Source organism: Labrus mixtus, chromosome 18 (genome assembly GCF_963584025.1).
Source record: "Labrus mixtus chromosome 18, fLabMix1.1, whole genome shotgun sequence".
Taxonomy (NCBI): Eukaryota; Metazoa; Chordata; class Actinopteri; order Labriformes; family Labridae; genus Labrus; species Labrus mixtus.
This window is the reverse complement of record NC_083629.1, coordinates 22,097,438-22,169,071: the sequence shown is the minus strand read 5'-3', so window position 1 is coordinate 22,169,071 and position 71,634 is coordinate 22,097,438. Positions and strand designations below refer to the sequence as shown.

Genomic DNA, 71,634 nt, shown 5'->3' with positions numbered 1-71,634 from the left:
TTAGAACTATTCGAGGCCTGTGTGCAGACTGTCATGAAAAAGACGGAAAACTTTTGTTGATGCCTTGAATCCTTAGGAAAACAGTTTGTGACTACTTAACAAAGTGCCATGAGACACTTGACATATATTGAATCAAACGCACACACAATATGAGAGTAGCTCTATATGCTAGTTTGCAGAGATTTGTGTACAGTTTGTTTTACCTGTTAAGTTTTCTGAGTGTGCCTCTGTATTAGTATGAGGGTGCTTAGCAACCCCGAGCACCCCCCTGTAGAACTAGGCCTGCTTTAAAGAGACTATTTCTTGACGTGCATGACTGGCAGAAAAGAGAAAAAGTACCTGAACACACACTCTCACACACACACACACACACTCTTACACCTCCTTGTACAATAACCACAGGGGAACATCTCTCAAACTACTGAAGAGCAACAGGAGGTGATTACTGTGATGTAGCTGTACTCTCCTTGTACTCTAGTAATGGAGCCGGCCACAGTGATGCCTGTTGAGTCGATGCTTTAAGAGCTTTAATGGACTGGCGAGCCAGAGATGAGAGGTACGGCTCTATGCTGATGATGTGCTCATGATTTAGATAAACATCACAAGTGAAGTAACCTATGGGAATATGAGTTTTCAGTGTTTGGCCATGAAAATAAAACATAAAGGGGGCGGCAGTAGCTCAGTCTGTAGGGACTTGGGATGGGAATCTGAGGGTCGCCCAGTTCAAGTCTCGGCACGGACCAAGTCCGGAAATTAGGTCTGGTAGCTGGAGAGGTGCCAGTCCACTTCCTGAGCACTGCTGAGGTGCCCCAACAACTGCTCTGGAGCGCTCGCTGTGGGCAGCCCCCCTCACTCTGAGACCTCTCCATTAATGCATGTCCACAGGATCCTGTTTGTGCATGTGTGTGTGTATTTCGGCCAATGTTTGTGTAGCATGAGTGTATAAAAACGAATTTCCCCTCGCGGGATTAAAAAAGTATAAATTATCATTATTATTATTTGAAGATTCTATGCAGATGACAATGTTCTCTGTACTCAGGTCACATAGGTGAAAGAGAGCAAGCTCCGCCCCGCTGGGTATATCTTGCGACACTTATAGTCTTCAGTGTTGATTACTTGCTTGTGATACACAGAAAAACATTGCCTTTTAGGGGTTTTAAAGGCACCTTCATTATGTAGTTTGAAGGCTACAATTACATTATAGCTGCAGTTGGAGACAGTTTAAGTGTGCTTTTTACAAGTGATGTTCTGAAAGAGCAGCAGCTTGTGATTTAGTCTTCTATCTTTAATTCATCTCTATTACAGATAATGCTGCGTGGCTTCTCCCGAGGGCCGCGTTAGCAGCTCCGATTCCTTTGTATCTCCTTTAACTTCACAATCCACCTCCTCAGTGCGTCTCACTTCAGAAAAGTGGAGTCTTTCTCTTTCTCCCTCATGTCTTCATCCTCTCCTAATCCTCCCCCCCCCCCCCCCCCCATTCCCCTCTGTGCTCCAGTCTTGTGTAGTCTCGAGTAGCAGATTCACTATTGATGAGGTGGATCGATCAGAGGAGCAGCTCCCTAGCTTTTTTTGTTACTGTAGGTCTTAAATAATCTATCCCACATCCAATTTTCTGATACAAGCAATAATGGCTGAAGTTAGAGGATCCTTTCAGCGTCGGATCAAAGTCTCCTGAGCAGAGAAATGTGAATGTAGACGCTTTAAGTGTTTTATCCGCGATATATATACTTGCATCCTAGGACAAGCAGGTGATATTCCCTAATTAAAATGAATTCATTAAAAATAGAAGAGATTCTGGAGGTCACTTATCAGCATGGCTTCTATAATCCTACAGATAATAATGAGATTAATTGGACACTTGGGGGTAAGTTTGAGAAAGTTTTGACCTTTAACTCACAGATCTCACCTTTTAGAGACTTTAGACTCTTTAATAGACTCTGTTCAGACACTGTCAATGGTCAAGACGACGCAATAATGAACAATGTAATTATATACATGGATGTAGTTTATTTTATTTTATTGAAATGTCAAAGATGAGAAAGAGAACATGCAAGGAAGATAATCACAGCGCTTTTTTTTTCTTAGCTTTGACTCCTCGGACACCGTGGTATGTCCTTTTTTTATCTCGTGATTTAGTGTCAAGTCTCCTCTGTTATCAGTTTTGTTATAATCTCAACGTGTTCCCTACAGGGACTTAACCACAGAAGTGATCCTTCACTGCTGCACTTTAGTCAATCACAGAGGATTATTAATAAACCGAACAATGCCAATATCACAGTTTCAATTCAGCTGGATACAAGACGCAGTAATGATTGCCTTTTACCTCAGAGACTCTAAACTCAGTTACATTTTAATCTCCCTTTGAATCTGAGCATCACGATTTACAGTACCTAAATTAAATTAATTGGTCTGTTCCCGCAAAACAGACACAATGAAACAGATCTGGCAGAGGTGTAAGTGTGGGAAGTAGTGTTTTGTGAACTGAGAGTATAAATCAATTGTAATTATGCAAACACTGTATCATTGAAAAACAGTCCATGTGCAGTGTCTGAGGTTCAACACAGCAGAGTTTGGTTTTTGTTATATTTCTGATGACATTGTGCATTCTCGGCTCTCCTAGCATCGTTTTTCTTCCCCCTCTGTCTCACCACACATATTCCAACCGTGAACCAAGAGTGCCCCTCCTGGCCCCGTAATGTAAGTGATGATTGAGCGGCATTACTTTTGAATAAGTCTATATTTTATTAAGGAAAAAGCTTTTTGACTCTATTTTAAATATATGCAAATGGTCCTCAAGTTTTCACAGTTGATTTTCTTTTAATTTGCTGATCAATCAAGGACTCTTGAAATAATAATGACTTGTCAAATACTCTAAATTCATACAACATCTTACTTAGAACACAGCAGTATGTGACATTAGAAAAGCATTTCTACTTACCACCCTGAGCATGACTAAGGAGAAAATTGGCCAGCGTGCAGATATAGTCACTTGCCATGATACAACAATGGCTCCTCCTGATGGACAATTTTGACTACCCTTATTCACAGTGGCTTTTTTTCTTCTTCCAGACAAACACTTATTCAAGGGGAAATAATACCATAACGACAAGCGGGTTGATGCTTATTCCCTAATCTGGCCGCTAACGGTTTGTTTGTGTTCCTTTTTAATCCTTTGACAACAAGCCGGTAATAATGGAAATCAGTTTAATTATGAATATGATGTGATTTTTGAAATGTAGACTGAGAGTTAGCTCTTGACACGTCTGAATAGGTCTGATTGTTATTGATTGGCTTTAAAGCGTGAGATTTTCCTGTAATGCAGCGACAAACACACACACAAACACACCCTCCTCCACCACCACCACAACAAAGACGATGTTGTCAGATGAAATGTTAATCATTCTTTTTCCCATGAGGACTTGAGAAGTAAACCGGGCTTGCATAAATGCTCTCATGCACTCCAGCACTTATCAGCACTTGTAAATAAGACAACAAGGAAATAAGCTCATATAAGTGTGCGCTCTTGGTGTTCTTTTTTTTGTCTTCTTGAAGTGTAGCCAGTCATGAAAAACATGCAGAGGACAAAGGATAGAAAAAAAAAAAAAGACCACAAATCGTTGCCAAATTCACACATTTACACACACACCTTTCCAGGAGCCTGGGTAGAGGTCTAAGCGACAGGAGTGTGTGTGATGATGGATGTGTTGTATCTACTTCCTCCAGACAGCTGGTCTGCAGTGTGGACAGAGGGACGGGAAAGGCCACCGGTCAACACACGCGTTAACCCCCGTTTTAGCTGGAGTGTGTGTGTGTGTGTGTGCATGTGTGTCAGTGCACATCCTGGCTGCTGTCTCTGCCTCTGTGTCTCTGTTTTCTGACCATGGGTTCCTCTGGTGAAGGACTCCAGGCCCCCGCATCCTCCCTTCCCATCTGCCCCGGCACAGCCCCCTGCGTCCCCCGGCTTGCCACGCTGACAGGAGGAGGTTGCCACCGTGATGGATGACTGTGCACTCGGTTTCAGTGTCAGAGTCTTAAACCTCTGCTACCTGCCGTGTGGGCCCCTGTCAAAGACTTCCTGTCGGATCAGCTATACCACCCCAACCCCCCCCCCCCACTGCCACCCATCCCTCATCCTAGGCGCTCTTTTTTATTCTTATGCAGCTTTTTTATCTTTATTTAGCTCACATATGGGACCTGTTTTAAAAGTTGGAGCTGAATGTAAAATTTCCCAAAATAGGTCCTTAACCTGCTTCTGGTGGCAGGCGGAACAAAGGCTGATTAAGCTGCATTAGCAACGCAACAATTAAAGATAATTAAGTCAATCGTCAGTCATTTTTTTTGCCTCCTATCAGTTCTCTCCACTCACTGTTATTTCCACATAATCACTTATATCCCTGTATCTCCTGCACTATCTCTTCATGTTAGTCACCAGACTCCCTACCCCCCTTTAGATGTGCCATGTATAAAACATCAGAGAGTATAGGTTACTGTATCTTTTATATATCTCTGGAACCAAACATGCTAGAGGCTTACTTCTTCGTTAGCTGTGAAGCAGGGAGCCGCACAGTTCTAACGAGGCTCCGGTTTGATCGTTCTCTCTGCCAGAAGCTTTTGCATCGAGCCTTGAACTAGAGACTCCAGACCAAGGACGGGCAACTTTGGTCACAGCAAGGTGCCACATTCATTTAATTCTCACAGCCAGAGGGCCAAAATGTAGAATACAAAAACGATTACAGTCAATTATATCTCAAATTTAACTCAACACATACCAGTGATCAAATATTATTATGGACATATTTCTGCTTTTCATGATTTCATGTCAGATTTAGTCATGTTTTCTTCATGTTTCCAATTAATTGATATGTAAAAATTGACACGTTGAGGGTTGATGGGGGCCGCATGTGGTCATAGTCATCCTGTCCTTTTTTTCTGTCCAAAACTTTATCCATCCACTTGCATCGATACCATGATGTCTAAGGTTGCAGTGTTGTAAAGTAACAAAGTACTTCGTTAGGCTTAGTATTTTTAATGTTTTCAACTTCTACTTTTACTTCACTACATATTATCTTTAAAAAAAACGATAAGTTTACTCCACTACATTAATACTGGACACCTCGTTACTTTTCACAATATAACATCTGAATGCAATCATCAGTATGTAATCACCAGTTGTGATTATCTGGGCTATGCATGCTCGTGCAAAATCAAACAAGAGTAGTTAGCGCTAAAGGGTTGCATTGGGAGCAGAGGGCGGTTTTGCGGTTGCTATGGGTTGGGGGGTCAAAGAAGTCACTGCGGCCTCCGTATGGTCCCGGACAACTAGTGCCTACAATGATGGAATTAACAAATGACCTGGAAAGGAAGATTAGAGTTGATATATTCCAACACAAATTAGAAAAAAGTTCTGATGTACAACAGGAAGGAATCTTCCCCGTCTGGAATGAGACGAAACACATGCTCCCTTCTCCCTGATCAAAGTAGAAAACACTTCTCCCTGCACATATTAAACAACACACTGCAGAGAAATGTGTCACTCTTTGCTGCAGAGACATTCGCAGATACTTCAGGGTTTAAATATTCTTGCTTTTTTTGCAATTATGTTCACAAGTGCTGCCTGGCACTGACGCACAGCCTCTTTGAGCTTCTGTGCGCACAGAGACGCACACAGAGGCTAAAAGCTCATTTAGATCTTGTAAAAGATTTTCAGTGCTTTGAGGAATCCCTCACAGGTGCAAAACAGAAACAGAGCCTTTTTTGACAAGCTTGCTAGATACACCCAAGTTTAAGTTGTTTTATTGGTGGTAAGAAAACCCTCAAAACTAGTTACTTGTATAACATGAAAGCTGCTGCAAACTTATAGCATTTTAAGCTGCAATGATCCTGAGAATCCTGAGATGTTCTCTCATGTCACACGGAGCAACTTTCTGTTTCTACTTTTCAATTACAGTTAAGACAAAAATATCAAAATGGACTGCTCAGGAAATATTTCTTGATAAACTGCTGGATATGAAGTCAACCCTTTCAACTAATTTTTTGCAAATAATGATGTTCATGAAAGTTTGAAAGTCCACAAATGTCTACGATAATGTAAGATGGAGATGAGATTTCTTTTTGTGAAGTTTTATTTTACAGATCTTTGTTTTTCTCTGGTTGAGATAATATACATTATTTGATTTAATGCTGAATTCATTTATATTTACGTTCAATCACTTTACCTCTTTACCTTTAAGGTTGCCCATGGTTACGCTTACGGACAAGTGAGGTATAACTTGTGTGTTCGCTCTGTGTTTGTCATGCCATGATACCGACAGACATTAAATAATGAGACGCACAGCAGAAGTTGTCCCCGTGCTTTTACTTACCCACACCAGAAGGTACATTTATTCAGTATGTGTGGTGTTGTAGTTAACAGCAACCAAGGATTAAACTAGTAATAAACATCACCCAAGAAGTGCCGTTACAATAATGTGATAAGTGCACTTGTCAATCAGTATGTTTACATGCTGAGTTAAGTCGAACTACGGTTAAAGACCATTTAATTGTCCCAGTATACATGCACCAAGGGAGAATCGATTTATTGACGGCGATATGCCTCCTTTTAGCTAGTTACTATTTGACCTTCTTTCGGTTTAACAAGTTAGCAAATTTGCAAACGGCAAAATGGTGGCTGTATGTCGGACGAGGAAAACATTGGACAAAGTTACCGCTCTGCACATTTCATACATGCTCTACGCTTCTACACAAATGCGATGCAGGCTATCCCTCATCCTTCTGGTGATATCCAAAGGCAGATTACAACGCGACAAAGAGACTTCTTTTGTTAATGCTGTTCGACTTCTGTTCGATTTCAAGTACCTTTTTAAGTCTGACTTAAATGTTTCCATGCATTTTAAAAGTCGAGGTTTAGTCAGACTGACTCATTCAATCGACTAGTTTCTAACTGCAAATAAAAGCTTGTGACTGTGTGGTCTTGTGTTCATTATACAGCAGGCTTCCTTGGGATTGACCTCCGTTTTCCTCTCTGCATTTTAAAGCGCTGACCCTTTTGAAATGAGGTGCATAAGCAAAGCACTCACCAGCTTTGTCTGTGAATGTAATTAGCCAATTAGTCCGTCCTTTATTAGAGACCAGCCGCAGCCATGCGTCTCTGCTACCAGGGACTAGTTAGTGTGCTCTAATGAGCCGTTAGCTTCTAACCAGAAGCCCCGTCAAGGCATTATTAATAAAGAGGCTATTTGTGCAGGCCCTCCAGTTTAAACACTGTTAATAACAGAGCGCCATGATTATTCCATGATTTATCTCATGAACCATGCTGCACCACAAAAAAAAAACATAGTTCAGAAAAGGGTGAAAAACAAAAGAGGGACGTATAACAGCTTCTTATATGTAATCTTTGTTTTTGCATGTACTGCATGACGGTGACTTCCAGTAGCACTACCTACTCTAATATTACAAGCAGAGATTTGTTAGTTTTGCTTTGTCTACTGTAAACGTCCTGAGGCTGTTTTTATGATTATTTCAATAATATTCCTTCAATTTCCCGAATCATAGCATTGCACGATAATAAACTGTAGGATGTGTCTGTTGAATTATTTATTCTTTATGCAGCAAAGAGAATATGCTTTGGATGAAATCCTTCATTCTGGATGCACAGTGAAATGGGCTTGATATGATGATAATGATAACACAGCAGCACATTGTGACAGGTTTGTTTGAGTAATTGGAGTTTTTTTTTACAATTTATCTGAGCTTTCAAAGGATCAACAAGAGAGTAGATGAATAAAATAAACCACCATCAACATGCATGAAGGAGGGGGGGGAGGGGTTAGAAAACTATACCATCAATAACAACGCCGCTACCACAATTAGCACAGGATTTGACGATCAAACATGTCAGGGAACTAACCCCAGCATAACTCCTGATATCCAATCCGCTCTGGGTATGAAATACTCGTGAGCTCATTTAAGTGATTACTAAAAGGATAAGCAGTGGTTTAACACACCGACATGAAGAGAGCCGAGCTCAGAATCCCTCATGAAATGACAGCGATAATGTCACTCAATATGATGCACCTTTTTAATTAAGGGATTATACGATATAGAGTCGTGTATTGTGATGAAATGAGTCAAACTGTGATGCAGACGGGTTGTGCAGTGATGTAACATGATGAGAATAAAGCATGGACACATGAATGTTAAAGTAAGACGATGCTTAGAAATAATAATATGATGCTTCCATACCTTGTAGGTAGAAGTTCAGTGAATAAAGATGTTAAAATAATATTTAAAAAAATGTTTTCATGTATTGTGACGTTGTAAACAGTGAAATACTACGGTGGCTGGGAGGTGTCAGTCAAATGCATTTACAAAAACGCTTTGCAAACTCCACAACACAAATGCAAAAGAGCCACAACAGAAATTGAAGACGTTTGTTTAATATTTCTCATTGTAAAAAAATCCCATAGCGACAGTTGTCTTATCACAATAAAAGTAACCTTTTGGACAACTTTCACTTACTTTCACAACTTTTTTCGACATGTCCGTCTTGGACAAACAATCCGTCAAAAACACGTTCATGTGCCCGTCTGGAATAACAATGGGAAACACGTACCAGATCCTCCAACTTCCGTTTCAGCTTTTTTGCATTTATGTTGTGGAGTTCGCCAAAGCATTTTTGTAAATGCATTCTCCTGACACGTCCAGGCCACCGTAAAATACACAGGTTGGCTCGGTCAGTAAAATGCACTAGGCAGGGTCGGATCATTCAAAGACGTACAGCTACATGAGGTGATTGATCGGTGATTTCATTATACGTTTATTTTATGGTTACATGTATCTCCACATTATCTCTGGTTGAATAAAGCCTCGGGGTAATGTTACAGATCATAAGCAGGACTGGTTTATGGCAGTGATGTGTGTTTTTTTGTTTTTTACGAGTGCTGGATCAATGTGATTCAAACAGCTTGGTTTCTCGCATATTTCATTTACAAGGTAATGAGAAATCCAATATTCCTGCCGGGTTACTTCAATCATAAACAGCTTCTCAAATGATACGACAAAACAATAGATATATTTTAATTAATTAATGCTTTTTTTTTATCCATATGACCTTATCTAATGTCTCTAGAAACATGGCTGTGGCTCAGTGGTGGAGTCAGTTGCCTCTCAACCAGAAGGTTAGGGGGTTTGATCTCCAGCTCCTGCAGCCACATGTCTGATGTGTCCTTGGGCATAACACTTAACCCCGATTTGCTCCCACTGCTTCGGCGGTGTCGTATGAATGAGTATGAATGGATTAGTTTGAGGTCATGCTTTATGCAAAATACACTTTACCATGTTTTTCTAACACTTACGTGTCCCTAGGCGTTCTAATAACCCCCTAATTATGAGAAAAGTCCATCCTCTCCGTCTTTTGCCTGCTCAACTTTTCAGAAAATGTGAGCTTACATAGACTGTTTGGGGATTTTCCCTTTGTGCACAAAGGGCAATTGGGTGACACTCCCACAGCTAGGTGTTTGTTCTGCACTCTGAGTCTGACTTCTCACCGTAAACAAGAGGACATGGAGCGAGAAAGCCCGAGACACCCAAGCCCTTCCAGAGAGGGGGCGTGGTCAAACCCAGCTCACTTACATTTAAAGGTACAGACACAGAAACAGCCTGTTCTGAGCAGGGCTGGAATAGAGAGGTCTATAGGGATGATCAAATACAGGATTTTTATTTTTATGATATGTCACTATGTAATATGTGACCCTATATAGCAGCCTTTGCCATCAGTGTGTGAATGGGTAGGTGTGATCTGCTCTGAAGTAATCAAGGAAATGGAAAAGGGCTACACTAGCAAGCTTAAGTCCATTTTCCATTTTTTCCATGCTTTGCTGTTTAGTTTTAAATGTTGGTGGAGTCATTGGTCACTGGTTAGAAACAGAGATTGCAGTCTGTGAAACCCCTCAAGCTGCTCCTGCATTACAGCACAAGTATTCCAACTGTACTGTATGTAAATTCTACACAACAGCAGTCAAGACCTTAGCTTATCTCAGGCGCACACACTGTGTAAACCACCTGGGACTCTTTACAGTAGGAAATGTGGCTTCTGCCTCTCATTTTCTCGCTCCCTCTCTCTCTCCCTCTCTCTCTCCACTTCCCTCAGCTTCCCTCCACAACACAGGCAGGAGTGATGCCGTCTCTGCCTCGTCTTTGACTGGCAGAGTAAACAGTGTTACCACAACAGCGATGCTGGAAGACAAACTACGAGCAACAAGAGAAGGAAGGCAGACACAGAGTAACACTTACAGTATACAGGAGGAGAGATAAAGGCTTGACAGTGTAAGCAGAGATAGATGTGCGAGTCCCCGCGATGACAACAGAGGAGGCAGATATACAAGCATGACAGCAAAAGAGAGGATTCCCATGAATATCAAAGTACAATAGGAGTGTGGTTTGACAAACTTGGAGAGATGAAAGCACAGTGAGGCCAAAGGCTTTACTTGGAATTTAATGAGAGGTAGGGTTTGTATTTTATTTTATGTATGTATGGAAAAGAGATCTTTAAAGACACAGTTAGACAACATTCAAACGGTGTTTGATACACAAACAGGTAATGCTATTAGCAAACCCAGCCCTTCAGGAAATCAAAACTAGCATAAAATAACCTTTTTAAAGTCCCACCTCGCTCCCATGCTGCCGGTAATTAACACAAGAAAGAAAGAAAGACGGAGGCGAAAAAGGTAAAGGGGGGAATGGGCAAACTGAAGCTGGAGGGAGGGTGCGCGAGCAGGAGTGAAAGATGGAGATGAAACACTGAAGGCAGAAAGCACGGCATGAGCAGAAGGAGATTTGCACAAAAAACAGTTTAGCGTGCCAGAAAAAAAATGCAGCAAGAATAGAACGACGGAAAGAAAAGAAAGAAAGAAAGCGTCGGGGACGGAGAGGGAAGCAGCACAAACAGAGAGACATAAAGAAAAGATTGACAGGCCAAAAAGGGAGACCACGGAAAATGTGCGCACTGCCAGGCTGATATTGTCATTCTGTGCAGCAGCCCAGCTCCAATGTGCTGATTATGAGAGCATCATTTGAGACTGACAAACCTTGTTCCTATAGTACAGCATGCCAAACACATTCCCAGCCCCCCATCTTTTCTCCCCCTGCGCGTTTCTTCCCCCCATGCGCTCGCACAATAGCCGTCTGATGAAGACTGAATGATTGGAGGGGGGAACGAAGTGAAAGAGTAACAGAAAAAAAAAACACACACTCGGAGGAGGCTGGAAGAGAAGAAGAAGAAAAAATACGGAGACAGCGAAAGAGTGTAGAGGAGGTGTGAAGAACACGGGGCTCGATGAGGCTGCAATTAAGGCAGCGATTTTGTGCCAGGGAGTATGCTAATTCCTCCTTTGTGTGAGCGCTTGATTGGCCATTGCACTGCACACCAGGGCGGCGATGGGAAGCAGAGGGCTATGACGCCTCTGTCTGGTTTCAGCGTCCATCACGGGCCTCATTTAGTGACACACCATCACACTTAGACGCATTGGAAGGAAGAAGAAAAAAAAGACCCCGTTTAGTCAGCTGTCTCTCTCTACGACTGTACGTACATCTAAGGGATGTAGGGGAGGAGATGCTAGTTCAATTAGCACGCTCCAGAGGCCGACACCGGTACAAAGATACTCATTAATAGTCACATATGACCTTTATATATAAATGAGCGCGGCCGCAAACCACTAAAGACATGGTGGTAATTTTGGACCTGAGGGGTGGTGGGAATACTGGAGGAGTTCAGGCTACATAAGAGGAAGCTACTGTATCATATCAACTGCAGTTTTTGAGCCGGATATCCCGGCAACAACTTGGGCGTTGACCGCTCACCGAAGGTCCAACTAGGACCGGCGGCCGACAATCCCCTTAGTGTGTCAGGGCTCTTTAAACCCCTGAAAAATGGGAGGGATTTACCCCATGAGTGACAAGATATTTCCCAACAACTACTGACATCAAATGTAATTCTTCAGATGAAAGAAAACGCACAAACACAAGTACAGGAACCGTTCTATTTTAATAAATTTAAAAACTAACGCCGCCATTTTCGCTGCAATTAGGCAGAAATCGAATCACAAGGGGTGATGGTATCTGTAGTTTCTCTCCCCCGCTCTGCTCCACTGTGGATGAAACAAAACTACACTTTTTGCTCTGAAGACCTTTTATGTCAAAGCGTCACAGGAACTCGCTGACAGTCGAGACACTTTTCATTCTTGAATATCTTTAACTCGTGGGCCCATGTGTTGCTGAGACGTGTTGTCGTTCAGCACGTCGTGTTCACAGCATCACACACAATCAGACATTCTTCTGACATAAAACATGGAGGCTAAGCGTTACAAGCTAAGTTAGGCTGGTGATTAACACGCCTTGTATCATTTGCACACCTGTCCCTATCACGTTGAACATGCTTGATCATGGATGATCAAATGTGTTGCTGATTAAACACTGCTGCTGCTGCTGATCTATTTCTGTCCATTTCCTCGAGCCGGTTGACATGAATCTACTTTATTGTTTTCCCTGTCTCCGAGGTTTCAGAAATAATAGCTTTATGTTAACATTTCATTAAATATAAAAGCTGTAATTGCATTTAGACTATTATAAAAAGTGTTGTTATCTATAATGAATCACTAACACAGGCAACAGAAGAGGAAAGCACAATATAAAGTTGTAATCCTCTATTAGAGATAATTAGCTAGAGCCCGATCCTGCTGCAGTATGAATGATCAGATGAGCTGTCCTTAAATGAATGCATACATTAATGTCTGTGTCACTGCAGCTTAACCTTACATTACATTTACTAATGATTATCCTGCTTTGTCTAGAAATGTGGCTAAAAATGGTTTTAATTAATTAACTCAAGTCCAAACGATTTGATAAGGGGAAAATATTTCATTTTAGAAAATATCTCAAAAATGCTCATTTTGTTCAGAATCATCACCTCCATTAAACAGTTTCAGCCAAATTGAGCGTTAAAGGCTTCAGTTCTACAATTCACTTAGCAGATGCTTTTATCCAAAGCGACGTACATCAGAGAGTAAGAACAACACAAGCAAGGATCTAGAAAAAAGGGAACAATGTCAGTAAGAGCAAACCATCAGCTTTGAGTCTGATTGGACACACAGGTGCTGACAGGAAGTGACCAGAGGCAAAGCACAACATTGAGAGCAGTTCTTGAGAGCTCCAATCAGTATAGAAACCATCTTATAAGTCGTCGTTATCAAACACAAACCATCGTCATTACCATCATCATCATCAATAATATGGAGACCATCATCATTAAGTTAGTGGGTATTCATGAAAGAGCTGGGTCTTTAGCTTTTTCTTAAAGGAGCAGAGGGACTCTGCAGATCACATGGAGTTTGGAAGTTCATTCCACCACCGGGGGGCAACAGAGGAGAAGAGTCTAGTCAGCGTCTTAGGACCCTGTTGTGAAGGTTGGATCAGATGGACGGCTTCATATGGATAAGATTTGTTGCAAGACTTTTTGCATCTCACCCAGGCAAAACCTCCGAGTGCAAAATCCTGCAGTCGGTCGAGTGTCCACTTGAGGCTGGCTGCAGCAGCACCAGAAGTTACATACACACACATATTCAAAAAAAAGCCAGTTGTTAGAGCAGAACTTAACATGGTTCAAAAAAGTGAAATAGGTCTGATTAGCTCATGTCTTGATCAGCACACATTTTAAGTGGGGTACTTGTTTTGATAGCTCATCATTTTTTGATTTTATGAAGGATAAGTGTTATTCACACTAAGGCGTGTAGCTGACCTGATTGACCGGTGGGTGCGATGTAACAGCTTGTCAAGTAGCTTAAAACCCGCCTCAGCTCCAGCTCTCAGCCTGTCGTTAGGTTGACTGAACGTTAGGGTGATGGGACTCCAAAGCCCCCCTGCAGGAACAGATCGATGACGTCACTCAGGCTTTTTAGGTGTATGATTTAGTTCTGCTCATAACATCAAGTAATTTTGACTTCATTATAAGAAATAATAATAAATATTCATAAACCACCACTTCATGACGCTGTTCCAATTTATGTTTATATTTTTGGTCCAGGAGAAAAAACAAACTCTCTCTCTCTCTCTCCCTCTCTCTCTCTTTTTCCTTCTGTCTGTGAGTGATGATGTCACTTGGGTGGAGCTACCAGCTCTGTCACCATCTGGTCCCCAAAAGAAGGAGACACAGCAGTGCTCTCACGATGCACACCCACTCACCAGCAGCCCACAAACACACACAAACACACACAAACACACACACACACACACACACATGGACACACACACATGCACACACATGCACAAACAAGCACACAACTTTACTCCAATGCAAAAGCCAGGATCCCGCAGTAGCACCTTCATGAACAACCACACACACACACACACTGGCACCAGTAGGAGCATTACAGGGACACGCAGACTTCACCACCCACTCTTTCTCCAATGTGGCGTCCATCTGCTCACTCTACCGCTCTCTTCTCTCTCCATGGATTAACGTGGCAGAGTCCAGAGAGTGGTACGCTGGCTGCACCTACCGTTCCTTATGTGCAGGTTTCTGGGGTACAAATACAAACCACTAGATAAGCACGTTGGCCCAATCCAAGCTGAAGGACGTTTAAATGCAGAGTGTGTTTAATAAGACAGTTAAACATGATGATGATGAATCTGTAGGAATGTCAGCCAATGATGACAGGAAATGTGTTTCAAAATAGAATCCACCATGCAAGACAAGAAAATGGATCCACAGCTTATTTTGAAAAACAAGTAAAGACCGCACATGTACTGGTTAAAGAATTATTTTCTGTCTTCATTGCTCATGTGTGATCACAAACAGTTTATCTGGACTGGTACCAAGCCATCACTACATTTGGTTGTAAGTGAATTCCAGTATTCTTATTTTTTTTATTTTTGATATCCAGTACACAAAATTATCAATTTATTATTCAAAGAAAATGATATCTAATCTGTAAAGTAGTGTTATAGTACTTGAAATCGGTCTCAAGGTCGGTCTCCAGACCACTTTTTGAAGGTCTCAGAATCAAAAGCATTTTGTACTTGTCTTGTCTTGACTTGGTCTCAGACTGGGTGGAATATTGTCGACTTCATTACTGTGATGAGAAGCAAAACCCCTTTCTTAAAAAAAAAAAAAAGGGTTAACTTCAATTCATTCATAATTGGATTTTTATCCCCTGGTTATGGCTGCAACCTTCCCGGTGTTAAGGTCTAAGTGAGCGACTTTTCCTGCTGCACACATGATGATGATTTCTCTGTGATATCTATGCTCTCGGTCTTGATCTTGTCTCGGTCTCGCAGCACTCTGGTCTCGGGGCATGTCTTGGTCTCTGTTGGTGTGGTCTTGACTGCAACACTACAGTAAAGTGTCATGATCTGTATCAGGATGCCTCCTGGTCAACTCCCTCTGGAAGTCTTCCAGGCACGTCCAACGAGGAGGAGACCCAGGGGCAGACCCAGAGCTCGCTGGAGGGATTACATATCTCTTCAGGCCTGGGAATGCCTCTGGATCCCCCAGGAGGAGCTGGAAAACGTTGGAGAGGTTACGTCTGGGGCAACTTGCTTAACCTGCTGCCACTGCGACCCGGATGATAATGGATCGATGGATGGATCCTGATCTGTATTTCCACATTGTTAAACCCAATTCATTTAATATCTCTTGAAAATATTGTCTTCCCCTCAGCGTCAGTCAGATATCTAGACTCAGCTCGGTTCTTCCAATCCCCAGAAACAGACAAGAATCATGTAAAGAGAAGGTTAATAGAGATATTCTGCAGAAGAAGGCAGTGCTTAAGGTCATAAAAAACACCCCGAAGGCATGTTAGAGAACATACAAAGAGCCATGAATAAAATATATGTCTGCCCTCTGAACAGGACCCGAGGCTTACACAGTCAAAATCTACACTTGTGTCAACATGACTAAGACATAATATGCCAATAAAGAATAAAGAAGGCCGTGTGAAGGATTGTCACATGCACGCACACGCGCACGCACGTAATATAAATTCCCAGAGCAATTTAATGTAACACTCAAAAGCAAAGTGAGGCTGAATGCCAATTGAGAGCAGACTACAGAGGAGATGAGCCGACGGTGCGGAGCTCTGAGCGCTCAGGTTTGCTCGCCGCAGCTTAAAACATCACTGATGGCTGTTTCACCCTCTGACTCACTAAATTAACTCCAAATCCATTTACCAGCGTTGCAGCTTAAGCCCTCCAGTTTGGTTTGGGTCTTCAGCGGTTTTCTTCTAATTGAGTTTCTAGTAATTACCACGAGGCTAATGCATTGTAAGTGCCTTCTAAATCAGGGGTAAAGATTTTATTTCAGACTACAAGTGCACATAGCGATCGTGTATGCGAAAGGGATGTCGGAGATGCTTTTTGGGATGTAAAAAAAAAAAAAAAAAAACATCACAGACCGTTTGATAGGCAGCTCACATCCCAAAGACGGAATGATTGTCTGTCAAATGGCCTCCAAAACACACACACACACACACACACACGCTCGCTTTCCCGTTAATCCGTGACTTTGATTCAGAGTTCCAGGCAGAGAGGTAACCTGGCTGACACGCTGCAAAGCGCCCTTTGATCTGCGCTGGCAAACTTGACAACAATGAGTGGGCTGACGCCGGTTGGATAAATACACTTGAAGCCGAACAAATTAGCCCGTTTCCCCCCATGTTACCTTTTTCTTGATTACTGCCAAAAGTAGACTTTGTTGAGTTGGGACAGGATTGTGTGTGCTGTTCCTCGGGCCTTTCATTATCTATTTTTTTCTAACTTTGTTGTGTCGGTCAGGAGAGCGAGTGAGAGAGAGAGCCCTCCTGAGACGTAGGTAAACACACCGCTCCCTTCACCCTCGTGAAGTTGCCCGAGCCCTTCCCTCTTCCTGAAGACTCCTTTAATTAGGCTTTAATTGCCTTATTAGCTCAGGCTATCGATGGAAGAGGAGAAGCAGGGGGAAGAAAAAAAGGTCAGTTGAGGTAGAGAGAGCTGGAGGATAGGGAAGACAACAGGGCAAATCAACAAGGGCGGGCAAAGAAGGGAAAGCTAGCACCCACCCACCCACCCATACACACACATGCTAACACAGAGAATTGCATGCAGAAACCTAACACACATACACATGCACAGAGAAGGTTACTGCAGGTGAAAGTGAAGCCTTCTCCTGTGGGGAAAGAGATGTCAGGCCGATATAAGACCAAAAAAAACAAGACAGAGCGCAGACACATGACCAGCGCTTCAGAAAACAGGCTCCCGGGTGCAGCCCAGGCAATTGACCCCCTCACCCTGACCCTCAGCAAGGCAGGGGGGAGACAGACAAGGTGGAGGAGAGGGCTGAGAGGAAGGGCAATAAGGAATGATGAATGTGGGGGCCCGGGAGGGGTGGAGGGAGATGAAAGAAGACAGGACAAGAAGGACAAAGAAGAGGAGAATAAAGAAGGAGAAGGTAAATACTCTTCACATGACTCATGTGCACACATTCTTGGTCTGTGAAGTATCTTTTAGTCACTGAGACAAAAAACTATGGAAATCAAGACTATCCATCCAACGTTTTTTCAGGTCCTCCTGCGGAAATCCCAAGGTGTTCCCAGGCCAGAAGTTATATATTAAACCTCCAGAGAGCTGGGTCTATACCCCTGGGTCTCCTCCCAGTTGGACGTGCCCAGAAGACCTCCTGAGGGAGGCGACCAGAAGGCATCCTGATCAGACGCCCGAACCACCTCGTCTCTGTGCTACCGACGGATGTCCGAGTTCCTATCTCTAAGCTTGAGCTGCCATCCTTCTTAGGAAACTCATTTCGCCTGCTTTTATCCACAAACTATTTTTTTTTTGGTCACTACCCACAGCTCATGACCATAGGTGAGGTTTGGAAATCAGACTAAATAAGCTTAAAATATAGATAATTAGCAATATAAGCTAAATGCCATGGCTTGTTCAGTAAAGATTTAGTAAAGATTTAGCATTTTAAAAATGCAAGTTTAAAATTTGCAAATTCATCCAACTTACCTGCTGTGCTTCTTGTGCACTCCCCCTCCAGCTCATACATGCCTTTTTTTTTCAAATGCATATAGGTTGGACCTTTGTCGCCGGCTAATTTCATTTTCAATTTGTAGTTCTTTTGACAGTGATCTTGCGACCATCATTTAATCACTGGCATTTGTCTATTTTCCCTTTTCGCCTGTGGCAAGTAATATCCATTTCAACTTCATTTTGCTGAGAAGGAAAAACAAAAAGCAAAAAAAAAAAAAAAAAAAAACGTCAAAGATGTGGAACTGAGCGTATAGTCGAAAGCCCTGCACCCCGGCACAAAACACAGAAATAAAAAAAACCAACATCTGTTACGCAGGGCCCCCGACAAGAATAACGGCTGACATTTTTTTATCACTGCTGTAGGCTTTACCAATCCATCTGTTGCTATATCCAACTCCACCTAGTGAAGTGATACTATAAAAGGATGCCAGTGGGAGTGAAGCGTTCACACAAGGAGCATCTGCAGAGGCAATACAGCAAGTTACCTTTTCCACTATATCCTCTTCATCTGCCACCCACTGCACACGCTCACAGGTGCACATAGAATACTTCACAGCCAGAGCCCTAAAGAAGAGAAGATGTCGTAGCATGTATTTTTTTTTTTGCTGCGAGGTTTTGCACTCCTCAGCTCTGTAGCTGCACCGCCCTGTTGTACCTGCGTGTCTTTGTTTGTGTGTTTGTGCGTGTGAATCGATCCATCAGGGGAAACGGAGGCAGTGTTTCTTCCTCTCTCCTGCACTCCGTTCCCCAGCCTCATTAGAAGCCATTCACTCAATCAAGCATGAATCCCTAACACAATAACATGCAAAGTGCTTTGTCTGGGTGTAATTGGCCTTGCCAGAACTGTTTTTTTCTCAAACGGTTAGCGTCACTCGCCCCTTCTCTCTCTCAGACCGCGGCCAGGAGCTCCGTCCAAGAAATGCAGCTGGCGAGAAGAAGAGGAGGAGGAGGATGGAGAGATGGAGCAAGGAAAGAAGAGAGGAAAAAAAAGATGTAGAATTAGACAGTTTGAGGGGTTACGTTTGAATTATTTAAGTGTGTGTGTGTGTGTGTGTGTGTGTGTGTGTGTGTGTGTGTGTGTGTGTGTGTGTGTGTGTGTGTGTGTGTGTGTGTGTGTGTGTGTGTGTGTGTGTGTGTGTGTGTGTGTGTGTGTGTGTGTGTGTGTGTGTGTGTGTGTGTACGTGTACTGTGTGCGGTCATCCAGAACTCCTGTCTGTCACAATCACACATGTTCCCCATTACCATGACAAACCAGTTGACATCCCATTTCCTCACACACACACACACACTTGTTGGGAGCTTCACACACACACACACTCACACATAAACAGGCATGGGAAGGATAACAACGTGGATGCAGAAATGTGGCCCCCATCTGTACCGCCCCATATGAGAGACTGTTTGGGCGCTATGATGGCTGACACGGCTGACTGACACTTTCCTGCATACCAACCCGGCAGCCAATCTACCAGAATTGTGCGCTGACACTGTTGATTAAGCAGACACTCGGTGTGCGTTGTAACGGTGCAATGGCTTCAGCGGTGCAGGGAAAGCAGTCTCAGTGTGTGTGTGTGTGTGTGTGCAGATGTGCATGGTTGTTTGCACTCAAAGTGTGTTGCATGTGAAGTCCAAGGGCATGTGATGTAACAATCAAAGGAATATTGAAAAATAGCTTTTTGTATGATTCAAGCGAGGCCATGCACAGCAAACTGAAACCTGCTGAGATAATCATCAGCAGTGGAGTACTGCCATCTAGTGACCTTAAAAAAAAAAGCCTCTTCAGACACCAAAACAGCTGATGATGAATAAATGTTGAGTCACATTTAGAGGGAAACTAAACTTTCACTATAAATCAAGAAAACTTGGGAGGAACTTTAATCATTAGGGCCATTTCTAAAGAAGACAATAAGGTGTATTTTTCTTCCTTAAACTCTAAATCTGTGTATCCATCATCATCTCCTCCTCCGTTGATCTCTCCTCCTCCCTCAGATCAATAGCTTGTTTTGCTGCAGCAACACCTCCCAGTGTTTCCACTTGTCCCTCTCTACAGGACGGGGATTGGACGTCCCATCCCTGTGCCGCGGTTACGCTGTGAATAATAAAAAAAAAAAAGCCAAATTAAATAGCCTAATTGGTTTCCTTGGGAAGGGTAAAACAGATTTAAATTGATTACCGGTAATGGCCTTTTGTGGAGCCACATTGGCTTCTGCTGTTTGAGGAGGATTTAGCAAAACCAATTAATTTGTTTCACCTCTTATAGCGCCCTCCTTCTGTTTCCTTTTGTCTCTGACTGGGAGCTTTTTCATCTTTGCTTCTTCTCCTCTGTCTAATGCCCTCCTTCAGACATGCAAAAAACAAAACAAAAGGGATGATGATGATAATTCCCCTGGATAACAATCATTCAGGCTTAATTGGCTCAATTCTGTCACATTGTGCTGTGCTGATGAAATGGCAGAGATTGGTTTTTTTTTTTCCTCCAGTTCTTCTGTTCTGAGATTCACCTGACAAAAGATTATATAAATCTCTCTTTCATTACTTCGCTCGGGTCGCTTTGCTTCCACTCGGCAGGCTCTGGTTTCGGTCGCTTCCTCAGCTGAAGGAGCTGAAACGAAGATGTCAAGGTCACATTTTGTCACACAAGCTGATTAAATTCCTCTCCCTGTGTTCCCCCCCGTCGTTCATCAAACATTATCACAACCAGACCGATTGTGACATTTAGAATGGGAGTATTGCAAGCACTTAATGTGATTTTATTAATTACATTTAGACAAGACAAGGGAGGGGAGGGGAGGGGAGGGGGCATTTATTTCTCAATGATGACAATTTTTTCTCAGCAAATTATAAAATATCTAGAGGTAGGAAATGCACACGACATCATCTGTTACTTTGTTCTGCCACTTTAAAAAAAGACAGATTGTTGTACTGAACTTTCTTCGGCTTCATTTCGTGCAGTTAAAAAAAAGTAATTGAGTTATAGCCTAATAGCCCATGACAAATAAATGTGTCATTTCAAGCATTGTGAGTTTATTTATAGCCGACTTCACGGATTACAGACGAGTGAAACAACCTTCTGCCTGTGGTTCAATACACACGTAAGAATAATGGTTTAAGTGCTGCTATTTAGTTGGATTACACAGAAACCCTTAAGCATTGGAGTTTACTGAAGAACGAGAGAAATAATCCAATATATGACTTTACACACTCGTGGCATGGCCAACGTTTTATATGTTCCTGTTAGATCGAGACAATGTCACAACACCAAGTCGACCTTGATGGGTAATCATCACAAGGTCACAAGGACGTTAGACACTGATTACTGTAAAGATGAAAAGTAGTGTCTGTAAGACAATTCTAGCAACATGACGGAAGCGTATTGCATTCACCAAATTAATTTTTTTGACACATTATCTCACAATTACGAGATCTTATATCGCGATAATGGGTTTTATTTTTTGTCTTTGGTGAATGCAATGAACTTCCATTCAGCCCTGTAATTAAAAAAATTGAGTCATATGACTGTTAATGTACGGCGCTGAGGGAGGTGAGAGCAGGTTTTAGATTTGATGGATTGATTGAAAGTAGGGTGGCAAATTTCAGTCATTTTTCCGAACCGATAGTTGAACGTATTAACAATCAATAATCGATGAATCATGAATAATTAGATTACCTCTACGAAACAGAAAACACGCTCTCTGCTGTCCGCTCCATTTTTGCCTCACTTTCGTCAGTAACGCCTCTTCCTTTAGTAGTCAGTCATAAACAGGAGTTTTTCTGAGTTTCAAAGGTGAATGCCGCCCTCTTTTGGTATAAAATGGTATTGCATGTGACCGTAGGTAAAATTGTAAACAAAACAGATTGCCTGTTAAGACATATTTAATCTGTTTTTTCCATAATGTTGATTAATCCATTAATGATTAATCATTAACATCCCTAATAGAGAGTGTTGAAAAATTGCATAGAGAAACCCACACACCCATTCCACTGGGCTAAAACGCTACAAAAGGTCCACAGGCTGAGATACATTCAAAACTAGTCTCTTTAATTAAGACATGACATTAAGACACTCACGGTGCAAAAAGGTCAACAAGACCAGCAGCAAACATTTTGAGTCCGTGACTATCATCAGTGCTACTGACATGAGTGTGAGTCGAGGACTGAAACGTTTGCTGCTGACAACAGCTGCATAAAAACTTGAACAAAATAACAGTTTGTCCAGGGGCCGCTTGAGCCCCGGAGCCCCGGAAGTCACATACACACCACAGCCAAAAAAGCCAGTTTTTATAGTTTACAGCCTGGTACAAAAAAACAAATAGGTCTGATTAGTTATTGTCATAACTGGCAAAAACTGTACGAGGGGTGAGTTGTTTAAAAACGGCTCCGTTTTCATTTTGTGTTATCCGTAGTTAGGTGCGTAGCTGGCATGATTGACAGGTGGGCGAGATGTAACGGTTCTTTAATAGGTTGAAAACCCGCCTCAGCTCCAGCTCTCAGCCTGTCTTTAGGTTGGCTCAAAGTTAGACTGAGACAGGATTTCCAACATGGCGGCGGCCGCCAATGAGCCTCCGGAGCCCCCTGCAGGAACAGATGACGTCACTCAGGCTTCTTCCATTAATATTTACAGTCTGTGGTTCTACTATAATACATTTTTTTTTGTTTTCAGTCAGTGGTTTTGAAAAAGCAGGATAACAAATACAATTTATTTCTAATCTTCTTTTTGGCAGTGACACAACCTCTGTTAAAAACCTATTTTCAAGCACTGCGACGGATCAAATGACACAATGTGAGGATGACAGAAGGCGAGAAAAATCTTTTAATAAACCTTGACCTTAGCATCAATGCCCACAGACACCGGCCCGATGGTGACCTTAGGAGGGTTAGTATTACATACTGCTGATACATATTTTTACCTTATCTATAATAGCTTTTTTTCCTGAGAGCTTCAACCACAATATTGTTGTAATAATGTGATTCCCTTTATGTTCACATTCCTCACCGTGATCTGCTTTCACTTTTACATCTTCCTTTTCTGTGGCAGCGTCCCAACCTGTGTACGAGAACTGAATCTTAAATAACCTGTAACAAATCACAGAGAAAGTAAATCTGTATTTGGGTAAGACAAGGGAACAGAAAGTACAAAGACAGATAATGAATTTTCCACTTCTGAAATCTGCTTTTATCTCTGGCCTGAGGTTTGTATAAGCCAAAGGCGGCGGCAGCAGTCGGCATCAGAGGCTCAATCGGAGCTTAAACATAAGACTTTTTGAACAACAAACACTGTTTTTGTTTTTTAAGTGAATTATTCATGTCAGTCAAAGGAGTATAAGCAATGAATCCAGATCCGACAAAAAGCCCTGAGATAGGAGGATTAAAATCTGCTCTCAGAAATATGTTATCTATAAACGTCCAATTTGTCCTCCAGCAAAGTTCCCGGCTTACTTAAAGTGAACACATCTAAAAAAGATCTACGACTGAAGCGTGTATATTTATAATGTTAAAAGCCCCTTTTATGTTTTTAGCACAGAGCACAATGTATTGTTACAACTTTCCCTCTGCTGGTTTCAAACACTTTGAAAATGCAGCTGCAGCTACTCTCCTCATCCTGAGTCCGTTATAATTGAATATAAAACTTTATTAATCCCCAAGTAGGGAAACTCATTTGCCACTTCGTCTATTCATACACACAACAAACAATTTAGACAATAAAATCACACTACACAACAAGTACATCAATAACAAACATCAGAGGGACGCAGCTAAAAATGTTCATTTAAAATATCTGACTGCTGTTGGAACAAACGAAGGCCCTTCTGAGTCGTTCAGCAGAACTTTAAGGCATCACTAGTCGCTCACTGAAGGAGCTTCTGACTCATTAAAAACACTGTGCAAAGGATCGACTTCAAAGATCAGAACTGTTTTTTTGGTTTGGTCCTCGTTCTCTTCTCAGAAAGAAACCTCAAGTGAGAATCTCATGGCGTTAAGGGGTTAGGGTTACACATATATGGTTCTTTAATGTATTTGCATTGTACTAAAATGCGTTCATTTTCAATGGGCATAAATGCCGCTGAAACAGGTGCATCCAAAATGTCTCAACATTAACATTCTAATATTTAACATTATAGTCATTATGGCCTTTAGAAAAAACATTTTTTTGGGGGAGGTGGGGTAGTGCACTATAGACCCCTGTGGCGCGGCCTAAGCTTTTGTCCTTTTCCCCTTACATTACTTTAACTTTTATACTTTAAGTAGTTTGGAAACCAGTATTTTTACACTTTTACTTGAGGAAAAAGCTTGAGTTGATACTTCAACTTCTACAGAAGTCTTTTTAAACCCTAGTATCTAAACTTCTACCTGAGCAATGAATGTGAATACTTTTGACACCTCTGCTGGATAGTCTGACAATAAGGAGGAGGAGACTCGTGTATTTGAAACGTAACATAAGACGGATATACTATTAACCGTTGTCATGATAGCAGAAGACCATTTTTAATCATGCCATGCAGGAGAGGAGCCACAGGCCGGATTTGAACCTGGACCGCCTGCTCCGAGGACTATTACCTCCATACATGTGGCGTGCACACTGACCACTTTGCCACCGCCGCCCCCTTAACTCTGACTCACTTAACTCAAAATGTGATGCTACTTCAATTCAATAAATGTCTCAAGATGTTGGGACGATACAGGATGCAGTGCGGCTTTATCCTGTGGGAACCATGTAAGTGTAACAGGGTCAAATATGTTAGTGGTTTGTTTTACACAAAATGACCTGCCGATCGTCTGTTATGTCTTATTTTGTAGTCCGCAGCCCCTTCTTCCTTTGTTTTCTTCTTCTTTGGTTATTATTACATATTCATTTTGCCGCCTCCCCTCTGCCCTCCCTGTGGGAGAGCTGGGTGTCCACTGTTTTCCTAAGTTTTTATTCCCTTCCATCCTTTAATTATTGTATTATTTTGTGTACATGTATGTTCTTCAGAATGTCTAATAGTCTTTTGTTAGCTGTTGGTATATTGATTTGATTGGAATGTCCTAAATGTATTGTTATTTTATTTTCAATGGAGCCTAGCTTTGCCGTGCACAGCAATTTAAGCTAGGCATCAAGCTAACATACTTTACGTACTATTATTTTATCGGTGTAGGATCTGGAGCGGACTGAGAAATTGAAACAGAGTTTTGTCTGTGTTTCCCCCTTAAAAAAGAGACGAGTAAAAATCATTTGACCACAAAACACAACGCAGAAATCCACCGGTTACATAAGTACCAGAATGTTACAGAAACCCAACAAATTCAAATAATAATAAATATAAATAAATAATTCTTACATGATTAGATCAGATGTTGGACAGTTGCGGAGGACTGATGTCCAAACCAACAAACGCTACACTTCTTCTTCTGTGATGATACTGAACATCAGTGCGGTTGAACATACACACGCAACACATTGCATTTTTTTTTTTGTGAAACGTTTTATTTATTTACATTTATTTACAATTTTCATGAAAAAATAGTGATTTTATTAAAAGTGCATCAGGGCTCAGACGGAAATCCCAGGGTCCTAACTTACACGGGCATTTTGACCCATGACTTTATTTTTTTCATTGATGAAATTAAAGTAAATGATGTGTTGCTGAGGGAAGTCTTGGACCTGGAAAAAAACAACAAACAAACATGAAAATAAACAACCAGTTAGTGGACATGAATAAACAGATGCACACAGACTGTTAAAGCACATTAGGGGAAAGGAGGAGAGCTAATCTAAAGTTTGACCTCACCTGCTCAGACAAGAGGGTAGCTGGCTGCGGTAGCAATGCCACACTGGTTGTCTTTGTTCCTGGACATCATGATGTATCCCTTGTCTCCCCAGCTCAGACCCCAGCTGCAGAAACACAGACATTGGAACCAAAGTAAACACTGCAAACGTGTGTAAAGAAATGAAGAGATAGCTAAGTGAAATAAATGTGAGAGTTCATGTAAGTGGTAGTTTGGGTTTCACTTCATTATAGCGGCTATAAATAAGCTTCCTCGCTGTCTGTGGAAACAGAAACTTAGCTTTTTGTCTGCATTGTTCCACAAGGGACTGTGAGGGGATAAAAGGAGCAAGATCTTTAATTTTAGTTTTACCTGTTCTTAACCAGCCAGTAGTCCTTTCCGGTGTCAGTGCCGTAACCCACAGCCAGGACGCCGTGATCCAGCTCTGTGCTGCTGCAGTCGGGCTCATCGTACACTCCTGCAAACACAGGTCGGTACAGTTACAAAAACAAGTCAGAGGATTTGCTCGTTTTCTTCAATATGAGGACGTTCTTCTCCACCTGATTCATAGAGCTGGAAGGACATCTGGGAGGCATCGATGCCCACGGACACAGGCCCGATGGTGGCCACCGCTTCTTTCAGGCCGCCTTCATCGCCTTCTTTCACGTCCACGTAGCCGGTGCATTCGGCTCCGATGTTGGCGGGGTTGTAACGGCACTGGCCATCCTGATCGAGAGAGATGATATTTCACAATTCAGCGAAATGTGCAAAAGATACAAGAGAACGAATCGTTTTCCAAAAGTGCTAAAGTTTTAGAAAATACATTTGGAGAGATTGACTGACAGAAGGCTGAAAGTGCACTTTTGAATCTTATTCCAGTGATGTATACCTAACAGTGAGCTGCTTATATTTCATGTGGACTCTGCACTTCATTTTGATGAAAGCTGCTGTGAGCCTCAGTCAATGTTCAGTGCCTCTTGCATTTTGCATTTCCACCGTGTTAGCTATCTACTTTTGTCTTTTTACTGTCTGGTTCTGCTGTCCTTTTATTGTCTTATCGCAAAAACCAATCGCCAATAGTTGAGTTGAGTCTTTCAGGGTTTTTGGGGCCATTATATATTTTGTCCACAAGATGGCAGTATTATTCATCTCTTACACTGAGGCCTCTCATTCCTAGAACTGAATGAGTTCATTTGTGTCTCCAACTCTGCTTTTTTTTTTATCATTATAATACCAAAAGACACATTTTCAACGGTGCAAATAAAAAGAAAATTCCTCTCACCTCGGCTTCATAAGGATAGGAATCCTCTGTGTCGATGCCTCCGTTGGCCTGGATGTACTTGAAGGCGTTGTCCATGAGGCCTCCGTCGCAGCCCATGTTGCCATAGTCGCCCGAGCAGTCGACCAGCTGCTGCTCGCTCAGAGACACCAGCTTCCCAGTCTTCCTGAAGGTCTGACCCTCCAGAGAGCCGGTCTAACACAGAAATGCATCCATTAGAATCCAAAACACAGAGAATTCAAGTCTCCTGCATCATAAAAAAAAAAAAAAGATAAGATAAAGGTGTTATTGTTGTACATACGGTACTGAAGGCCCAGCAGGAGCCACACTGCTTCTGGTCCTTGATGTCAGTCACATATCCCTTGTCTCTCCAGTCCACGCTGTTGGGCAGGTCGGTGAGCTGAGACAGGCGGAGGAAGGTGGAGCCACCACGAGGCACGGAGGCGTTGAAAGCGTGCAAGCAGCCCTGGGAGATCAGGTGTTTGTACTCCTGGTTTTCCTACAGTGGAAAAGACAACAATTCAGACTGTCTTGTAAGCAGAGTTTTGTTTGTTGTTCCGATGAAAGGTAAAAGCTAAACGATGAAAGAAAAGGGCGAGATTTCTGTCTTTTTTTGTGTGTGTTTACCATGTCAGCAAAGTAGGTCATGCCAAGGCGGTAGGACTTGATGCCCTGGTCGGCCATCATGTTGTGCACCAGCACCACTCTGCGATTGTTGAGCCAGATTTGCCTGCGGTTAGCCTCCTCTGAAGGAGAGTGGTAGGTCCTTCCTGCAAGCCAGAGAAGAGAAATCATTTGAATGAAAAAGATTATTTTATTTTATTTAATTTACAGTGATAACACCATCCTGAATTTGCGCACAATCTAGAACATTTCTAAAGATGTAGGCTGATTAGAAATCCCTTTTGGTCTTAAGCTATGTGCAGTGTGTGATCACACTCCATTTTTAAGCCACACAGGAAGTAAACCGATCAAGATCTACTGTATTAGAAGAGACCACAAATGTGTTTCTTACCAAACTTGAGTTTCCAGGCGTGGAACTCCAGGTCCTCCAGGGAGATCCTGGCAGAGCTGGCCACAGCCAGAGCGGCAGCAACAACCAGCAGCAGCTTCATCCTGACTGACACACACAGGCAGGGAGAACAAACACACACAGATCCCTTCGTGACTCGCAGGAAACCACACAGGTTGAGCCGAAACTCTTTCACTTCAGTTTTGCGTCTCGAACGACGTCACGTGTATGCACTGTAGGTGAATCGCTTTCATCTCTCTCTCGATTTCTGCCTCGTCTTATCTTTGCATGCGAGCCCCTGCAGTGTGTGTGTGTGTGTGTGTGTGTGTGTGTGTCCCTGCTGTAGCTGCTTACCTTTTGTCGGTGTGGGTTGTAATGGTTGAGGTTTAAGCTCCTGCAGGTGATGTCGGCCTGTGTCAGAGACGCTCTCTTATATAGCTGAGTGCAGTTACGACCTGCAGTGTGTCCAGTCAGGTGGATGTCAGCCGCTTGTTAAGTGAGAAGAAGAAAAAAAGGGAGTCAATGATTAAAAAAAGGGAAGGAGGGTTATTCATTATGAGAATTTCTCATGATGCCATTCGTTTGGGAAACATATGTCAGCATCAGGCTCATGACTTACTCTTCTGAACCACAGTGGTTTTTTTTTGTTTAGGATACAAGCAGTGACTAAGCAGTTTGGTGGTGAGGAATTATCCAGGACCTGGGACCATATGTGTGAAACCCCCCCACTGTGAAGAATGTCCTGATTTCTGTCTCATACTGATGGTGATCCCTGAACAAAGATCCAGCAACAAGAACTAATGCAAGTCCTGATGTGCACAGCCACCCACCTTTTTAAAAAAAATTGACCTCTGTCATGAAGACAAACTGGAAAATGTGTAGGAAGCAAATGTTTCTCTGTTCTTATTTTCTCTGAAATGTAGGCGTCACTTTCGCTGACACAGAGTCACACGTTTAATTAACATGAATGATGAGGGTTCTTTTTTTAAAGTTATGTAACCCTGTCTGTGCCTCTTTAAACAGCTCCTCCACATTAGACTTCCTGTTACATCTTTTTTTTTAAGATGAAACAAAAAATGTTCAAATACCGTAAAACCTCAAATAGAAGCCTGTCCCAGTTTAATGCCCAGTCTTCTTTTACTAGCCGGGCTGTTGCCCCATGTCTCAATAAGAGGCTCCTTTGCATTGAGTGTCGATAAGTTTGCTGATCCAAACTATAACAACAAGGGTGTCTCCCTCTCTCTCCCCCCACAGTGCAGCAGGTTGGTATGGGCGGGCTGTCTTACAAACTAAGATCAAATCATTGATTTGAAATTTTTAAAAAATGTATCGATATCCTCATTTTAAACATAAAAATATTCTTTCTGTTGTGTGGGGATGGCAGTAGCTCAGCCTGCAGGCCCCCTACTCTGACATCTCTCCATTAGTGCATGTTGCTGTGTGTCTTTCAGCGTATGTGTGTGTAGCATGTTCAACAACAGAGTGTAAAATTGAATTTCCCCTTCTGGGATTATTAATGTATATCTTCTTCTTCTATATTTACGATTTTATAGTCTTTCTTATCTTTGCTTTGCACCTGTTGTTTTTGAAAATAATTAAAGGCCCGTCTCATATTGACGCCTGTCGCTGATTTAAGGCAGGCTCATCTTATAGTATATTAGTGGTCTATTAATTGAAGTAATACGGTACATTTGCTTGTCATCTTGGCTCAAACAGGTTGTCGGAAAACATTTGCACACACATTGTGATGAATCAAACCTTTTCTTTCGTTTCATATCGACTGATTTATGATTCATGAGAATTTCCATCGGCTGCATGTTCGAGACTTCCTTTCCATGCACACATCCTGTTTTCAACTCGACTACAGAATGTACCCATCTGTCATTGTCAGGAACACGGGTATAAATGGTATTTACCAACCGAATGAAACGAAAAGGAGACTGAGTAACAAGGGGAACAGTCAGAACTGGTTCTGGGAATTTAATATTTGTCCTTTAATGAGAAGGATGACAATCCAAATTATCATCTGTGGTCTGTTGTTGAAGCATCATTTTTGACTGATTCGATGGTTGTCTGGCTGTTTTCTTGCTTTGTCATCCTGTTTGCCCCTTCATCTGTTTGACTATTTGTCTGTCCGTCTGTCACAAGGCTTTCGTGCCATGGCAACACTTAAACCCATAAAGAAGAGGGGAAAGAAGTGAGAGCTCAGCTAAAAGTTTACAGATGTCATTAAACTCTTGTCACCTCGTGTCATGTTTTTGAATGTCTGCGCACAGTTTGCAGTCGGCTGTGTTTCGGTTCCTTCCTGTACACACGGTGAAAATGATTTGCCTTCTGACAAGACTGGGAAAAAAAATGGAAATCAAAAGAAGAAGAACCCCTGACTGAACAGCTGTTATATTCTGTAGACGTGTAAAAAATAAAAATGACTAAAAAAATCAGTCTTATGATTGAAATATTATCAGCAGAGCGTCATGTAAGGATTGATTAAAGATCTGTTTAAATATTCAGTCTGCAGTATCCGCCCTACATGAAGTGACCCTTGTGACATAATAATAATGATCCAAAAATGTGAATGAATCATTTTCCTGTTACAGTCAGTTCTGTGGAAGCCACATATTGACTTTGTATGCATTAATGCTGTTCAGTCCAATTGTTCCCGATTCAGCTTTGGACCGCTCCAAAGTGACAGGACATGAATCTGGCAGAGACAAGCAGAGAGTTATGATTGATGAAAGATTTAAATTCATAGTTATTTTTCTTCAAATTTTCTCTAATCTTTGCTTTTGACTTGACATGTTTGGATACCTTTACACCTTTGAGCCTCAAGTGGCTGCAGCTCGGTGGTAGAGTCGGTTCCTCTTTCAATGGGAAGGTTACTGGTTCCATCCCAGCTCCTGCAGTCGACATATTAAAGGATTTATGTGATTTTTTGATCCAGCAGATGTCGCCCTTGAGCACCAGCATGAAACCAAAACAACTCGCGTTGCATTGTTGTGTTAGCATGCTAATGCTAGCGATCTTTATTCTGCTCGTATCTTCACACTGCATGTAAATTTACCTGAAATGAGCGTGATCTAGAAACACAGTTAAGCAGTGAGTACAGTATGTTATTCTTCTTTTCTCTAGTCCCTCAATTAAACAACTTTTATACACGAGGGGAGGAGTTAGCCGGCCGTCCTGGCGATGTAAACAAACTGAAGATAGGACTCTGAAAACTCTGAAAGCATCACAGACAGTGGGACTCGGGTGTTACACCCATTGTAGACAGTCATGACTCACAGAGTTATTTTCAGAGGATATACTTGATTTCTATTATATTTAAGTGTGAAAAATCACATAGAAAGACTTTAAAGCAGTGATACTCAACCTGAGGCTCTCGAGCCACATGTGGCTCATTTGGGACAAGTTGTGGCTCTTTCAGGTCCCACTTGGAGAAAAAAAAGCCAAAGTAATTGTTTAAAAAAAGGGAAACATTGTCAGCAGAAATTATTCTTTGCACGTCATTTCACTGTGTCTCCCACACATATTTTAGGAAAGAAAGAAGCATTTTGATTGTGGCTCTTGCAGAAATAGTTTTTGGTCAATGTGGCTCTTAAGTCTGACAAGTACCATTGTATTAAAGTGTCCTTGGGGCAAGACACTGAAGCCCTAATTGCTTCCCAGTGGCATTAACATCAGTGTGTTTACAATAATGCACACTAGGCCGAGTTGCCCTGTACCGTGCTGAAGTCCCAGGACTAACCGGGCCTGAGCACGGTAACATCTAACATCGTAATACAACACATGCATGGCTTTAGGTGATCATGAAGTGTGCTTATAGACATTTGAAACAAGAGACAAGCAAGCAAGAGTCCACATGATGTAGCTTGTCTTTTGGGTCACATCATAGACGTATTTCTTTTAAAGAAAAACTACAATTTTAAAAGTAATTCAAGGTACCAGTTAGACTGACTGTTGTGCAGTTTTGAGAAAAATATTTCCCCTCAAAAAAGTGGCTGGCGAGGTCTCGGTGGATTAGTGGTTATTTTGGGCTCCACGTGTACAGGGGCTGTGGTCATCAAGGCGGGCGTCCTGGGTTCAGGTGTGGCTCCTGTCCCACATGTCATTCCCAAAGACTGTAAATATTAATGCATGAAGCCTGAAAGCTGTTCCTGCAGGGCAGCAGCCGCCATGCTGGAAATCCTGTCTCAGTCTAACTTTCAGTCAACCTAACGAAATAGTGATTTAGGATTGTGAGACAGGATTTAATGTGTAATCCTTTTTTTGTGCAATTACTGTCAGTTTTTTTTTTATTATATAAGTCAGTGAGTGAGCAGGTTGGTAGTAGGGAGGGAGTTTTTTTATAGGTGAAGAAGTGAAATGCACCTTTATATTATAGACATAAAGTTTGTGATGTTCCTTGCAAACAATAAAACATTTACAACAACAGTCAAGTGACAAGCTGGGGTCGTGTGTGTGTGTGTGTGTGTGTGTGTGTGTGTGTGTGTGTGTGTGTGTGTGTGTGTGTGTGTGTGTGTGTGTGTGTGTGTGTGTGTGTGTGTGTGTGTGTGTGTGTGTGTGTGTGTGTGTGTGTGTGTGTGTGTGTGTGTGTGTGTGTGTGTGTGTGTGTGTGTGTGTGTGTGTGTGTGTGTGTGTGTGTGTGTGTGTGTGTGTGTGTGTGTGTGTGTGTGTGTGTGTGTGTGTGTGTGTGTGTGTGTGTGTGTGTGTGTGTGTGTGTGTGTGTGTGTGTGTGTGTGTGTGTGTGTGTGTGTGTGTGTGTGTGTGTGTGTGTGTGTGTGTGTGTGTGTGTGTGTGTGTGTGTGTGTGTGTGTGTGTGTGTGTGTGTGTGTGTGTGTGTGTGTGTGTGTGTGTGTGTGTGTGTGTGTGTGTGTGTGTGTGTGTGTGTGTGTGTGTGTGTGTGTGTGTGTGTGTGTGTGTGTGTGTGTGTGTGTGTGTGTGTGTATTTTCTCTTTTCTCATGCTGACAAGTTCCACAAAGGAAAAAATAAACTAAGTCATCCCACAACTTCAAAATAGTGCAGCACATTTTTTGGATGCTTGCCAGTAAGTTTTTTGTCAACCTCAGCTTGCACATGACAGCCAAGACAGTTTGGTTTTAGATCTGGACGTTTAGGGTTAGGGATATCGTCCAAGGTTACCCAATGTGTCTGAAATGAAGGTAAATAAAACAATTCTTCGTTTACTGTTTTTTACAGTCTGAAAACAGTCTGAGTGTCGGGTTCTAAACACATTAAAGTGAATATCTCAGAATTAAATGAAGATGGAAAGACAATTAAAAAAAGTTGCCATTTCAGCTTTGATTCGATTAGACAATCCTCAAAGGCAAATATGACATTTAGATTATGTGCATCTTGTAAATCTACAATTCTTTTAGCAGACACTTTTATCCAAAGCACCGAACATCAGAGAGTAAGAACAACACAAGCGAGGATCCAGAGAGGAGGACACAACGTCAGAAAGCTAAACAAACAGCTTGAAACAGTTGCTGACAGGCCGTGCACAGAGGCAGAGCACCTTTTTTCTTTTTTTTTTAAATAAAAGAAACAAACATTTCTCAAACTGACTTTTTAAATAATTGTGTGTTCCCCTTACAATGTGTTAAATGTTTTTTTAGATTGCCTTCTGCAGCCATGTCACACAAGCAGTCATAGTCAGTATACCAAAAGCTAAATAAATATCATCTAAGGTTTAGATTTACTGTAAATGATGACGCAATGTGTCAACACCACAGCTGACCCGATCAGCTGTTCACAGGAAGTGTTGGTTAACTCCCTAGACTGCTCAAACCCCTGATTTCCCCTAAGCAAACTCCTCTATAGGTTACAGAGGGAAGTTCCATATAGGGAACGGTAATCATGAGATCAGTGTGTTATTCTGAATTCTGATTCTCATTAAAAGGGTTTTATTTTTTGGACTTCCCTGAGCTACTCTTGTCCCCAACGATCGGTCAGCCACAAGCTCATGAGCATGTGTAAAGCTGTCTTCACAATTTGAATCCTCTTTTACTTCTTAATGTTGTCTTATCTCTTACTATTTCTTTTAAAAATGTTATCCTCAATTTCCTTCTGTTGCTTCCACGACTCTTTAAATATGCTTTTATCTCAAGTAACTGCTTAATTTCCTTTAACTGCTCTTATATTATTAATTTGTATGTTCTAATTTAGTCATTTTTTTATCTTACTAAATTTGTCTATTAATCTATATTTTTTTATCATACTTGTTTCTATTGCTCCTCTTTAATTGCTGTTCTATTTCTATTTTCTTTAAACTTTTTAAGTTTCTTACATCTTCTTAAATCTTCTTTAAAAAAACCCCGTGTTTTTAAAAGTGCTATATAACTAAAGTTATTATTATTACATTAAAACCCTTTAAAATAAGATTTAGATGTTGACCAAGAAGAGCACAATACAAATAGATGATAACCTTTATATCTGTAATACAGATTTCCGTACAGACACATCACAGATTCAGATCATTCCATGTCATGCTGTATACCTTTGCAAAGCAGAATCTCTCTTTTAGAGTTGTTGCTGCTGTCACTACTCGTCATTGTGGAGTCTGTTTTGGAAAATAAATTGTGCTCTCTCTCTCTCAGTTGCAATTTGCATTACAACAAACAAACCAGCAGATGGCAGCATTTCCACAAGCTTCACTTCAAGGTGTAAAGATGCTCCCAGACATTGGTTCATATAACTGTCATGGTCACCACCATCATGACTTAATTTGTGTAAAAGTGAGTTTCTGCCCCAAAACTTATTTCAGTGTGTAGGTTGTCAGATTAGCATTAAAGCTGTAGGTTGTCAGGTTAGCATTAAAGCTGTGTAGGTTGTCAGGTTAGCATTAAAGCTGTAGGTTGTCAGGTTAGCATTAAAGCTGTGTAGGTTGTCAGGTTAGCATTAAAGCTGTGTAGGTTGTCAGGTTAGCATTAAAGCTGTGTAGGTTGTCAGGTTAGCATTAAAGCTGTGTAGGTTGTCAGATTAGCATTAAAGCTGTGTAGGTTGTCAGATTAGCATTAAAACTGTGTAGGTTGTCAGATTAGCATTAAAGCTGTGTAGGTTGTCAGGTTAGCATTAAAGCTGTAGGTTGTCAGATTAGCATTAAAGCTGTGTAGGTTGTCAGGTTAGCATTAAAGCTGTGTAGGTTGTCAGGTTAGCATTAAAGCTGTGTAGGTTTTCAGATTAGCATTAAAGCTGTGTAGGTTGTCAGATTAGCATTAAAGCTGTGTAGGTTGTCAGATTAGCATTAAAACTGTGTAGGTTGTCAGATTAGCATTAAAGCTGTGTAGGTTGTCAGGTTAGCATTAAAGCTGTAGGTTGTCAGATTAGCATTAAAGCTGTGTAGGTTGTCAGGTTAGCATTAAAGCTGTGTAGGTTGTCAGGTTAGCATTAAAGCTGTGTAGGTTTTCAGATTAGCATTAAAGCTGTGTAGGTTGTCAGGTTAGCATTAAAGCTGTGTAGGTTGTCAGGTTAGCATTAAAGCTGTAGGTTGTCAGGTTAGCATTAAAGCTGTGTAGGTTGTCAGGTTAGCATTAAAGCTGTGTAGGTTGTCAGATTAGCATTAAAGCTGTGTAGGTTGTCAGGTTGTCAGGTTAGCATTAAAGCTGTGTAGGTTGTCAGGTTAGCATTAAAGCTGTAGATTGCCAGGTTAGCATTAAAGCTGTAGATTGTCAGGTTAGCATTAAAGCTGTGTAGGTTGTCAGGTTAGCATTAAAGCTGTAGGTTGTCAGGTTAGCATTAAAGCTGTGTAGGTTGTCAGGTTAGCATTAAAGCTGTGTAGGTTGTCAGGTTAGCATTAAAGCTGTGTAGGTTTTCAGATTAGCATTAAAGCTGTGTAGGTTGTCAGATTAGCATTAAAGCTGTGTAGGTTGTCAGATTAGCATTAAAGCTGTGTAGGTTGTCAGGTTAGCATTAAAGCTGTAGGTTGTCAGATTAGCATTAAAGCTGTAGGTTGTCAGGTTAGCATTAAAGCTGTGTAGGTTGTCAGGTTAGCATTAAAGCTGTGTAGGTTTTCAGATTAGCATTAAAGGTGTGTAGGTTGTCAGGTTAGCATTAAAGCTGTGTAGGTTGTCAGGTTAGCATTAAAACTGTGTAGGTTGTCAGATTAGCATTAAAGCTGTGTAGGTTGTCAGATTAGCATTAAAGCTGTAGGTTGTCAGGTTAGCATTAAAGCTGTGTAGGTTGTCAGGTTAGCATTAAAGCTGTGTAGGTTGTCAGATTAGCATTAAAGCTGTGTAGGTTTTCAGATTAGCATTAAAGGTGTGTAGGTTGTCAGGTTAGCATTAAAGCTGTGTAGATTGTCAGGTTAGCATTAAAGCTGTAGGTTGTCAGGTTAGCATTAAAGCTGTAGGTTGTCAGGTTAGCATTAAAGCTGTGTAGGTTTTCAGATTAGCATTAAAGCTGTGTAGGTTTTCAGATTAGCATTAAAGCTGTGCAGAGTTTATTGAAATGTTAGTGTGTAAAGAAAACCCTCAGGTCCAGTGACAATACTCGTGTGAAACTGCCGTAAGACACTTGGCACAGGAGAGTGAAAGGAACGTCATCCCCGGTGAACTCGTCTAATTTCATTACTCTACATGTTTCCTCAGCTTAGAGCCAATCACATAGTTGGCTGCTCTCTGCAAAGGGGGGGTCACGCATAACAGCCGCTAAATTGTGACAGTGGATCAAACTGGCATACCTTAGCACATAATGTGATTATCGGATCAATAACACAGCGACATTTGGTGCGTAGCTGGGATGGCTGTCCTCCTCTCTGGTTACGCATTGCCGGCATTCACCAGTCATTCCCACTTTATAGGTGACAAAGTGTGAATGCAGGCAGGAATTCAAACGGAAAGCCTTTTGAATAAGACACGTCGCAAAGCGTAATCTTAAACACATCTGGCTCTGTGTGCTACTGCAACACAGCTGCTGTAAATATCTACACGCACAATACGACAGTGTGAATTAGAGGATGATCTAAAAGTGTTTTATTAAGTTTCTGCCTGTAATAGAAACTAACATGACGAGTTGTGAGTAAGTATTATTTGCTCTCTTGCTTAAAGGAAGAATGTGCAACATTTGACACGTAAATATGTAGGACATCATGGCACTGGTGGCGCAGTGGTTAGTGCGCGCGCCCCTTGTATGGAGGCTGTAGACCTCCAAGCGGGCAGCCCAGGTTCGAATCCCAACCTGTGGCTCCTTTCCCGCATGTCATTCCCTACTCTCTCTCTCTCCCTGATTTCCAACTCTATCCACTGTCCTATCTCTCCATTTAAGCCACAAAAAGTCCAAAAATAAATCTTTAAATATGTAGGAAATCGAGTATATCCTCTGTAAATGTCTCTCTGAGTCATGACTGTCTGCAATGAGGGAGAAGCATGAGTCCTGCTGGCCATGTGTTGTTGGAGCCGTATTTACATGGATGGCTCAGTCCCTTGCGTAGAGGCTAGAGCTGTTTTAGTCAAGGACTAGAGAAAAGAAGAATAACATACTCACTGCCTGTTTGAATGTCATGTAGATGTTTTTAGATCACAGTCATTCCGTGTAAAGTTACATACATTGGGAAGCTAAAAGCTAATTAAAGTGTGCTAACTTTAGCATACTAACACAACAATGCAGGACACAGGCAATTGCAGCTTGAGCCAACGACAATTTTGTTCGCTGCTTGTGCTTAAAGGCTTTATATGTGATTTTTCACACTTAAATATAATATAAATCAAGTATCTCCTCTGAAAATAACTCTGTGAGTCATCACTATCTACAATGGGTGTGACACCCGAGTCCCACTGTCTGTGATGTTTTCAGAGTTTTCAGAGTCCTATCTTCAGTTTGTTTACATCGCCAGGACGGCCGGCTGACTCCTCCCCTCGTGTATAAAAGTTGTTTAATTGAGGGACTAGAGAAAAGAAGAATAACATACTGTACTCACTGCTTAACTGTGTTTCTAGATCACGCTCATTTCAGGTAAATTTACATGCAGTGTGAAGATACGAGCATAATAAAGATCGCTAGCATTAGCATGCTAACACAACAATGCAGCACGAGTTGTTTTGGTTTCATGCTGGTGCTCAAGGGCAACATCTGCTGGATTAAAAAATCGCATATAAAGCCTTTAATGGGGCTTAATTATGGTGCATTCTATTTGATAACTCCTTCGTGTGAACACGAGGAGAGAAAGGTTGGAGGTGTGACGCTGGAGGAGAGCGGAGGCTTCAGAATAGTGGCGGTGTGGCCAAACACGACTTTGTTTTGGTTTCATACTGGTGCTCAAGGTGCTCATCTACTGGATCAAAAAGTCCAACATTCTTCCTTTAATGTTTTTTAAATGAGACGAGATTGGATGTCATGTTAATGCAATAATCCAAGGGAGAGATTTAAGAGATGACATACATTACCATAAAAATATTTATTAACATCACAATCTTCTTGGGCACAAAAATGAAAAAAAAAAAAAAAAATGGCACACAGAAGAAAGAAAAATATTATAAAGTCCAATTCAAAACATCCAAGAACGACACAGAGAAATAAGGCAACAAAAATTGGAACACAGTGAAATAAAAGAAAAACAATCTTTGAGTCTGTTCAGAGCAAACAAATGTCTTTGACCTTTTTTTTTTTCTCCTTTCTACTCCCTTCAAACACAACAGAAACTTCACCAGGATCACAAGGTTTTGGCTTCTTCTTCTCTCCCTAGATTACATGTTAATCTCAGAACACTGGCCTAACCAAACACCTTTTAGAAATGCACATACACACCAATAAATAGAACACTTTTATTTCAGAAAACAAAATGATATAATAACAACCAAAAATAAGGGCATCGTGTGGACAGTCACAGAGAGGGAAACCGGCAGAATCGTTGCTCCTGTTTAATCGCTTGCATGTTGCATTTTGTGGAAACGCAGATAAGTGGATGATGATCGAAAGCGACACGGGACATGAGACAGAGATAACCAGGGATATTGGAGGGAATCCCTGCTTGCCGTTGTCCCTCCATATTCCTCCTTCTATCTCGCTCCGTTTTGCTGCTAAAGTCTGTTGTGATCCTGTCTTTCTCGGTCCAAACAGGTCACCGTCGCTCTCCCCCCTCGCCAAGGCGGCACAGAGAGCGGAGGAGAGAGAGAGAACCAGCATAGATTTCTCTCCCTCTCTCCCTCTCTCTGCTTTATCTCCATGGTGCACACACGTCGACCTGGAGCGAGGCTGTGTACTGGCAGGGGGAGAACGTGAAACAGAGAGCAGAAAGGGGGGGTGGAGTGTGTGTTGTGTCAGGGGGGGGGGATAAAGGGACACGCTGCTTCAATAGCGGAGCAGGTCCAGGGACTAATTGGATCTGGTAATGGCTGGTCAATGTGACTGAAGGGCTCGTTAGAACCAGTACAGCTCCTTGCCTTTCTTGTGCTGCTGGAGGCCTGAGAGACAAAAACAGAAAGACGAGGAAACAATGATGAGGACAATGGAGAAACGGCAGAACACAGGTTGTCATGGAGCCTACTTTAGCCAAACATCCTGTTTTTTTTTAGAGGTGGAGAAAGAGAGCCGTGTGTGATGGCGCATTGTGTATATGTGTGTTTGAAGGGGCTTTGGATATACAACATCACAAGTGTGTGCGCGTGTTACCTGGGGATTGTACCATGGAAAGGTTAAAGGTTTGCAGATGTGTTTATTAAGTTCTCTATAGTTTCATAACAGAGAAGGCCGGGGTTCAAATGTTTGCCAAAAGGAGTTTGGATGATTTCAGAATCAGAATCAGAAATACTTTATTAATCCCAGAGGGAAATTCGATCGTTACAGTTGCTCCAAAATATAAAATATAGCAGTAGAAATATAGTAATAAAAATATTAATCAAATAGAATAGGAACGTAAGTAAGATATCAATAATAGGTACAAGAAATAGTTACACGAATCAGAGACAGATGGAATATATACACATTATCAAGATTATTGCACTGTTTGTTTCAATATTGCACTTTTTTATCATGGACATATTATTCATTATTATTATATCGCAGTTTTAATAAATAATGAGTTATGGTGGAGATTACAGTTATTTTTTATTTTTTATTTTTTATTTTTTATTTTTTATTTTTTTTATTTTTTTTATTTTTTTTTTTTCAGGCTGAAATAGTCCAGGGTCAGACGGAGTGTTTGTCACTCAAAGGGAGGAGTTATATGTATTATTCTATTATTGTATTTTTTCTCCCTTTTATTTAACTGATGTAAATATGTTTGATTTTTAACTTCTTGTTATTTTTAATAATTATATTCCTGTTTCCTGTTTTCTTGAGCTGTTGTAACGAAAAAATTTCCCCCATGGGTGATCAATAAAGTTTATCTTTGTCTATTATCTTTAAAGTTTGATTTATTTATGTTATAAACGTCACACTCAAATTGTTTGTAGGGCGGAGTCACCGGCACAACACCCAAAGTTCGGTTAAATTTGGTGCCTTGGTTGGGGGGAAAGCATTTTTAAAAAGAATCGATATCTGCAATAAATAAGCAGACTACTTTTCCTGTGAGAGCCAGATTGTTGCAGTAAATAATCTGGATTAGATTTTTGTTTTATTCTACGTGTTTTTTTTTTTGTTGATTTTTTTACAATTTTCATTGTTGATGATATTTTATACACTGTGAAAAAAAATGAACATTTCTCTTTTCCACACAGCGATTGCAGAAGCCTTGAAATGGTTCAGTGGGTATACCTGCATCCATGTTGAGCGCCAGCGTCTGGCTCACGTCTCCCGGGGGCAGCAGGCCGTGCCAGGAGGCGGTGGGCTCCAGCTTGCTAACTTCATAGTGGCTCTGCAGCGTGGGTAGGTGAGGGGGCCTCACCGCGGGCATCAGCAGGGGCCCGTAGTGGGGCTCCAGAGCCGACGGTGAGTACAGTTCGTGCAGGGGACGCGGAGGCCCGTAGGCTTGGGCCTGAGGGTAACCCCAGCTCTCCGCTGGGTGAGGGTGGGCGTGATGAGGGTGAGCGTGATGAGGATGAGCGTGCGGATGAGGGTGAGCGTGCGGATGCGGCAGACCCGGGTGCAGCCCTGACGCGTACGGGTCCATGGAATAGGAGGGCGCGCTGGTCTCGCAGTGGGAGCGGCTCTGAGGCGAGGAGTAGTTACTATCCCAGAAGGATGGAGGGAAGCTTCGTCGACTGCTGGGTGACGGTGTATCTAACGAGAGAAGGGGAAAGGAGGAAACACTGTGATTAAATTTAAACCAGGGCACAAACTCTTGCACTTCAAGTGTCTAGTGATGCACTTGATTTATAGAAACAAATGGAAAGGCTTGGCGTGGTAAAACGTTGATGTCACTCACATGACTGCTTTCACCCTCTGGCCCAGATATCTTCCCAATTGGATCATACCGTCACACAACAACAACCCTCACCCCCAACAAGACACAGAAATAAACACAGCCATGTTCTGGTGGACGGAGGGAAAGCGAGAGAAGGGCAGGAAGAGAGACGTCCCTATATCCATAGAGTTCTATATAAGGCAGACGCTCTGACCTGGAGGGAGACCAAGGCCTGCAGAGCCTTAAATCTTCACTGTGGTGACATCTCTCACTCTCATGTCAGCCCAGTACTTCTGAAAGTCTCACAAACCTCTCCTACACACACACACACACACACACACACACACACACACACACACACACACACACAGCTCTCGCACCCGCTACTCCTCTCTTCTGTCTCCTGCACCCCCCCCACCTGTTGTTTTCTCTGCTCCCCCACCCCTCTCCTCGCCCTTGACAGAATGTCAGCGGGGCCATTATATGTTTTTAGCAGTATCCTTATATATTTAGATATTCCTCTGAAAAGAGACACCATGCGACAACCTGAGAGGTAGTGTTTCCCTGTGCACCCGATCACACACAGACCACAGCCACACCACGTATATAAATCTGACAGGCAGGCAGGCGGCCGTCTGACTGACTGAGCAACAATTGCGGGGCGAGAGCTGGAAGGAGAGTCAGAGCTGCAGAGCCGCGGAGACGTTTGAAGGGGATACGCCGGCGAGGCTGTGCGCTTACGACGATGTATAAACATAGCATCTGTTGTGAGGCAGGAGGCTTGTGTTAGTGCCGAAATGAAGAAGTAGCGACTGGACTGAGGAACTACCAGCGACAGCAGAGAGAGAGGGAGAGAGTGGAGGCTATACATGGATATCCAAGGGATGTCTTCAGATTGCTTCTAGAAAGAGACTTCTGTCTCTGTAATCGATTTTTAAATGACGCATTTGGATTTTTGCTGCAAAAAAAGAAGTTTGATCCTGACTATCAATAAATGAGTTGGAATGTGCCAAAGCATACCACACAAGATGCCAAAAACGTCAAGCCTGATAATCTGAAGCTGCCTTTGTTCATTTTTGGATTCCCAATTTTTCACAGCAAAACCCTTTTAAAAAAAAGAATCTAACATTACGCAGGTTGCTTGTCCTCTTTCTTTTCTCCATATCTTTTTCTCAAACCAGAGTCAAAGAGGTTCCTTTCTGATACCTAACAGCCCCTGGCTGACCCCTCATGACCTCATGAACTCTTCACTCTGACCTCTCCAGGGACAACAGTGCCAACAAGCAGCTCTTCAATCACGTCACCTGATCACATCACCTGTCTCTGCTGTGTAGTCTGCAGAACTGTCAGCTCACCCTGTGTGGCCTCAAAAAAACAAGCTCGAGTCACCACACAGACAACTGTTGAACCTGAGTTCCCATAAATAAATGGTGATTGTGACACTGCAGGGGTTGGGGAGGATCACAGCGCCGACCTACAATCAGTTAAACTCAAATTTTTACGAGAAATTTTGAATAATTCTATCTTGTTACAGCCAGTTTAACTTGAACAACATTCTGATTTTGAGGTATTCATTTTATAAAAAGGTAATTTCTATAGTTTTACTAATTATAAATGTTGGTTTTCTTTTTATTTGCACCCTTGAAACATGTTTGTATTTAGCATGATGTGTCTCCAATTAAAGGGCACCCTATTCATCACATCCAGGGTCTTTCCACATCCAGGATTATACAAAGCGAACCTCTATTTTGTATGCCGCTTTAACGTATCCACAGTGTAGTATACCTGTGCCCGGTTGGTCTGACGCTCTCCGCTTGCCCTCTCCGTCCATGTAGGTGCTGAGAGCCCTGGAGAAGTGCTCGTCCACCACGCTGCTGATGTCTCCCTGGTAGTATGTGAAGAGGACACAGCGAGAGTTCAGGTACTCTGCCTCTGGGGCCTCCTGCTTCTCCTTGGGGCCTTCCTCCGGCCTCAAAGCTGCGGGCGTGTAGGAGGAAGAAGTAGTAGAAGAGTTGGACGAAGATGAGGAAGTGGAACCTCCTGTTCCTGGGCCCCCAGACATCCCTTCAGGACCCCTGGGAGTGTCCATAAAATCCCGGCAGTGAGGAGAAGTTCTGCTCAGACCTGTGGGAGCCTGAAAGGGGGAGGGGGGCGGGGGGAGCAGGGATAGGGTTATGACAGGTGCTGTAGAGGACAGTTCTAGAGCTGTCTTTGAGACATTTTGACATAATGTTTTTCTTTGTGTGTGGCCGGGCTGGTATGTGTGAGCAAGTGAGCTAGTGTGCGTAAAGATAAGGTTTTTTTTGTAGCGCGACTTCAGCGTCTATTAAGACACAACAAACATTTTCAAATACACACATTAGTAGAGACTAAATCTATACAATTTTCTAAATGTTCACATGCAGCTAGTTATACTTTCTAAAGATGTTTCCTTCCGGTGGTTTGCTTTTACGCACAAGCTGCTTGAACTAGCCAAATTGACAACTTGCAGTTGAACCCCATCACCACTTACGCCATTAAAATTGCATAAACATATTTTGATATATCACGGTGACACTGAAAAAAATGTTCTCACTTCCTACCTGTAAGCTATTGATAAAAGCAGGAGCAGTCGGTGCGTACGGTGCGTAATGTCCATAGGCTGGGTACATAACATCCAAACAGCTCATGGTAAATGAGCGGTGTCTTCACTGTTCTCTGAAAACCGACCTTGCTGACAGAGAGAGTGACAACATTCCGGGTTTTTTTTTTTTTTTTTTTTTTTTTTCTGATGAAGAGAAGCGTATACTCGGTGGTCGCTGATCAGTGTGAGAAAGCAACCTCCAGACTCGACATAGTCGCACCGAAGAAGAAGAAGAGCGCACCGTTCTATTCCATGTGTGCGCCAAAGCAGCTGCAGCAGCAAAATGTGGTGAGGTTTATTGGAGTGAAGCACGAGTGTGTCCTGTCCTGTACATCTCTGTGTCAACCCCTCCCACCTTTACCAGCCCCCCCATGCCCCGCACATCACCACCACCAACGCTCCCACTACGGACTGAGGATTGGACGCATGCATAGGGATTGTTTCCTTTAATGTAAAAAACGTCTTAATGAAGAATATGACTGTTGTCAAAGGTATAAGAGTAAATCAATTTAAAAGTATGAGATTATACATTTTTATTCCAAAACAAAACAGGAAAAGGTATTGTCTAGCAAAACTGGAGACAACCTGTGACTAATCATGGCTCCACAACATCTTAATCCTGAATGTGATCCAGTAACAAAAATAGATTAGTATGAAGTCACGGAGCTTTATAGCCGCCCTCACAACAATGAACACATAATAAATGCTGCTTTTTATTTCTTTCCGGGTACTGCAGATCCTTGAAAACTTTGTGCTCAGTCCAAGCTGAAAGTGTATCCACGCTCTTAAAACAGCCGTGGGTTGCCAAGTAAACCCTCAAGTCATCTGAAGTATTTAGTGTGTTCCCAGAATGACACATAGGTGTCAACTATAGGTTGCATACACTGGTCATACCAACACAGAGGAGAAAGGGACTCTGCACAAATCTATGACAAATTATCACCTTTCAGCAGTGCAAACAAAAAGATATTTTCACATGCACACAGAAAACGTCACAGGTGACAATCACAAACGCAGGTGAAGAGACAGAATCTGACGTGCACTCATGAAGAAAACCACACCAAAAAAAAAGCATCTTGAAGTCATCGAAGTGGAAAAGCAAAAAAAAAAGTTGGACGCATTCTAAAGAAAGGTGCAGTTGATTTCTCTTGTTTTAAGGGCTTACAGGTGCCTAATGTTTAGGCATGCCAGTCTTTTTGACAGGCACTTGCCTGTTTGCCTGGGAGAATAGTGTGGAAAATTTGCAGAATTCCATGGACGAGTGTCAGATGAGGTGGAATGTCTCTGATGTATGCGAGTGGACGAGCTCCTCGGGAAGTTGCATCGTCCCTCTGCTTGCGTTCCCGAGATGGAGAACATGACCAACATGTCGCTCCGCATACATCACACATGGTATGAATAACTAGGAGCAGGTTATTGCCATGCTAATGAATCGAACATGCTCTTAAATAGCAGGGGGATGAGGACGACATGCAGCAGCAGCGGTTCTCACTTTGAGCTTGCCTTGCATCAGTGTTTTGATAAATTGCTTCTACAGCATAGTGTTGCAATGTAATACAGTAAAATGCACTGTATTGTGTTGCATATAACCTCAGTGGGACATTAACAGAGAGTCACTATCTAATACTCAATAATCTGCCTGAATATACTCTGCAAAAAAAAGCTTATTCTTACTATTATAGTGCAGCTAATCAGTCCATTTCCTCTGCTGCATGATTTGCAATATGGGTTATTTGATCTATATCCGTGCAGTGTAATGCCATGGAGTCATTGGGAAAGAGAGTGATGCAATGGTAGAGAGCTCACTGTTACACCAGCGTGATCAACAGCTGCAGCTGACGGAAGGGTATGGAGGCCACTATTAGTATTAATGGCCATGACTAAATATCTCTCTGTGTCTCTCTTTCTGTCTCCCCCCCTCCCTCTAGCAAGTCTTCCCTAGTGATACACTATTTTTTTTTTTTTTTTTTAATCGTACAGTGTTCCCCCACTGGAACAGCCACCAATGACTGTCTGTGTGTTTTATAGACACAGGTCGAAACACTTGACCTCAACCGACTAAACTGGGAAGAAAGCAACCAGCTTGCACGGTCTTAAACTTAGTTATAGTCTTTACATTTGAGTTCATCAATAACACAGAGCCGTGCATGCTCAAATCTTTGCACAGGAGGAACAGTATGTGCAGGAGTCTACAGTTGCCCGTGTGTGTGTATGTCCTGAGCAAAACCGTGTGTGTGTCTACATTTACGTGTATATGCTGAAAATAAACACAGGTTACATCACTCCTTGTGACCCTGCACCACAACAAGGCCCCGCCTCTACTTAAGAGAGGTCTGACCGGACCAAGTCTCTGATTGGCTGAGATGTTGCAGGGCCAGTTGAGGTAGTAATGGCAACCTGGTTTTATTTAGAGCGCTATTCTCATTGCGACACCGCCATTAATAGTTTATACTCGATGCCTCTGTTCACTAAAGAAATTAGGAAAAATATAGATATTAGAAATATTAGAAAAAGTATATTAACGTCAAAAACAAAAAAATCCTGTGTGTGAATAAATACATCAGGACAGTTTAAAGCTTCTGGTGGTGACCTGTAAAATAGAGCATGCAGAGATATGAACCTGAAACCATATAGGCCACCTCCTGAAACAACAAGGCCTTTATTAAGGTCCCAGTCTGGCTCGGTCCCAAGGGGGTAGGACCTCAGGATTCCACTGTTGTTTATATGCCTCAGTGTGTATGTGTCTGTGTGTGTGTGTCTGTGTGTGTATATGTCAAAGACAGAGATGTACAGCTGCCCCGTTGTCCAGTTCCACACAAACTCATCTCAGCTGTTCAAAATCATCACTGAGTGTCATCAGAAACACACACACACACACACACGCACACACACTCTACACAAAGGGCCACATATGGACAGGTTTGGCTCATTCATCCTTCTACACAAATGTTGGTAATAAATCCTCTGGGATAGAATGTGCAAGTGTGCAGCTATTTTCTCCCTAAAACAACTTGTGTATTGTCCACGCAGACCACCAGCACCCAGGATACCAGACCTTCAAGTGTTAGAGTCAGTTAAATAAACCTAAAGAACTTTAAGGATCAGAGTTTTTTAAAGCATTCTTTAGAAGTCATGAACACTTTATGTTTATCTACATACACTTTACAGAGTACTTTGATTAATAGGGTCTCTTGTCAGTTTCAGTTCAAGGCAGCAGAGCTTTAAAAACCACTTTGATGGAACATGAGACCAAATTGGAATCACAGAATACCAGTACATGTTTCTGCTGTTAAATTAGCAGATGTGCATTTAATTGTAAGGAAAAAACTGGGGTTATCCGTATTGAAATCATTTTGGTTTTGACTTAAATGCAACATTATAGTTCAGTTTTTTGCTGCAGTTTTCATTTTCTGGCTGTGGATTAGTGGTAGAGTGGGTCGTCTCTCAACTGGGTTCGATCACCAGCTCCTGCAGACATACATTGATGTGTCCTTGGGCAAGACACTTAACCTAGATTGCTCCCACTACTGCGTCAGCAGCAAAGTGAATGTTTATGAATTCAAAGGTCAAAGGTTAGATGCATCTTTATTGTCCCCACAGCTAAATTTGTTTGCAGCCGGAAACATACAATATATAAGCAACACTGAGAAATACTCCAAATAAGAATAGGTGCATAAATACATAAAACATGAATTGGATTAGTTAATACTTTACATAACAGCCTCTTCTTTCAGTGTGTGAATGTTTAGGTGTGACCTCAAGTCCATTTATCATCTTAAAATACCTCTTAAATTATGATTTAAAAAATACATCAATATCGTCATCGAAATCTTGTCAAATTGGAGGGCCTATATTGCCTAGCTGTTCGATGTGTCCCATGTGTGAAGGCTGTAGTCCTCCAGGCAGGTGACCCTGGTTAGAGTCCAATCTGTGGCTCCTTTCTCTCCATTCCCCCCCCCCCCCCCCCCATCTCTCTCTCTCTCTCTATCTCTCTCCCTGATTACCAACTTCTAACCAATGTCTCTCAAATAAAGGCATTGAAAGCCTGAAAAATAATCTTTGAAAAAATCTTGTCAAAGCACATTACCAGTCTTAGTATAGAGATGTTCAACAATGTCTGTATCACCCTGCCCTTGGTAATTATTTTGTAACCATGTGTTTGCATTTGACATTACTGCTTGATCAAGCAAGTTTTTGTTCCAGGAGACGTTCTTTTTATTATTATTATTATTATGGTTTGTAATGAATTGGCTCAACTGTGAAAAAACTATGGATGTTACAACAAGAGACTCATGTTGTTATCTCAAGAAAATGTGCTTTATCTTGAGATAAGAAAACAACAGGTCATTCCACTTATTGCTTACAATGTGATCAGGAGGGGCTTCTTGCCAATTATAACCACTGTTTTAAGATTAAAATCACAGATCATGTTGTACCCATTACTGATCATCTGACTGTAAATCAATACTCGAGGCTGATATCAGGTGTGATCAAATGAACCAGAACATGTTCCATCCATCCATCCATCCAACATCTTTACCGCTTATTCCATTCAGGGTTGCGTGGGTGCTGGAGACGCTCCCAGCTGTCATTGTCGAGAGGCAGGGTTACAACCTGGACTGTTCACCAGTCAATCACAGGGCTGACATACAGAGACAGACTACCAACCACACTCACAGTCACACCTACGGGCAATTTAGAGTCACTGATTAACCTAACGAGCATGTCTTTGGACTGTGGGAGGAAGCCGGAGTACCCGGAGAGAACACACACATGCACGGGGAGAACATGCAGACTCCACACATAGAGAGGTCCTGTCCAACTGGGATTTCAAACCAAGAACCTCCTCGCTGTGAGGCAGCAGTGCTAACCACAGTGCAGCCCCAGAACTTGTTGCGTTCAATTTTTTTTTTCAATATATATAAATCCACCCTTTAACTCAACAAATCCAGCGTTATCTGAAGATAGTTTAACTTAACAGGTAAAAACACTCAATGTCCACTGTTCCTGAATGCTAACCATTTGAAAAATGAATTAACAGCATCCTCTAAGAGGCTGACAAGTGCTACATACCTAACATCCTATCAGTGGGGGAATCCTGCCGCCACACTGCCACCGGGGTCACCAGAGTTATGCACACCCAATCACAAATTCACACGCTCGCATACAAATGCACAGAGAAATGAGAGCGAAAGAAACGTGTTTAAACGGACCAAAGACGCAGAAAAAGAAACACAAATCTGGGCATGTTGGTCTGCCACCTTCCTGCATCACATTCCTGCCTCAGTGTGCCAGAGGGGGGGGGGGGGGGGGGGGGTTGTGGCTACATGGGCACTATGGTGGAGGGAAAGAGATACGGAGGTGCAGAATCACAAATTTGGCGTGTCACATGGTCAAACAGAGAAGATTTACGACTGATCGGGTTCCACATCGGCAACATGGTGTTGTGGCTTCAGAATGCTAGGTATGGGAGTGAGATCAGACTCCGGCTTTAGTTTGCACACCCTTTCTGGCAACTGCAGTCGGAGTGACTGACTGAAGATGGCAGTGTTATCGAGGGCTTGGCGTTGGGACATGTGGTTGTCAAGTCTGTTAACATCTTACTGGTTGCAAAGATTTACATTCCACTGAACATGCAACCTTGATGTTGATGTTTTTTTCCCAAAAAATGTGGAAAAAAAAGATGCAGAAGAAGACATGCCAAAAAAAAGAGGCAGGTTTGTCATGAAAACAAAAAGACATGTAAAAACTTAACATTAAAAGAAAAACACGATACAGGTATGCAGAAACCTGAACCTGCTAATTAAAAAAAAAAAAAAAAAACAAGCCCCTCTTTTCATTTTTATTTCTCCGTCTACAGTCAGGATCTTTGATTTACTCACCGGTGACATCATGGAGACCACAGCTATTTTTATTGACTGGTAAATGGCCAGCTCTGCTCCAATGCTATGCCACCTGTCCAATCCACAGCAGTCAACAATCCTCTGGGAAGGGAAAAAAAAAAAAAAAACATCCAAAAAACGATTGAGAGTTGAAAGGCAGAATATGATACACGGCATGCCATGCTACTGTCCTGCGCATGTTTCACGGGTCAAATGTCTTGTCACTGCTACTGGTTTCATCCCCTGTTTGTCTGTGTTATTCTTACACTGAGTACACGTCGCTCTGTCCTCAGCTGCTACTTCGACGCACAGCTACTCATAGAAATGCATTTTTTGTGTTTCACTTGGAAAAAGTTTGCAAAAAATTTAAAAACAAATGTCCTGCCTGAGGAAGACGTTTGGTTCCCTCAACCCCCCATAGGGGTGACACGTGTGTAGCCTATGACTCCAAGGGTGATGTTATTCCTGTCAATGTGTTTCTTTTGGTGCCATTTAGTCACAAGCCATCTGACCAACCTTTGGCCCTAAAAAATAAGTAGTAGCTTGGAAGGCTGTGCATGATGTCGACTTTAAGTAGAAAAGTAACTAATGGGAGACATAAACTGGTTCTGGAAATATGAACGTTTCAGACTATAGGTAGTATTTGCTCATCTGCAGCCGCCATGCTGGAAATCCTGTCTCAGCCTAACCTTCAGTCAACCAAACGACAGGCTTAGAGCTGGAGCTGAGGCGGGTTTTAAGCCCACCTGTCAATCATGTCTGCTTCGCGTCTAACTATGGATAACACGTATCGTTCATAAAACCAAAACGGATGCGTTATAAAAAAAACTCATCCCCCATACAGTGTGAGCCCATGATGACAATAACTAATCAGACCTATTTCGTTTTTTTGTACCAGGATGTAAACATGTTCATTTCTGCTGTAAAAAAAAAAAAAAAAGGCTTTTGTGAATGTGGTGTGTATGTGACTTCTGGTGCTTTTGCAGCCAGCCTCTAGTGGACACTTGACGAACTGCAGGATTTTGCACTTCTGCTTTGGCTTCATTTTTCAACACCGGAGGATGCTGCTTGGGTTAAATTCACCTCCCTGTTTGGGACATAGCAACAAAAATTAACAAGATATTGTCTTGAGATAAAATCTGTTAGGAATTTGTGCTATAGAATAGAATAGAATAGAATAGAATTACTTTATTGATCCCAAACTGGGAAATTGTGGCGTTACAGCAGCAGGTTGTCCAAACACACAATATTAGCAAAAAAACACAATATTAGCAAATCTAAGCACAATATAATATTAAATACAAAGTAAATAAGCACTAAAAATATCAAAACTAAGAATGGGAATATATACAACCAGGATTTAACTAAACATTACTAGTCTTCTATACAAATAAAGATTGATTGATTGAGAGTGTATGACCCAGAAATATGGTTAGATTCAGTGCTTGTTCTGCTCCATTGTGACCCATAGCTCAGTCTGCAGGGATTTGGGTTGGGAATTGGAGGGTTGCAAGTCCCCGTGCAGTCCAAATTTGGAAATTGGTCTGGTAGCTGGAGAGATGCCAGTTCACTTCCTGAGCACTGCTGAGGTGCACCTGAGCAAGGCACCAACCCTCAGTAGCGCTCGCTGTGGGCATCCCCCTCACTCTGACATCTCTCCATTTAATGCATGTCTAAGATCCTGTTTGTGCGTGTGTGTGTGTGTATTTCGACTCGATGTGTGTGTAGCATGTCCAACAACAAAGTGTGAAATAACATTTCCCCTCGCGGTATTAATAAAGTATATCTTCTTCTGGGTTTTTGTTTAACCCAGCAGTCTTCTGAGTGTGAGTTGATTATAAAAAAAAGGAAACATAGGTCAAATTCAAGTCATTCATAGATCATTGGTTTTATTTTTTTTAAACAAAAATTAAAACATAAAAGCATTGTTTGCTTACAGAACCCTCTTATGAGTCTGATGTATTCTGTTTGTGAGGCTCTTTGAATGAGCAGGTATACGCTTGGTGAAAAGGCTATTTATATTGAGAAACACCTAATTAGTGTTGAAATGAGCTCAGGCAGACGCCAAACAAAAGGGCACCTCACAAATAAGAAGGTTTTGTAAACCAATGGTTAAGCATCCTTGAACGGATCTGCTGATTCAATTTATTTTTATGTAAAATAAAAGTGAGTAGCGTAGCTTTTAGTGCAGATTCAATGGAAGACAAACAGAGGCCTACTGCTGAATGGATATGTGTGATAATTGACACCCACACAGACGCTTTTGACCTCACAGCTTTACTTACATCACTAACTCATGACTGTGATGAGGAGTCCCCCTTGTGGCAGGGGAATGTATCAGCAAGTATGGTCTCATTTCAGAGAAGGGTCCTGAAAAAGAATGGAGCTCGTTATTCTTTGAAGTGACGCTAGTGGGTGATAGAGGGGTTTAAAAAGGGAGCAAACGAAAGGCTGTTTAACACAACTGTTCTTTAAACGATGGTAAACGTCTCTGGATACAGATAAAAAATACTTTGAGATACCTTTAGATATTAGGCTTTGAAAAACAAAATGTTAACTATTCAATCAAAATGACCGAATCCCATTAAAAGATAACTTATATAGAAGATATAAAGCTTCTAATAATAGCCGGGCTTTTATATATTTGACCCTGCCTTTATTTGGGACATGCGTCAATACGAGATGGGCCTTTTTTTTGAGTAACTTGAGTGTCTACCCATCCAGTCCTTTGTCAATGTTAATGCAATGGACAGGAATCCAGACTCTCTAAGTAGCCAATTAGGAAGAAAGTTAATCATAATAACAGCGTAATTAATCAATCATAATAACAATGGCCACAGAACTGTGTTGTTATCTGCAAAAAATCTCAAGATCTGGATGTAATTTATCTCAAGACGTGTTACAGTTAATTTGACAAAGCATGATGATTTATTTGATATGGGGTTTTTAATTTAAAAAAAATGTTTACATGTTTAAAGATCACTGTGATGACTGTTACTGTCTTAAGGCTGATGCATGAATTATCACAAATTTTTCTGTGGTTCAAACTTAAACCAACAACAACATTTATCTTAAAGTCATCTGCTGGCAATGGCCCTCCTGGTCACCGATAATGAATAGGAAATAGCATTTTCTCATTATTAAGACTTTGTAAAAATTAAAAAAATAGTAATACAATGAATTAAATTCTAATCCAGTTTCTTGTAGAAATTAAAACAAGGCTTTATAATTAATTTCCTCGACATTAAAATAAATTTTTAAGACTCATTATTACAGCCCCACATTTCCTCAGCTGCTCATTTACCTTGTACTACTGTTTTTTGAGCTTGTCCACAATCACAAAAACCTGACTGATGTTTTCATATTAAGTGCTTGTGTAGGAGCCATTTTATGTTTATTGTTGGCATGTCATATACTGTAATTATAGATTTATCTTGATATATTATTTTCAACACTAGAGACACTGAATGCACAGGGATGTGTGTGGATATGTAGAGGCATAGGTGACAGGAAGGGGACGGTAGGGGGAGCACATTTCACAGTTCTCACCAGACAGGAATTCATGGTTCAGACCAGCACTCAGACAAGCAACAGGTATTCTACGTTTTCACTGGAAATTGTATGTTTTGTTCTCATATCCGCATCAATTTACTTCAATAAACCTTCAACTCAACTATAATTACTGCTGGAAAATCATTGTTTGCATGTGCGTAAGACTTCACCCCTACCTGTGTATTAATGGCAATAAATTGGACTAGTGGAAAAATTGGAAAATTGCAATTACACCCTGTGTGTCTAAGTCCTGTTATGATCGTTTACTCTTTCCTATTGTTTTAATTTTCTCCCACTTTTTGTTAAACTTAATAAAGATGACGTTGTGTGTATTATGTGTTGTCTATATTCATTCATTTGTAAGGCCTTTTTATATGAGGGACAAAAAATTACTAAAGTATAAATAAATAAATACATCAATGAAAAAATAATAAATACACTTTGTTAATATAAAAGGCTATTTATATATTTTTACTTGTATTTATTAATTTATCAGCGTATTTCTACAGTTATATATGTATCAATGCATACATTTCCACTTTAATTGAGTTATTAATTTATTTCCATATTTTTACATTTACACATCTATTTATTTCTGTGTCCAGGTCGTAAGAGGAAAAGTATATGTGTAAATTTGCTTCTGTCTGTTTTTCAAAATTGACCAATCCTACTTCAGTAATGTTAGGACGGCCCACTTAATTTACATATTTACTTTTCCTTGTATAACATGGACACAGAAATACATAAATAAATATATTTATTTATATATACATTTTTATATGAATTGTTGCATTTATTTATATATATATATTTATTGATGCATTTATTTAATTATTTATACATTATTGTATGCATTTCTACCAACATTTATTTATTTATTTATTTATACCAGGGGTCTCCAACCTTTTTTCATCTGAGAGCTACTTTCAAAAAGTGAAAGTGGCCAAGGGCTACTTGCATCAAATCGCTTGCATTTATTTACATAGCTCAGCTGAATTAAGCTACTGTTTGTACATGTGTGAAATTGCAATAAGCCAATGCTTATCAATAATCTTAAATTCACATCAATGTCCAAGAAAACATTAGTACTTCATACTTTTTATGGGCCAAATATATGAATAGTGGGAAGAGGTGCATTTACCGTCGTCAGATTTTTATTTTTATTTTTAACACAGTCGGTCAACCTATAGGCGAGCTACTGAAAATCTGGGGACCAGTAGCTCGGGAGCTACCTGTTGGAGACCCCTGATTTATACTTTAGTCATTCTTTGTCCCTCATATTTTTACATACTTCAGTAATGTTAGGACGACCCACTTAATTTACATATTTACTTTTCCTTGTATAACATGGACACAGAAATACATAAATAAATATATTAATATATTTATTTATATATACATTTTTGTATGAATTGTTGCATTTATTTATATATATATTTATTGATGCATTTATTTAATTATTTATACATTATTGTATGCATTTCTCCCAACATTTATTTATTTATACTTTAGTCATTTTTTGTCCCTCATATTTTCTACATACTTCAGTAATGTTAGGACGGCCCACTTAATTTACATATTTACTTTTCCTTGTATAACATGGACACAGAAATACATAAATAAATATATGAATATATTTATTTATATATACATTTTTATATGAATTGTTGCATTTATTTATATATATATATTTATTGATGCATTTATTTAATTATTTAATTATTTATACATTATTGTATGCATTTCTCCCAACATTTATTTATTTATACTTTAGTCATTTTTTGTCCCTCATATTTGTACATACTTGTAGTTCCATATTGCCGTGCATTGATTGAGCACTTGCTCCTCCGCGCCACTAGGGGGCGCTTGTCTGCTGCGAATAAATGCCTTCGTGGGTTGACCAGGGCCGCCCAGCCATGTTGAGGAGTCTGTCAAGCAAACTGCAGCCCGCCATTGTGTAGAAAGCAGGCACTGTAGAGAAGATAGGGGCGCTTGGCTGAAACTCTTTAATACCAAGACCTATTCCACCACTTTCTTTTTTTTTAAGGAGTTAATAAAGTTACACAGGCGTCCGGGGGGGAAAGACATGTCAGCCAGCAGCCTTCTTGAACAGGTAAAGAGAGGTATTTACTGAATTTTTTTTTTTTTTTTTTTTTTTTTTTTTCTTACGAGGGCCAAAATTTCTCAGCGTCGCGACGGCTAGCGAGGTTAGCTTAGCTCCGAGGCAGCGGCCGTGGCTCCGTAGTGCAGCAGTATAGGCCTGACCACCTGCTAAAAAAGGAAAAACCCCGACTGCTCAAATATATTATCATCTTCATCTATTTTTTTCCCCTTCCTCTCTTCGCATAAATCAAACCTTCATGAATCACCTGGACCCAATCCAGAGACCGAAAGGCCAAGCTAATAAAGGTAAGCGGCTAATATTGTCTTAACACTGAATGCGGGTCTTTTTTTTCACATACTGGTGCGGCTTTGAAAATCAGGCCTTGTGTGTTTTTGTGCTTTAAATACGTGACTTTGACGCGACATGTAACTACCACATGTGTCACTACAGTGTTTCAACCTTTATCTTGTAGTCAATACTTTCGTTTTATCCCTGAAACTGCGCTCACAGTTAGCATTAGCTCCCTCTTGTTGAGTTAGCATTGAATGGCAACATGATGCACATCAGCATCCCCCCTTTTTTTTTTTTTTTTTTTTTCCTGGTTGCACATGCATCAGCCTTTCGTTGCACTGACTTTGTTTCTAATCGGTGTAATGTGCACATGTTTCGCAGTGTAGAGCCACAGGTGCGCTTCCCGTCACGCCTGTTCCACTCTTCTGAAGCATAAAGTCCCGTCATGTTGAGCGGACTCTTGGCGCTTCGTTAACACGGAGACGCTGCGCACTGCACGCAGCTAGCCTCGGAGCTAACATGCTAACTATGTGCTAAGTCAACCCTCGAGAATGACACGTCTTCCGACATGCTTTTTCCTGGGTCCGAATGGGCCGCGCACTTTCCCGTCATCATGCTTTTTAGACGTTTTAATTAAGACACCGTATATTTACTGTACATACGGGTACTTTTTCCCCTTTCCATGTGCAGGAAAGCGGTTCAAATAGGTCCTCAAACATTAGAAACACCAGTCATAACAGAGAGCACAAAAATAATGTAACACTGCTTTCTCCTGTATTAAATGTTCTATCATCTAATCTCTTGGTAATGAATGTTTTGACTAGGGGATCTTTTATCTTGCAGTGGGTTTTTTTTGTATTAAATGAGCACTTTTAAAATATTCCCTTTGGCTGATTCATCCAGTTATGAAAGCTGAAGTTGGGTGACCTGAAGCACATCGATCAGTTATATTGTGTGATCATGACCCTGCATAAGTGCTTTTCCTCGTGTGCTCATAAATGGTTACGAGGAGTGGTTTTAGTTATGTAACAGGTGTGATAGAGCTGATGTTAAATGACCAGATAAAGTAATGTCACATGGACCTGGACTTCCTGTTTACACCAATGTTGTCGTCTTCTTCTTTTTTTCCAGTGCAAAACGGAGCTGTGACCCAAAAGGATACTTTGAATGACGATGAGTTTGAGCCTTACCTGAACACTCAGGCCAGACAGGTACGTTTGTGTTGATGTCTATTCAGTCACTTTTTTGTTTTCAAACCTTGGCTTTACTTCTAGTAATCAAAAGACTGAAGCACTTTTATATTAGTTTAGGTTCATGGTTAGTCAGAATCTTTGTAGAGCCACAAGATAAGGCATCTTATTTCTTAATCTAAGTAGCATGTGTCCACAGTCGTCTGTAATATTAGCCCGGGTCACTTCCTAAATGCTTGTGATCTAAATACTGATTTGGAAGTTTCACTCAGAACATCACTCATATTTAGAGGCTATTTCGACATGATAAATAGTGGGAATATTTAGTGGAGGTATGGGATTGTCTAGGTAGATAGATACTTTATTGATCCTGAGGGAAATTAAAAAAAAATCAAATCTCTGCTAAGAAGCAATGTTTGCAAAGGGGCTGGAGGTTGTTTCACATGCAGCATATTATTACTACTGAGTCAAATCAATTTCTTGATTTGTTCAGTAAGTTTTGTAGACTGCTGCATATCAGTGGCCTTGATGTTTCTTTTTATGAGTTCACAACGTTGCGTTTGCATTACCTGGTAGTACAGCAGAACTGTACGGGTGTGCAGCTGGAGTGCACACTTTGTCATCGAGTGGCCTTGGATTTTATTTCCCTCAAACTATGTTGTAAAAATGGTGTTCCCCTTGTGTGGTAACAGGTTCTGCCTGTGGAATTTACATTTCCCTCCACTGTGAGGAATACACCATCCTTTGGTTAAAGAGATTGCTATACTTTTTCTTGTCTTTACACATCAGACAGCAGGGGGGTAAGGGGTATTCAACAGCCTCATACTGTGTGGCAAATTCTTGCTGTATAATAATTAAAATACAAGGTTATGTTGGTAACTATACTCATCTTTTCATCTTTCTTGAGCTGCTGTAACGCAAAAATTTCCCCCATGGGGATCAATAAAGTTTATCTTTATCTTTTATCTTGGTGTAACATTTTGGATCTACAAGAATCAGGTATACATACAGTATGTCAAACAGAAGGTTATGTGTAAACATTGTTAATTTTTTGTAACAGATTGAATTTAAGTGTTTATTGTAAAAAAAAAAAAAAAAAAAGATTTTGTTGGTTTTGCTTTGTTTGGCTTTTCTCTAAAATTATTTATTTCTATTCCTATTTAGAGCAATGCTTATACGGCCATGTCGGACTCGTACATGCCCAGCTACTACAGCCCCTCCATAGGATTTTCCTACTCCCTAAACGAGGCAGCATGGTCCACAGGTGGGGACCCTCCTATGCCTTACCTGGCCTCCTATGGACAGCTAAGCAATGGGGAGCCCCACTACCTCCCGGACGCTATGTTTGGCCAGCCAGGCCCCCTGGGGAGCAACCCTTTCCTCGGCCAGCATGGTTTCAACTTCTTCCCCAGTGGCATCGACTTCTCAGCATGGGGCAATAACAGCTCTCAGGGACAGTCGGGGACACCGCAGAGCTCTGGCTACAGCAGCAGCTATGCCTATGCTCCCAGCTCACTTGGAGGTGCTATGATCGATGGACAGTCCCCGTTTGCACCTGCTGCCAATGAGCCCCTGAACAAGGCACCTGGTATGAACAGCCTTGACCAGGGCATGGCAGGGCTTAAGATCGGCAGCGCTGCTCCTGGTGGTAATGGGGACATGGCTCCTAAGGTGGTGGGCTCTGGATTATCGGGTGGGGGTCCCCTTGGTCCTGTATCATCTGTAGGACCTCCAATCATGCCTCCTGTCTCAATTGCCCCTGCCAAGCCCGCCTCCTGGGCCGATATTGCCAGCAAGCCAGCAAAGCCTCAACCCAAGCTGAAAACTAAGGGTGGCATGGCAGGTGCCAATTTGCCCCCTCCGCCCATTAAACACAATATGGACATCGGCACTTGGGACAACAAGGGCACCATGCCTAAAGCTGCCGCCCCTCAGCAGGTGCCCTCTATTCCGAGCAATGGGCAGCCGCCCAACCAGGCTTCCCCACAACCTGGAGCTACTGCAGCAGGGAACCCACAAATGCCCCTCAGCAATGGACAGATGGTGCCGCCTGTTTCCCAGATGGGGCAGCATCAGCTTCCACCCAGTGGACAACCAGGTATGGGTCAAATGCCCCAGCCTCCTCTCTCCCAGGGTCCTACTCCACCAAGCCAACAGCAGCAACCTTCTCAACCTACTCGTTGGGTTCCTCCACGGAATCGGGCAAATGGATTTGGGGATGGCAGTGGGAACGGTACAGGCCAGTCTCCGCCCACCTCCTCTGGTGTGGGTGTGGTTCCTGGGGTCCCCTCTGAGCCACATCCAGTCTTAGAGAAATTGCGCATGGTCAACAATTATAACCCCAAGGACTTTGACTGGAATCCGAAGGCGGGCAGGGTGTTTATCATCAAGAGCTACTCCGAGGATGACATCCACCGCTCCATCAAGTACAACATCTGGTGCAGCACGGAGCATGGCAACAAGAGGCTGGACGCTGCTTACCGTTCATTGAGTGGCAAAGGGCCGCTTTATCTTCTGTTCAGTGTCAATGGGAGCGGGCACTTCTGTGGTGTTGCAGAAATGCGCTCACCCGTGGACTACAACACGTCTGCCGGCGTGTGGTCACAGGACAAGTGGAAGGGTCGTTTCGATGTGCGCTGGATCTTTGTTAAGGACGTTCCTAACAGTCAGCTTAGGCACATTCGGCTGGAGAACAACGAAAATAAGCCTGTGACCAACTCTCGGGACACACAAGAGGTACCGCTGGACAAAGCCAGGCAGGTGCTAAAGATCATCGCTGGATACAAACACACCACTTCCATCTTTGATGACTTTTCTCACTACGAGAAGCGTCAGGAGGAGGAAGAGTGTGTGAAAAAGGTAACAAAGTTACAGTTGAATAATGTAAATGATGAATGAGCTTACCTGATGTTGAAAGGGTTCAGTCTGTGACGCTCGTTTGGGTGTTTGTATGCATGTAAAGCCGTTCTTTTCCATGCAAAGGGTTTTTTGGAAAATGTGAAGGATTCACGGTTGAAATGACATCGTTTCCTGAATTAAGTGTTTGTAAACAAAACAGAATATTGGGATTTATTTCACTGGTGATGTGCGGTTTTCCTGTCAATTGAAGAATGAACTTCAGAAATAATTTTAGTGGAGGATATTCACCCAATGTTTATTTTATAAATGATATCAGAGGATTCCTCGAGTACAAATCCGATAAGTGAAATAATTGGTTTCCATTTGAAACTTTTGTCAGGGGAGCATTAAATGTCATTTAGTATTAGAAATCAAACTAACATTTTTATATTCAGAATCAGGTTTCATTGCCAAGTACATTTACACATACAAGGAATTTGACTTGGGTGTATTGGTGCTAAACAATGAACAAGGAGATAAAGCAGAACTAGCAACAACTTCAATAATACAGTATAAGAAGCTATTACAATATATAAAATACAATTTTAAAATGTAAGAAAAACAGTTAAATATGGTATTCAAGACACATTTTTTTTTTTTACCTTATTTTCCCTACAAGTCTTATACTGCTGCTACCAGTATAAAACAGAGGGTTTTTAATGGTTCTATCTAAAGTTTGTCACAGACATGCACTGTCATGACCTAAAGCGCAGCCCCCTCCATAACCTGCTGCATGCAACTTAACACCTATTTGTTGTGGTATAGTAAGCTGCCGCTTTGCTGCACAAAGCATGCTGGGATACATGGTGACGGGGACCAGGCTGGCGATGCCACTTTATAACAGCTTGTCTCCCTCATTGGGTCATAATCGTGCATTTCAGGAAATGTTGGCATACTGTTGAGTAAATAAAACCCTGTGGGATGGACGCTGGTTTGATTGGAAAGACTCCTCAATTAAAGACACAAAGCGACCAGCGGATCTGGTCAGCTCCACTCTGGGCTAATTGGCAGCAGGTCTGTGTATCTGTACTTCACAACTGTCGATGTAACTTTAGACAGAGAGCTGGACAACCGTACCAGTAGCCAACAGTATAGACTCTCCACACGATGAAAATGATGCTTCTAGAAAGAGCTACACATCTGCACAGAAGTTCACTTTTGCAGAAAGACAGTTGACTCATTTTGTCCCTCTGGGAGACCCCCCCCCAAAAATACACTGCTTCTTATATTCTGGTGTGACTTATATTTCTGGTTTTAAGGTGAATTAAATCCATTCTTTAGACTTTTTTATTGTGGCACTGACAGCATCAACATATGGATACAAATAGAACAGTAAATGTGCATTTCAGCTTCCAAATTGTGAGAATCCTTTTGCATTGTTTTCAGGACTTATTTATCATGAAAGGGTCACTGTTTGATACTTGGGATCAAGGGCCTATGTCGCTGTATTACACATAAAACCAGACAGGATTTCATGTGACAGAGGAACACATTCAGGGACAATGATGCCAAGATATCACACCTGCTTGGCTTCTACAAAACAAATGTGATTTCTCAATTGCTAATATTTGTCCACTCCCTCTCAGTTGTAGCTAAAAAAATGTAAATGCAAAAAGCTTTTTCTCTAAGTGTTCTTTTATTTTTGCCAAAAACTGTTTTAGTTGGATCTACATTGACTTTGCTCCATCTTTGTATATTTTGGTTGTGCTTAGAAACGTCATGTAAAGCATGTTAAGTCTATAAAAAAAAAGCAACGCTTAGTGTGAACGGCTGGTTGCTTAAAGGAAACATGTGTCTTAGACCCAAGATAGAAGGTCAGATCCCCAATCAGCACAATTGAGCTTACGTTGTGCATTTTTTTTTTACGTTTTGTTCTTGCTACCTACATTTAAAATCAAGACATCCAGATGTCTGTCCATTCAACCATTGAACAGTCAGTGATATTGTTAAAATTGAATTATTCTGCAGGTTTGAATTTGGTGCAATGATGTATTTTCATGTCAAAAAGATCTGTGATCATTGAATTTTAGAGACTTGTGAAGGTACAACAATCTCATGGAGCCTGAGAATCTCAAGATCCTTCTTCTGCAGTTTTAAAAAAAAAAATGAATAATGTATTTATTAGTTTGTCTCCTTACAAACACAGACCTGAGAGCCACAAGTAACCTGTGACTGTGTTAATGATGACATACTGGTGGATAAAAAGCACTATTTCCATTTGACATATGGGGCATCAAAAAGGCTTTATTTAGAGCATGCATTTTTAATTCAGGTATTTATTTTAGATGAGTGGTTACTTCATGTTTTATGTCAAATATAGAACTTGTAAGGTTTGTCATGCGAGATTCTGTTATCTAATTCTTGTATGTTAGTGGGCAATGATTTAGTCTAACTTATATCTTTGATCATGAACTGATATTTAATTCAAAGTTGAATGACTTCTGAAAATCCTCAACTCTTACTCATCGTTTTATTTTTTTTAGGCAAACTTTTTGACCACATTTGTGACTTACCATAGATCTGATTTTAAATCTAGTCTCTCGTCTTGTGTGAACTTTTTCCAAGTGTGCTCAGTTTTTGCTCCTCTGTGTGACAGGTGGAAGTCCAAGGCAGTGAGCCATATCCCAGCAACCCAAGCAACAGGAGTCATTACAGGCTTCAGGTAAATAGCCTCACCTGTCGCTGTAGCAGTTTTTTTTTATAGTCCTTTTGATACGTGATTGATTTAAGTTTTATTGTGTTTTTACATTCGCATGTTGGAGATTGTGAGTGTTTATAAGTCAATCATCTCAGACGGTTTCTACACAGTCGTTTGTTTAGTGAAGGATTGAACCAGACGACATTACAGCTCCTAACTTGTCTTTTTTTTTTTTCTTCTAGGAGCGCCAAGGACGGGTCAAGTAACAGTTGGTGCTTTGGTCAAAAGGACTGCAATGGCCCACCCCTAAAGCCCTATCCACCCCATCATTACATCATTACATCCAGATCTCTAAGAAATTCTAATAGGGGTGAAGAATTAACCAAGGACAAAAAAAAAAAACTAAATGAAGACTTTCTTGATTTCTTTTGACTTTAAAGACTTACTTCGAACTTGTAGTAAAAAGAAAAGGAAACAATTATCCATAGGACTACGACTAAATGCATAGCATCCTTAGGTGAAATCTTTTTTGCCCCACCCCCCCATTCCACTACATACGCTCTCCCCCCCTTGTATGCTGCTTTTTCCTTCTTTTTTTTTTAAAATGAAAGGATCATCCTCTGTTTTTACGGTCCAAGAGCAAGCCTGCTTTTTCTCACACAAAAAAAACCACACAAAATCCAATAGAAATGTGTAGTGTTGGCTGAATATAGTGTCCCAAAGTCGAGAATGGGCAGTTTGTCTCATTTTCTTTGTACACCCCATCCCCCCCCTTCCCCCTCTCTCACCACGCTTGTCTTTCTGAGGATTGCGCCACATCTTCACCCAGGACTCAGTGGAGTGTCCTCGACGGAGTTTTCATCTTCTGCAACGATACCGACTCCCGAGTCTGTTCTGTACATGCTCGTCATGTTTTGTTTGAGAAGAGTGTTCACAATGGCCCTCTTGTTTTTTTTTCTTTTTTTCTCTCTTCCATGTATTGGGCTGAGTTTTTGGTGAAGGCAGATCTTGGAGAGGAAGAGTAGTGAAGGTGGGCGGGGAGGGAAGAGTGTGAAAGGGAAAGAAATGTTAAGTTGATGAGCCGTGCTCTGTGTTTAATTTTACGGTCTAAAAGAAATTGGGGCCCTCTGTTAACAGTCTTCATTGGACTTTATTTACCCTCTGTTCCTTTCTCTTGGACAAGTTAAAATCATCATTGCTTTGGGCTGCTTTCTTGTGTTTTTGTTTTTTCCTCCTTTCCTCAGTTTTCTAAAGACAGTGATGCGAGTGGCCTTGCCCCCACTCTTTCTATTAATCAGTTCAAAAGTAATAAATGTGGTATATTCAGCAGATCTGGTGTGCATTCCCCTTGTTTGACTGTAATGAAATGTGTCACGCAGCGTCGTCTGTACACTCTTCTCATCCGGTTTGTTCCTTCCCCAGACAGGTTTAGTGGAATGAATGTTCGTCTGCTTACCTTCAGACTCGACACGTCCGCTCTCTTTTCCTGCGCCACTGTACCCTACTTTTTTTTTTCTTTTATGTCCTCTGCTTTTCACGTCTTCTTCACTCTCATTACCCATCTCTTCACTGCTCAGCCAACTTTACGTACTATGATATCACAATCAGCTTCCACCACTTCCAGAATGTCAATGTTGGTGAGTTACAAACAAACAAAAAAAAAAACACAAGGTCCTCTTTCAGAACTACTGGCTTTTATTTGTGGCATAATAAAGATGCTCCACAAACTGGTGTGTGGGTATTCCTCCTTTTCCTCCGAGTCACTTGGGTGGCCTTTAGTACCCGTGTTCTTGCTTGTCCCCCTACAGAACATAAAAACCTGTTTTCATCCTGCCCTTGTGATTGTTTTGAGAGTACACCACTGCACTGAAACCTCTGAAATATGTCCATCATGTAAAAGAGTAAAACGATGTCATTACAGTTAATCATGAAAGCTTTTCACATGTACATGTCTAATCCTATACCTGCATGTGACCAGGAAACTATCTGCAATCCGCCATTTTCTCTCCTCGTCAGCGGGGTTGTAGTGCACACAGCGGCCACAAGAGGGAGACAAAACATTATATACTGCCATCCATTGTCTGCCGTGTAGATGATGAGCTCTGCAGCCGGGCAGCTCATTAATTCCCCTCACTGGTCCAAGCAACAAGAAAGGCCTCATGTACGTCCAGAAGCTGCAGTTCATGTAAGTTTTGTAGCTTGTTTCGCTTTTCAAAGGTTATTACAATAGTGGCAAGCAATTTAAGTATACTAAATAGTAATCAATCAGCCAAATTCTCAAGATATGACGTGAAGTGTTCGTGACCTATGAATGTAGGAAGTTTGAGAACACCGCAGACAATAAGATGGATAAAACTGCTTAAGCTGAGATATGAAATCAGAGTACATTCACCGCATTTCTAAAAAAACACACACAGGCTACATTGAAGCCACAATTTAATTCACTAGCCCCCCTTTTTAACAGGAACCTACACTTAGTCATGTAGCCCACACAATATGGCTGCATAAAAAATCAAAAACATCCACAAAATGTTCATTTTTATTTTTGAGGATTCGATTAAGTGGACACTAAACTTGCATGCAAAAAAAAAGTAGTTTATAGGCCATAGTGCATTGTGCATACTGACTGAGTGTGGGGCAATTAAGTGTTAAATGTGGAATGTGATTTTAGTTAGTTTATAATATTTGGTCCAATTGAACACTGTCAAACTGCAGGCTTTGTAACCTATAGCCTCAGATAGATGGAGTAGGCCTGTGAGCTGTAAGAAGCCTAATCGACGGCATAAACGAGGAGGACATTAAAATAGAACCTACGTCATAAGTTAAAGTCTATGTGTGATAAATGAAGTGGAGACCTATAGCTGCAGACTTCAGCTGGCTTCAGTCCAAATGTGAGGCCAGCATCACTCAGCTTTTTGGGATTAATGTGCAGATCTTGGTAAGAGAGGAAAAGTGTGTGTGTGTGTTTGTGTGTTTGGAGAAGGGGGGGGGGGGGGTCGACGGCACGTGTCGTGTCTGCGCTGAGGGTGCGTGGCAAACACGCTGCCTCGAGGGGATCTTCCCGTGACCCTTATCTGCGCGTCTCTGGGGTGGGTGGGTGGGGGGGGGGGGGGGACGCCTTTTCAGCCACTCCTGGGGATGCAAATGAACATGGCCATAAAAAGAGAGGCACAGAGACGATGGAGGAGAAGAAAGGGAAATGGGACTATGGGGAGAAAGAGGAGGAGGAGGATGGAGGTGAAGAAGAGGAGAGGAGGGGAGGAGGTCAGGACTTAGGCTAGAAGATCAAGCCTAAATGCAATGGAAGAGATGGAGGAACAAAATAAGTTGTCCTGTAAGGAGAAAGTGTGTGTGTGTGTGTGTGTGTGTACCTTCACTGACTGTTTTGTTATATAGGGTTAAAAGAAGAAACAAAAACTACTGCTTATTTATCATAAAACTGACTCCTTTAATAGAACATTTACTTGTTTAAATTTTCCATCTCCATCCCTGCGTTCATGATATAGTAAATCTTTTTTTATTTAAACTATTGCATCTTTTTTTTTATTTTTTATTTTTTTTTAAATGTGTTCTGTATTGTTCAGTCAGAGAGCTGCACAATATGTGCGTGGTGTCGTCGGGTTCATATCGCACTGCAAGGTCATGCTTCTGCTTTATTTCCCCCCTTCATTATCATAAGGCATCCATCTCTTTCTTCCATTAGTGACGCTTCACCATGTCGCCAACCCGACCTCTATTTACATGACTAAATTAGATTTCTTTCTCTCTTTTTGGTGCCTGCCTCTAATATTCATATGAGGGCTGGAAAAAAAAATGTAGTAAACTGCAGCAAAGTACAACAATAGCTTACTTTGTGTTGAGAAGAATAAAACATGCATAGTTACATAATGTCTTGCTTATATCTCACAAATAACATTTTCCTCTTCATATTTATTCCATAAAGCTTTTTTTAGGCCTCTGATTCCATCCCTGTCGCCAACACATCAGCATTATTTAGCGTCATATCTAAATGCGGTGTGAGTTAAATTGTATTTAAATATAAACACACTCATGCTTTTTAGGATTTTGGTCCTGATGATAGATGTTTTGAGCACTTAAAGGAGGGGGTTCCACCTGCTCGCCATCACCAGGGGTCCCGTTCACTCATGACATATTAAGCATCACCCCCTCGTTCCTCCTCGCGTCCCCAATTTCTATTGAGAGGTTTTCCAAAATGCATAATGTGCAGACATGGGGGGGGAAAGGGGGCCCCCGCACGTAAACAGTCCATGACCTCTGTCTCGTGCATATGTGGCACACTTGCCCCCTGCACACTTTTGTATTGTGCGGTTGATGTCAGACGATAATGAAAATGTCATCCGCTGATGTATCAGAACACAGAGGAGGATATCGGCCTCATTTAGAGGCGTCATATATATTCTTAGAGAAAGGACATCTGTGTTTATTTTATCATCTCTCTAGCTTAAATGTAGCGCGCTAACTGGCCGCTGCTGTGATTGTTGTCGTTCTAAGACTACTCTCAGATTTCAAGCAGCAGGATGTGGAATAGATCGAAATGAAACTCGAGAAAAATCCAGGATTTTTCTGTGTTTTTTGTTTTTTTGTTTTGTTCTTTGATATTCCGCCTCCATCATCTGAGATGTAGGTCAACTCACATCTCTGTTGCCTACGGCGATTTTTAAAGCTCGAATCATTTGACGCAGCTCTGTGATTATAGGAGTTTGAGATGAAGCTCATTATTTAAATGACTCGATGTTGCTTTGGGCCCTTTTTTTTACTTTGAAGAGAAGCACTAGATTGTACAAATAGAGATGTTGATCATGGAATAACTTCTTTATTGAGACTTTTTTTTTTTTTGCAGAACATAATACACAAACAAAGCCATGACACCAAAAAAACTTATGAATTAAAAAAAAAAAAAAGATTTAATGTAGCAGATTATTTTTCAAAATAAAAGCATGAAGCCATGATTGGTGGTGGGAATAGAATAAATCAGCGTGCATGAGAATGATGCAGGAGATTTTTTTTTATGATAAAGCAAGTAAAAAAGAAATATTCGGCTTCATCATTCTCACCCTTATTTTTTTTCCCCATCTTCCTCTCAGATTCGGCGAGTGTACGCTCATGCGTAAACTCGCAGACCTTTGAAGTGGCCCTCTGTCACCACATGGCAAATCCCCCTGGTGTGATCCCTCTGTCCATTTGGCCACAGGAGCCACACTGGTAGGCTGCCTACGGCTCTGTCTGTTCTGTCATTATGGAAACCAGTATATTACTTCAACTGGTGCCCAGTAATTATGGCTGATCTCTCTATCTCTATGTGTCCTGTTATGATTTAAAAAATACCTTTAAACTGATCTGTTCACCTGTCTGAGGTTCTCGGCTGCTCTCTAACCTCTTTACCTAAAGCTTCTTCTCCCGGCTTCTGTGTGACCATTACTGTCATCTCTTGTTAATCTCATGGGATTGTGGGGCGAGCGTCCATCTGTGTGCAGTCGTCAGAGCCACTCTCCTGTCCTGTTAGCGGCTCTCTGTCGGTGTCTCAGGTGAAGGCGAAGACTGTGGCTTTTCTCTTGGCATTCACCGCGTGCCTTAATTGTATTGAAATTAAATCAAGGTCCACTGTGAACACAAAGAGCTCAAACCCAAACTTGGAAAAAAATGTTCCTCGCCTCACGTTCACATCCTGCTCTGCTGCTCTTGTTACTTACCCTGCCATTAGCAACACTTTCCCCCCTCCTTTGTGTTCATAATGTGAACATGTTTTCTTAACGCTGTCACTTTTCTGAATCTTCAAAGTACATCCCGTTTTTTTTTTTTTTTTCAGACTTATCTCATCCCTCTCTCTCCTCCTCACCTGTGATCTCTCCTCCCTGTGTGCTCAGAGGCGGCTATGCGGTCCTTTCACACGTCAAAGTACATCGCATGCTAATCCGACACATGCATGCATCCTCCTTTTTCGACATGAAAACATGATTTTCTATACGGACAATACAGAGGGGGGAGGGAAAAACAAAACATACATGATACGAGCCGATGACATTGTGAGTCCTTTGAATGGTCAGCCTGGAGTGTGTGACTGCATGCATGCGTTTGTGAAGGTTTTTTTTTTTACAGCAACATCATATGAACAAAAAAGCAGAAATGTAAGCGCACAATAAGACACACTCTGTATACATACACTACAGCAGAATTAAAAAAAAAAAAAAAAAAAGCAGCAGAGAGAGAGAGAGAGAGGAGAGAGCACAGAGGGGTGAGATCGAGCGAGCGAGCGAAGCTACCTTTGTTGCACCATAAAGAGAGCAGCAGCCCAGCTACCTGACTGCTACCATTCCTGCAGACCATCTTCCCCCCCTTCAGAGCAAAACAAAGGATGACGACTAGATATTTAGGAGTACACACCGCGATGCGTAGCTATGCCTCATCCTTCAGCGTAGCGCTGCCTCTGCTGGTCCTGTTCAGGAGCCCGGTGCGGTTTTAATCAGACCAAGCAGTTCTTCATTACAGTTGGTAAAGCTGTGTCGTTATCTCCCCTCTTTCCCTCCCTCGCTCCCTCCCTCCTACTCTCCATCTCTTCTCTCTCTCTCTCTCTCTCTCTCTCTCTCTCTCTCTGTGCACTCTGCGCATGTAACTATAGCCATGTACAGACTGGAACACAGCATCTAAATATCAACAGTGTTCTTCTTCTTCTGTTAAATCACAAACCAATAATTTAGCAAAGTGTAAATATGGATGTCTAGAAAGGAAAATACACACGGAGGAATTTAGCTTCTTTGCAGGTACACAAGAGTTCCATCAAGAAAAACTGCAAGTGTTAAATTTTGAATCCCTTTTCTTTTAAAAACTCCTAATCACCACGCTCGGTTCTTTTCTATATTTGCCTATCGAGAAATTCTGCAGCACAAGAAAAATAAGTAATTTTTTTTCTCTCAGATCAAATATATCCTTTCTCTCTAAATACGATGCACAAAAAAAAAAAAAAAAATAGCTGAGGTAGCTGCAGATAGTTTTCCTCCTTTTCCCGGGGTCCACCGGTCCTGATTTCTGTTATTGTTGTTGGCTGAAGTTGTAGCTGTGACGGTGCAGCTCCATCCTGTGAAAAAAGGTCCTTCTGGGGTTGGGAAGAGCAGGGGAAGAGCAGGCACACAAGGGGGGTTTGGTGGGATGTGCGGACAAGGGGGGGGGGGGGGGGGGGAGGCTGAAGGGACGGGAGGCAGGCAGGCAGGTGTCACGCATGCAGTCAAGGAATATATATAAAAAAAAAAAAAAAAGGAAAAACTAAATTCTACCCAGGCATCACCGTTAGAAAAAAAAAAATCCTTTGGATCTGCTCAAGACAAAACCAAAAAGGAAAGAGGAAAAAAAAAGCCCAAAGATTGTAAAATATACATATATACGCCGGGTGGGTATATATGTATAAGGATCCAAGAGGGGAGAAGGAGGAAGAGGAAAGGAGATAAGGGATGGACGGACGAGGAGGAGGAACAGGCAACTGGCTCACACACAGACACACTGCGCCGAGGCGAAGGCACGGGCTTCAATTTATGCTTTCTGGTCGACACCACCCCCCACCTCACACACGCAAATACACACACACACACACACACACACACACACACACACACACACACACACAGAAAGCGTCCCGCCCCTATCTGCCCCATGTCCCTGTCCTGTCCCGTACTGGATGCGTGGCCCAGCTGATCAGTGCAGAGGGATTAGCCAACGGGGCCAGCTGGCAGGGATTACACAGGCAAAGTGGGGGGAGGTATGTGTGTGTGTGTGTGTGTGTGTGTGTGTGTGTGTGTGTGTGTGTGTGTGTGTGTGTGTGTGTGTGTGTTTGTAAAGGGGAGGGGGCGAGGGGTTAGGAGGATAGTCCTAATACTGGAGGGTGGGGGGGGGATGGGAGGCACTGTCTTGTCCTGCACACACACACACACACACACACAAACAGATGTCTACATACACATTTCATGCACATATCACGCAGCAGCGCTTGAATGCAAAATGAAAATGCTTACAAATATTTCTCGGCGAATGCACGAGCTGCATGCAGCGGTAAGCAGCCGTTAATGCATGCGGTGCATCCTCCCGCCAGTGAGTCACGGCGACGCACACTGCTGATGAATGTATGTAAATGTGCAGCAGGCAGCGGGGGGATGGATGGATGGATGGATGGATGGATGTAGGAGGAGGAGGAGGAGGAGGGGGGGAGAGAGAGACAGAGAGCGAGGGAGGGAACCCCACGGGAGAGCAGGGCCAGGCTGACAATGCAAGGCTCTGACCCTTGACCCCTCTCCGCTCCATCATCCGCGGCCATCAGCTGATCCCGGGAAATGGACAGCCGAAGTAACACCCACCTCCCCGTCTTTTTTTTTTTTTTTTTTTTTTTTACCTCTTACACACACACACACACACACACACACACACACAGCCACTCAGAGGGCCTGCCTCACCTCCTTTTTTTTTTTTACCCATCCTTTTCCATCACTCGCTCCCTCCAGCACTCCCATCGCTCTTTCCCCGTCTCATGCCTCACTTCACCACTTAGCTCATCCCGATATCTCCCGCTTCTAACCTTTCTCATTATTTTGAAATGTGTCGACTTCTACAACTGTCATTTCTGTGCAGGGAGAGATGCATTCTGTATAAGTGTATTTTTTTTTCATGTGCTCGTATTTTGATTTTCTTTCCCCTGAGTTAAATTTTTTTAAATTTTTTGCTTTCAGTCTTAGTTTTTTACCCCCCTATGACCAATATCACCGCACTTCCATATTACACCCTCAGCCCCTTCATGTGGGAGAGAACGAAATGATGATTCAGGAATGAAATCAAACAATCCTTAATGGATCTTTATGGGCTTTCAAACTAGTGAAGTAATTGTTTTATTAAGATGACACTCAACACTCATTTTAGTTTCTACATTCAAGCAGTAGAAGTGATTTTTTTTTTTTAGAAGTGACATTTTTTTTGGAAGTATTTCTTTCCTTTTTGCTACGTTAGTGTGATATGAGCCTCGTACTCCTAAAACCATGCGATCTCGACATCCGCTTGTATCTTTTTGACACACATTCACTGCACATCCCTT

General features: G+C 41.7%; 3 protein-coding genes across 5 annotated transcripts; 1 reads left to right on the top strand and 2 right to left on the bottom strand.

Annotated features, from left to right (window-relative positions):
• Nucleotides 1–25,629: 25,629 nt before the first annotated feature.
• Nucleotides 25,630–28,579, bottom strand: ctsl.1 (cathepsin L.1). Its single transcript, XM_061063733.1, has 9 exons — nucleotides 28,447–28,579; nucleotides 28,095–28,210; nucleotides 27,707–27,849; nucleotides 27,381–27,578; nucleotides 27,083–27,274; nucleotides 26,361–26,526; nucleotides 26,173–26,278; nucleotides 25,824–25,927; nucleotides 25,630–25,696 (listed from the first exon to the last, which is right to left on the bottom strand). The coding sequence occupies exons 2-8, from the start codon at nucleotides 28,192–28,194 to the stop codon at nucleotides 25,828–25,830; spliced, it is 1,005 nt and encodes a 334-aa protein (XP_060919716.1). The 5' UTR covers nucleotides 28,195–28,210; nucleotides 28,447–28,579; the 3' UTR covers nucleotides 25,630–25,696; nucleotides 25,824–25,827.
• A 9,870-nt stretch (nucleotides 28,580–38,449) lies between these two features.
• vgll2b (vestigial-like family member 2b) lies at nucleotides 38,450–44,321 on the bottom strand. Its single transcript, XM_061063137.1, has 4 exons — nucleotides 43,951–44,321; nucleotides 43,154–43,502; nucleotides 40,780–41,244; nucleotides 38,450–39,488 (listed from the first exon to the last, which is right to left on the bottom strand). Exons 1-4 carry the CDS (start codon nucleotides 44,035–44,037, stop codon nucleotides 39,445–39,447), a joined length of 945 nt encoding a protein of 314 aa, XP_060919120.1. The 5' UTR covers nucleotides 44,038–44,321; the 3' UTR covers nucleotides 38,450–39,444.
• Nucleotides 44,322–55,348: 11,027 nt separating this feature from the next.
• ythdf2 (YTH N6-methyladenosine RNA binding protein F2) lies at nucleotides 55,349–64,213 on the top strand. 3 transcript variants are annotated; one of them, XM_061062333.1, is made up of 6 exons: nucleotides 55,349–55,538; nucleotides 55,810–55,834; nucleotides 56,952–57,031; nucleotides 58,175–59,869; nucleotides 62,505–62,570; nucleotides 62,789–64,213. In XM_061062333.1, exons 1-6 carry the CDS (start codon nucleotides 55,512–55,514, stop codon nucleotides 62,810–62,812), a joined length of 1,917 nt encoding a protein of 638 aa, XP_060918316.1. In that variant the 5' UTR covers nucleotides 55,349–55,511; the 3' UTR covers nucleotides 62,813–64,213. The 3 variants fall into 3 exon arrangements, with proteins under 3 accessions (XP_060918316.1, XP_060918317.1, XP_060918318.1); XM_061062334.1 differs by lacking the exon at nucleotides 55,810–55,834 and having other exon boundaries at nucleotides 55,349–55,548; XM_061062335.1 differs by lacking the exon at nucleotides 55,810–55,834 and having other exon boundaries at nucleotides 55,350–55,538.
• Nucleotides 64,214–71,634: the final 7,421 nt, after the last annotated feature.

Coding starts and splice junctions, on each gene's coding strand:
- ctsl.1 (XM_061063733.1), bottom strand. CDS start 28,194: ATGAAGCTGCTGCTGGTTGTTGCTGCCGCTCTGGCTGTGGCCAGCTCT. Junction 27,850..28,094: donor CGCCTGGAAACTCAAGTTTG/GTAAGAAACACA, acceptor TCTGGCTTGCAG/GAAGGACCTACCACTCTCCT. Junction 26,279..26,360: donor CTTCCAGCTCTATGAATCAG/GTGGAGAAGAAC, acceptor CTGTGTTTGCAG/GAGTGTACGATGAGCCCGAC.
- vgll2b (XM_061063137.1), bottom strand. CDS start 44,037: ATGAGCTGTTTGGATGTTATGTACCCAGCCTATGGACATTACGCACCG. Junction 43,503..43,950: donor CTTTTATCAATAGCTTACAG/GTAGGAAGTGAG, acceptor TCCCCCTTTCAG/GCTCCCACAGGTCTGAGCAG. Junction 39,489..40,779: donor GGCGCTCAACATGGATGCAG/GTATACCCACTG, acceptor TTTGTCTCTCAG/GCCTCCAGCAGCACAAGAAA.
- ythdf2 (XM_061062333.1), top strand. CDS start 55,512: ATGTCAGCCAGCAGCCTTCTTGAACAG. Junction 57,032..58,174: donor TGAACACTCAGGCCAGACAG/GTACGTTTGTGT, acceptor ATTCCTATTTAG/AGCAATGCTTATACGGCCAT. Junction 59,870..62,504: donor AGGAAGAGTGTGTGAAAAAG/GTAACAAAGTTA, acceptor TCTGTGTGACAG/GTGGAAGTCCAAGGCAGTGA.